This window comes from Ambystoma mexicanum, chromosome 3p (assembly GCF_040938575.1).
Source record: "Ambystoma mexicanum isolate Mex_15411 chromosome 3p, UKY_AmexF1_1, whole genome shotgun sequence".
Taxonomy (NCBI): Eukaryota; Metazoa; Chordata; class Amphibia; order Caudata; family Ambystomatidae; genus Ambystoma; species Ambystoma mexicanum.
In genome coordinates this window covers 646,053,032-646,125,120 of record NC_090925.1, presented here as the reverse complement: position 1 = coordinate 646,125,120, position 72,089 = coordinate 646,053,032, and positions in this window count along the sequence as shown.

Below are 72,089 nucleotides of genomic sequence, written 5' to 3'. Positions count from 1 at the left end.
CCCCCTGCATCCAGGGGCACCCTCCACCAGGCCCCCACTCATGTCCCCCTGCACCCCCACACCCCTGGATCCAGGGGCACCCTCCACCAGGCCCCCACTCCTGTCTCCCTGCACCCCAACCCCCCAGCACTGTAGGGCACCCTCCACCAGGCCCCCACTCCTGTCTCCCTGCACCCCCACCCCCCAGCAGTGCAGGGCACCCTCCACCAGGCCCCCACTCATGACCCCCTGCACCCCCACCCCCCTGCATCCAGGGGCACCCTCCACCAAGCCCCCACTCCTGTCTCCCAGCACCCCCACGCCCCAGCACTGCAGGGCACCCTCCACCAGGCCCCCACTCATGTCCCCCTGCACCCCACCCCCCTTCATCCAGGGGCACCCTCCACCAGACCCCCACTCATGTCCACCAGCAACCCCACCCCCAGCACTGTAGGGCACCCTCCACCAGGCCCCCACTCATGTCTCCCTGCACCCCCACCCCCCTGCATCCAGGGGCACCCTCCACCAGGCCCCCACTCATGTCCCCCTGCACACCCACCCCCCTGCATCCAAGGGCACCCTCCAGCAGGCCCCCACTCATATCCCCCTGCACCCCCACCCCCTTGCATCCAGGGGCACCCTCCACCAGGCCCCCACTCCTGTCCCCCTACATCCCCAACCCCCTGCATCCAGTGGTACCCTCCACCAGACCCCCACTCATGTCGACCAGCACCCCCACCCCCCAGCACTGTAGGGCACCCTCCACCAGGCCCCCACTCATGTCCCCCTGCACGCCCACGCCCCTGCATCCAGGGGGACCGTCGACCAGGCCCCCGCTCATGACCCCCTGCACACCCTCCCCCCTGCATCCAAGGGCACCCTCCAGCAGGCCCCCACTCATGTCCCCCTGTATCCCCACCCCCCTGCATCCAGGGGCACCCTCCACCAGGCCCCCACTCATGTCCCCCTGCACCCCCACCCCCTTGCATCCAGGGGCACCCTCCACCAGGCCTCCACTCCTGTCTCCCAGCACCCCCACCCCCCAGAACTGTAGGGCACCCTCCACCAGGCCCCCACTCCTGTCCCCCTGCAACCCCACCCCCTGCATCCAGGGGCACCCTCCACCAGGCCCCCACTCATGTCCCCCTGCACCCCCACCCCCCAGCACTGTAGGGCACCCTCCACCATGCCCCCACTCATGTCTCCCCGCACCCCCACCCCCCAGCACTGTAGGGCACCCTCCACCAGGCCCCCACTCATGTCCCCATGCACCCACACCCCCCTGCATCCAGGGGCACCCTCCACCAGGCCCCCAATCCTGTCTCCCAGCACCCCCACACCCAGCACTGCAGGGCACCCTCCACCAGGCCCCCACTCATTTCCCCCTGCACCCCCACCCCCCTGCATCCAGGGGCACCCTCCACCAAACCCCCACTCATGTCCACCAGCACCCCCACCCCCCAGCACTGTAGGGCACCCTCCACCAGGCCCCCACTCATGTCCCCCTGCACCCCCACCCCCTGCATCCAGGGGCACCCTCCACCAGGCCCCCACTCATGTCCCCCTGCACACCCACCACCCTGCATCCAAGGGCACCCTCCAGCAGGCCCCCACTCATGTCCCCCTGCAACCCCACCCCCCTGCATCCAGGGGCACCCTCCACCAGGCCCCCACTCATGTCCCACTGCACCCCCACCCCCCTACATCCAGGGGCACCCTCCACCAGGCCTCCACTCCTGTCTCCCAGCACCCCCACCCCCCAGCACTGTAGGGCACCCTCCACCAGGCCCCCACTCCTGACCCCGGCACCCCACACCCCTGCATCCAGGGGCACCCTCCACCAGGCCCCCACTCATGTCCCCCTGCACCCCCACCCCCCAGCACTGTAGGGCACCCTCCACCAGGCCCCCACTCATGTCTCCCTGCACCCCCACCCCCCAGCACTGTAGGGCACCCTCCACCAGGCCCCCACTCATGTCCCCCTGCACCCCCACCCCCCTGCATCCAGGGGCACCCTCCACCAGGCCCCCACTCCTGTCTCCCAGCACCCCCACCACCCAGCACTGCAGGGCACCCTCTCCAGGCCCCCACTCATGTCCCCCTACACACCCACCCCCCTGCATCCAGGGGCACCCTCCACCAGGCACCCACTCCTGTCTCCCAGCACTCCCACCCTCCAGTACTGTAGGGCACCCTCCACCAGGCCCCCACTTATGTCTCCCTGCACCCCCACCCCCCAGCACTGTAGGGCACCCTCCACCAGGCCCCCACTCCTGTCTCCCTGCACCCCCACCCCCCAGCACTGTAGGGCACCCTCCACCAGGCCCCCACTCCTGTCTCCCTGCACCCCCACCACCCAGCAGTGCAGGACACCCTCCACCAGGCCCCCACTCATGTCCCCCTGTATCCCCCACCCCGCTGCATCCATGGGCACCCTCCACCAGGTCCCGACTCATGTCCCCCTGCACCCCCACCTCCCTGCATCCAGGGGCACCCTCCACCAGGCCCCCACTCCTGTCTCCCTGCACACCCACCCCCCAGCACTGTAGGGCACCCTCCACCAGGCCCCCACTCCTGTCTCCCTGTACCCCCACCCCCCAGCAGTGCAGGGCACCCTCCACCAGGCCCCCACTCATGTCCCCCTACACCCCCACCCCCCTGCATCCAGGGGCACCCTCCACCAGACCCCCACTCAGGTCCACCAGCACCCCCAACCCCCAGCACTGTAGGGCACCATCCACCAGGCCCCCACTCATGTCCCCCTGCACCCCCACCCCCCTGCATCCAGGGGCACCCTCCACCAGGCCCGCACTCATGTCCCCCTGCACACCCACCCCCTGCATCCAAGGGCACCCTCCAGCAGGCCCCCACTCATGTCCCCCTGCACCACCACCCCCCTGCATCCAGGGACACCCTCCACCAGGCCCCCACTCATGTCCCCCTGCACCCTCACCACCCTGCATCCAGGGGCACACTCCACCAGGCCCCCACTCCTGTCTCCCAGCACCCCCAGCCCCCAGCACTGTAGGGCACCCTCCACCAGGCCCCCACTCCTGTCCCCCTGCACCCCCACCCCCCTGCATCCAGGGGCACCCTCCACCAGGCCCCCACTCATGTCCCCCTGCACCCCCACCCCCCAGCACTATAGGGCACCCTCCACCAGGCCCCCACTCATGTCTCCCTGCACCCCCACCCCCCAGCACTGTAGGGCACACTCCACCAGGCCCCAACTCATGTTCCCCTGCACCCCCACCCCCCTGCATCCAGGGGCACCCTCCACCAGGCCCCCACTCCTGTCTCCCAGCACCCCCACCCCCCAGCACTGAAGGGCACCCTCCAGCAGGCCCCCACTCATGTCCCCCTGCACCCCCACCCCCTTGCATCCAGGGGCACCCTCCACCAGGTCCCCACTCCTGTCCCCCTTCACCCCCAACCCCCTGCTTCTAGTGGCACCCTCCACCAGACCCCCACTCATGTCCACCAGCACCCCCACCCCCCAGCTCTGTAGGGCACCCTCCACCAGGCCCCCACTCATGTTCCCCTGCACCCCCACGCCCCTGCATACAGGGGGACCGTCGACCAGGCCCCCGCTCATGACCCCCTGCACACCCACCCCCCTGCATCCAAGGGCACCCTCCAGCAGGCCCCCACTCATGTACCCCTGTACCCCCACCCCCTGCATCCAGGGGCACCCTACACCAGGCCCCCACTCATGTCCCCCTGCACCTCCACCCCCCTGCATCCAGGGGCACCCTCCACCAGGCCCCCACTCCTGTTTCCCAGCACCCCCACCCCCCAGCACTGTAGGGCACCCTCCACCAGGCCCCCACTCCTGACCCCCTGCAACCCCACCCCCTGCATCCAGGGGCACCCTCCACCAGGCCCCCACTCATGTCCCCCTGCACCCCCACCCCCCAGCACTGTAGGGCACCCTCCACCAGGCCCCCACTCATGTCTCCCTGCACCCCCACCCCCCAGCACTGTAGGGCACCCTCCACCAGGCCCCCACTCATGTCCCCATGCACCCCCACCCCCTTGCATCCAGGGGCACCCTCCACCAGGCCCCTAATCCTGTCTCCCAGCACCCCACCCCCCAGCACTGCAGGGCACCCTCCACAAGGCCCCCACTCATGTCCCCCTGCACCCCCACCCCCCTGCATCCAGGGGCACCCTCCACCAGACCCCCACTCATGTCCACCAGCACCCCCACCCCCCAGCACTGTAGGGCACCCTCCACCAGGCCCCAACTCATGTCCCCCTGCACCCCCACCCCCCTGCATCCAGGGGCACCCTCCACCAGGTCCCCACTCATGTGCCCCTGCACACCCACCCCCCTGCATCCAAAGGCACCCTCCAGCAGGCCCCCACTCATGTCCCCCTGCACCCCCACCCCCCTGCATCCAGGGGCACCCTCCACCAGGCCCCCACTCATGTCTCCCTGCACCCCCACCCCCCTACATCCAGGGGCACCCTCCACCAGGCCTCCACTCCTGTCGCCCAGCACCCCCACCCCCCAGCACTGTAGGGCACCCTCCACCAGGCCCCCACTCCTGACCCCCGGCACCCCCACACCCCTGCATCCAGGGACACCCTCCACCAGGCCCCCACTCATGTCCCCCTGCACCCCCACCCCCCAGCACTGTAGGGCACCCTCCACCAGGCCCCCACTCATGTCTCCCTGCACCCCCACCCCCGAGCACTGTAGGGCACCCTCCACCAGGCCCCCACTCATGTCCCCCTGCACCCCCACCCCCCTGCATCCAGGGGCACCCTCCACCAGGCCCCCACTCCTGTCTCCCAGCACCCCCACCCCCCAGCACAGCAGGGCACCCTCTCCAGGCCCCCACTCATGTCCCCCTGAACCCCCACCCCCCTGCATCCAGGGGCACCCTCCACCAGGCACCCACTCCTGTCTCCCAGCACCCCCACCCTCCAGCACTGTAGGGCACCCTCCACCAGGCCACCACTCATGTCTCCCTGCACCCCCACCCCCAGCAGTGCAGGGCACCCTCCACCAGGCCCCCACTCATGTCCCCCTGCACCCCCACCCCCCGGCATCCAGGGGCACCCTCCACCAGGCCCCAACTCATGTCCCCTTGCACCCCCACCCCCCTGCATCCAGGGGCACCCTCCACCAGGCCCCCACTCCTGTCTCCCTGCACACCCACCCCCCAGCACTGTAGGGCACCCTCCACCAGGCCCCCACTCCTGTCTCCCTGTACCCCCACCCCCCAGCAGTGCAGGGCACCCTCCACCAGGCCCCCACTCATGACCCCCTACACCCCCACACCCCTGCATCTAGGGGCACCCTCCGCCAGGCCCCCACTCATGTCCCCGTGCACCCCCACCCCCTGCATCCAGGGGCACCCCCCACCAGACCCCCACTCCTGTCTCCCCAGCACCCCCACCCCCCAGCACTGCAGGGCACCCTCCACCAGGCCCCCACTCATGTCCCCCTGCACCCCCACCCCCCTGCATCCAGGGGCACCCTCCACCAGGCCCCCACTCATGTCCCCCTGCACCCCCACCCCCCTGCATCCAGGGGCACCCTCCACCAGGCCCCCACTCATGTCTCCCTGCACCCCCACCCCACTACATCCAGGGGCACCCTCTACCAGGCCTCCACTCCTGTCGCCCAGCACCCCCACCCCCCAGCACTGTAGGGCACCCTCCACCAGGCCCCCACTCCTGACCCCCGGCACCCCCACACCCCTGCATCCAGGGACACCCTCCACCAGGCCCCCACTCATGTCCCCCTGCACCCCCACCCCCCAGCACTGTAGGGCACCCTCCACCAGGCCCCCATTCATGTCTCCCTGCACCCCCACCCCCCAGCACTGTAGGGCACCCTCCACCAGGCCCCCACTCATGTCCCCCTGCACCCCCACCCCCCTGCATCCAGGGGCACCCTCCACCAGGCCCCCACTCCTGTCTCCCAGCTCCCCCACCCCCCAGCACTGCAGGGCACCCTCTCCAGGCCCCCACTCATGTCCCCATGAACCCCCACCCCCCTGCATCCAGGGGCACCCTCCACCAGGCACCCACTCCTGTCTCCCAGCACCCCCACCCTCCAGCACTGTAGGGCACCCTCCACCAGGCCCCCACTCATGTCTCCCTGCACCCCCACCCCAGAACTGTAGGGCACCCTCCACCAGGCCCCCACTCCTGTCTCCCTGCACCCCCACCCCCCAGCACTGTAGGGCACCCTCCACCAGGCCCCCACTCCTGTCTCCCTGCACTCCCACCCCCAGCAGTGCAGGGCACCCTCCACCAGGCCCCGACTCATGTCCCCCTGCACCCCACCCCCCTGCATCCAGGGGCACCCTCCACCAGGCCCCCACTCCTGTCTCCCAGCACACCCACCCCCCAGCACTGTAGGGCACCCTCCACCAGGCCCCCACTCCTGTCTCCCTGTACCCCCACCCCCCAGCAGTGCAGGGCACCCTCCACCAGGCCCCCACTCATGACCCCCTGCACCCCCACACCCCTGCATCCAGGGGCACCCTCCACCAGGCCCCCACTCATGTCCCCGTGCACCCCCACCCCCTGCATCCAGGGGCACCCCCCACCAGACCCCCACTCCTGTCTCCCAGCACCCCACCCCCCAGCACTGCAGGGCACCCTCCACCAGGCCCCCACTCATGTCCCCCTGCACCCCCACCCCCCTGCATCCAGGGGCACCCTCCACCAGACCCCAACTCAGGTCCACCAGCACCCCCAACCCCCAGCACTGTAGGGCACCCTCCACCAGGCCCCCACTCATGTCCCCCTGCACCCCCACCCCCCTGCATCCAGGGGCACCCTCCACCAGGCCCCCACTCATGTCCCCCTGCACCCCCACCCCCCTGCATCCAGGGGCACCCTCCACTAGGCCCCCACTCATGTCCCCCTGCACCCCCACCACCCTGCATCCAGGGGCACACTCCACCAGGCCCCCACTCCTGTCTCCCAGCACCCCCAGCCCACAGCACTGTAGGGCTCCCTCCACCAGGCCCCCACTCCTGTCCCCCTGCACCCCCACCCCCCTGCATCCAGGGGCACCCTGCACCAGGCCCCCACTCATGTCCCCCTGCACCCCCACCCCCCTGCATCCAGGGGCACCCTCCACCAGGCCCGCACTCATGTCCCCCTGCACACCCACCCCCTGCATCCAAGGGCACCCTCCAGCAGGCCCCCACTCATGTCCCCCTGCACCACCACCCCCCTGCATCCAGGGACACCCTCCACCAGGCCCCCACTCATGTCCCCCTGCACCCCCACCACCCTGCATCCAGGGGCACACTCCACCAGGCCCCCACTCCTGTCTCCCAGCACCCCCAGCCCCCAGCACTGTAGGGCACCCTCCACCAGGCCCCCACTCCTGTCCCCCTGCACCCCCACCCCCCTGCATCCAGGGGCACCCTCCACCAGGCCCCCACTCATGTCCCCCTGCACCCCCACCCCCCAGCACTGTAGGGCACCCTCCACCAGGCCCCCACTCATGTCTCCCTGCACCCCCACCCCCCAGCACTGTAGGGCACACTCCACCAGGCCCCAACTCATGTTCCCCTGCACCCCCACCCCCCTGCATCCAGGGGCACCCTCCACCAGGCCCCCACTCCTGTCTCCCAGCACCCCCACCCCCCAGCACTGCAGGGCACCCTCCACCAGGCCCCCACTCCTGTCCCCCTGCACCCCCACCCCCCTGCATCCAGGGGCACCCTCCACCAGGCCCCCACTCATGTCCCCCTGCACCCCCACCCCCCAGCACTGTAGGGCACCCTCCACCAGCCCCCCACTCATGTCTCCCTGCACCCCCACACCCCAGCACTGTAGGGCACACTCCACCAGGCCCCAACTCATGTTCCCCTGCACCCCCACCCCCCTGCATCCAGGGGCACCCTCCACCAGGCCCCCACTCCTGTCTCCCAGCACCCCCACCCCCCAGCACTGCAGGGCACCCTCCAGCAGGCCCCCACTCATGTCCCCCTGCACCCCCACCCCCTTGCATCCAGGGGCACCCTCCACCAGGTCCCCACTCCTGTCCCCCTTCACCCCCAACCCCCTGCTTCTAGTGGCACCCTCCACCAGACCCCCACTCATGTCCACCAGCACCCCCACCCCCAGCTCTGTAGGGCACCCTCCACCAGGCCCCCACTCATGTCCCCCTGCACCCCCACGCCCCTGCATACAGGGGGACCGTCGACCAGGCCCCCGCTCATGACCCCCTGCACACCCACCCCCCTGCATCCAAGGGCACCCTCCAGCAGGCCCCCACTCATGTACCCCTGCACCCCCACCCCCTGCATCCAGGGGCACCCTACACCAGGCCCCCACTCATGTCCCCCTGCACCTCCACCCCCCTGCATCCAGGGGCACCCTCCACCAGGCCCCCACTCCTGTTTCCCAGCACCCCCACCCCCCAGCACTGTAGGGCACCCTCCACCAGGCCCCCACTCCTGTCCCCCTGCAACCCCACCCCCTGCATCCAGGGGCACCCTCCACCAGGCCCCCACTCATGTCCCCCTGCACCCCCACCCCCCAGCACTGTAGGGCACCCTCCACCAGGCCCCCACTCATGTCTCCCTACACCCCCACCCCCCAGCACTGTAGGGCACCCTCCACCAGGCCCCCACTCATGTCCCCATGCACCCCCACCCCCTTGCATCCAGGGGCACCCTCCACCAGGCCCCTAATCCTGTCTCCCAGCACCCCACCCCCCAGCACTGCAGGGCACCCTCCACAAGGCCCCCACTCATGTCCCCCTGAACCCCCACCCCCTGCATCCAGGGGCACCATCCACCAGACCCCCACTCATGTCCACCAGCACCCCCACCCCCCAGCACTGTAGGGCACCCTCCACCAGGCCCCAACTCATGTCCCCCTGCACCCCCACCCCCCTGCATCCAGGGGCACCCTCCACCAGGTCCCCACTCATGTCCCCCTGCACACCCACCCCCCTGCATCCAAAGGCACCCTCCAGCAGGCCCCCACTCATGTCCCCCTGCACCCCCACCCCCCTGCATCCAGGGGCACCCTCCACCAGGCCCCCACTCATGTCTCCCTGCACCCCCACCCCCCTACATCCAGGGGCACCCTCCACCAGGCCTCCACTCCTGTCGCCCAGCACCCCCACCCCCCAGCACTGTAGGGCACCCTCCACCAGGCCCCCACTCCTGACCCCCGGCACCCCCACACCCCTGCATCCAGGGACACCCTCCACCAGGCCCCCACTCATGTCCCCCTGCACCCCCACCCCCCAGCACTGTAGGGCACCCTCCACCAGGCCCCCACTCATGTCTCCCTGCACCCCCACCCCCCAGCACTGTAGGGCACCCTCCACCAGGCCCCCACTCATGTCCCCCTGCACCTCCACCCCCCTGCATCCAGGGGCACCCTCCACCAGGCCCCCACTCCTGTCTCCCAGCACCCCCACCCCCCAGCACTGCAGGGCACCCTCTCCAGGCCCCCACTCATGTCCCCCTGAACCCCCACCCCCCTGCATCCAGGGGCACCCTCCACCAGGCACCCACTCCTGTCTCCCAGCACCCCCACCCTCCAGCACTGTAGGGCACCCTCCACCAGGCCACCACTCATGTCTCCCTGCACCCCCACCCCCAGCAGTGCAGGGCACCCTCCACCAGGCCCCCACTCATGTCCCCCTGCACCCCCACCCCCCGGCATCCAGGGGCACCCTCCACCAGGCCCCGACTCATGTCCCCTTGCACCCCCACCCCCCTGCATCCAGGGGCACCCTCCACCAGGCCCCCACTCCTGTCTCCCTGCACACCCACCCCCCAGCACTGTAGGGCACCCTCCACCAGGCCCCCACTCCTGTCTCCCTGTACCCCCACCCCCCAGCAGTGCAGGGCACCCTCCACCAGGCCCCCACTCATGATCCCCTGCACCCCCACACCCCTGCATCCAGGGGCACCCTCCACCAGGCCCCCACTCATGTCCCCGTGCACCCCCACCCCCTGCATCCAGGGGCACCCCCCGCCAGACCCCCACTCCTGTCTCCCAGCACCCCCACCCCCCAGCACTGCAGGGCACCCTCCACCAGGCCCCCACTCACGTCCCCCTGCACCCCCACCCCCCTGCATCCAGGGGCACCCTCCACCAGGCCCCCACTCATGTCCCCCTGCACCCCCACCCCCCTGCATCCAGGGGCACCCTCCACCAGGCCCCCACTCATGTCTCCCTGCACCCCCACCCCACTACATCCAGGGGCACCCTCCACCAGGCCTCCACTCCTGTCGCCCAGCACCCCCACCCCCCAGCACTGTAGGGCACCCTCCACCAGGCCCCCACTCCTGACCCCCGGCACCCCCACACCCCTGCATCCAGGGACACCCTCCACCAGGCCCCCACTCATGTCCCCCTGCACCCCCACCCCCCAGCACTGTAGGGCACCCTCCACCAGGCCCCCACTCATGTCTCCCTGCACCCCCACCCCCCAGCACTGTAGGGCACCCTCCACCAGGACCCCACTCATGTCCCCCTGCACCCCCACCCCCCTGCATCCAGGGGCACCCTCCACCAGGCCCCCACTCCTGTCTCCCAGCACCCCCACCCCCCAGCACTGCAGGGCACCCTCTCCAGGCCCCCACTCATGTCCCCCTGCACCCCCACCCCCCTGCATCCAGGGGCACCCTCCACCAGGCCCCCACTCCTGTCTCCCAGCACCCCCACCCCCCAGCACTGTAGGGCACCCTCCACCAGGCCCCCACTCATGTCTCCCTGCACCCCCACCCCAGAACTGTAGGGCACCCTCCACCAGGCCCCCACTCCTGTCTCCCTGCACCCCCACCCCCCAGCACTGTAGGGCACCCTCCACCAGGCCCCCACTCCTGTCTCCCTGCACTGCCACCCCCAGCAGTGCAGGGCAACCTCCACCAGGCCCCCACTCATGTCCCCCTGCACCCCCACCCCCCGGCATCCAGGGGCACCCTCCACCAGGCCCCGACTCATGTCCCCCTGCACCCCCACCCCCCTGCATCCAGGGGCACCCTCCACCAGGCCCCCACTCCTGTCTCCCAGCACACCCACCCCCCAGCACTGTAGGGCACCCTCCACCAGGCCCCCACTCCTGTCTCCCTGTACCCCCACACCCCAGCAGTGCAGGGCACCCTCCACCAGGCCCCCACTCATGACCCCCTGCACCCCCACACCCCTGCATCCAGGGGCACCCTCCACCAGGCCCCCACTCATGTCCCCGTGCACCCCCACCCCCTGCATCCAGGGGCACCCCCCACCAGACCCCCACTCCTGTCTCCCAGCACCCCACCCCCCAGCACTGCAGGGCACCCTCCACCAGGCCCCCACTCATGTCCCCCTGCACCCCCACCCCCCTGCATCCAGGGGCACCCTCCACCAGACCCCCACTCAGGTCCACCAGCACCCCCAACCCCCAGCACTGTAGGGCACCCTCCACCAGGCCCCCACTCATGTCCCCCTGCACCCCCACCCCCCTGCATCCAGGGGCACCCTCCACCAGGCCCCCACTCATGTCCCCCTGCACCCCCACCCCCCTGCATCCAGGGGCACCCTCCACCAGGCCCCCACTCATGTCCCCCTGCACCCCCACCACCCTGCATCCAGGGGCACACTCCACCAGGCCCCCACTCCTGTCTCCCAGCACCACCAGCCCCCAGCACTGTAGGGCTCCCTCCACCAGGCCCCCACTCCTGTCCCCCTGCACCCCCACCCCCCTGCATCCAGGGGCACCCTGCACCAGGCCCCCACTCATGTCCCCCTGCACCCCCACCCCCCAGCACTGTAGGGCACCCTCCACCAGGCCCCCACTCATGTCTCCCTGCACCCCCACCCCCCAGCACTGTAGGGCACCCTCCACCAGGCCCCCACTCATGTCCCCCTGCACCCCCACCCCCCAGCACTGCAGGGCACCCTCCACCAGGCCCCCACTCATGTCCCCCTGCACCCCCACCCCCCTGCATCCAGGGGCACCCTCCACCAGGCCCCCACTCCTGTCTCCCAGCACCCCCACCCCCCAGCACTGTAGGGCACCCTCCACCAGGCCCTCACTCATGTCTCCCTGCACCCCAACCCCCCTGCACTGTAGGGCACCCTCCACCAGGCCCCCACTCCTGTCTCCCTGCACCCCCACCCCCCAGCACTGTAGGGCACCCTCCACCAGGTCCCCACTCCTGTCTCCCTGCACCCCCACCCCCCAGCAGTGCAGGGCACCCTCCACCAGGCCCCCACTCATGTCCCCCTGCACCCCCACCCCCCTGCATCCAGGGGCACCCTCCACCAGGCCCCCACTCATGTCCCCCTGCACCCCTACCCCCCTACATCCAGGGGCACCCTCCACCAGGCCCCCACTCCTGTCTCCCTGCAACCCCACCCCCCAGCACTGTAGGGCACCCTCCACCAGGCCCCCACTCCTGTCTCCCTGCACCCCCACCCCCCAGCAGTGCAGGGCACCCTCCACCAGGCCCCCACTCATGACCCCTTGCACCCCCACACCCCTGCATCCAGGGGCACCCTCCACCAGGCCCCCACTCATGTCCCCCTGCACCCCCACCCCCCTGCATCCAGGGGCACCCTCCACCAGGACCCCACTCCTGTCTCCCAGCACCCCCACCCCCCAGCACTATAGGGCACCCTACACCAGGCCCCCACTCCTGTCTCCCTGCACCCCCACCCCCCTGCATCCAGGGGCACCCTCCACCAGGCCCCCACTCATGTCCCCCTGCACCCCCACCGCCCTGCATCCAGGGGCACCCTCCACCAGGCCACCACTCCTGTCCCCCTGAACCCCCACCCCCCGGCATCCAGGGGCACCCTCCACCAGGCCCCCACTCCTGTCTCCCAGCACCCCCACCCCCCAGCACTGTAGGGCACCCTCCACCAGGCCCCCACTCCTGTCCCCCTGCACCCCCACCACCCAGCACTGTAGGGCACCCTCCACCAGGCCCCCACTCCTGTCTCCCAGCACCCCCATCCCCCAGCCGTGCGATTTGCCTGGGTACGTGTATTCCAGGGGTGCGCGGGTAGTCTCACACGCGATTCCATCAGGGTACGTGTATTATGGGTCCACGTGAACTTCCACACGCGATACCAGCAGGGTACGTGTATTACAGGGTTCATGGGAAGTTCCACACGTGATTGCCCTGGGTACGTGTATTTCGGGGTGCGCGGGAAGTTTCACATGCAAATTTGCAGGGTACGTGTATTTCGGTGTGCGCGTGAAGTTCCACACGCGACTGGGCCTGTGAGAGTGGGGTACGTGTATTCCAGGGGTGGGCAGGAATATTTACTCGCGACTGGGCCTGGGAGAGCGTGTTACGTGTATTCCTCGAGTGGGCGGGAAGATTTACACGGTCGCCTACAACGCGCCAAAAAATAAAAGGTCCAATCCTGAAACACGTATGCCAGCATGAAGCAGGCGCACGTCCCGCGCAGTATAAAAGAGTGCGCAAACAACAAACAAGCACAGACGCCAGGATGAATATACCGTTCCTAGCAGCAGTGGCCGTGGGATACCGCAGGAGGAGGAGAAGGATAGTCAGGGCCAGAATATTCACACCCAGAACCAGCCTATTTGGTATGCCTGATGACTAGGTGTATGGGAGGTACAGGTTTCCACCACACATAATACTCAACCTGGTCAGTGAGTGGGAGGATGACCTCACATCACCCACCCTGTGCTCCCAGTCACTCAAACACCTGGAGAAGGTCCTCAATGTACTGCACTTCTTGGCTACTGGATCATTTCAGCGGACAAGTGCCATAGTGGGGGGGGGGGTGTCACAGGCCACGCAGTCACGGTGCCTACACCAGGTGTTGGCCATCATCACTGCACACCCATCAGTCCGCAGGCACATATACCTGCCCAGAACACCTGCAGAAAGGCAGGCTGTCAGCCAGGATTTCTACAGGGTGGCACCATTCCCCAAAGTGCTAGGTGCCATTGATTGCACCCATGTGGCTCTACGTCCCCCCAGGGCATCTGAGCACATCTATAGAAACCGCAAGCACTGGCATTCCATCAACTTCCAGGTAGTATGTGATGCCAAGGGAATCATCACCTCAGTATATGCCAACTATCTAAGGTCCACCCACGACAGCTTCATTTACAGGATGTCAACCCTAAACCGGGACATGGAAGCTGGGCGGCATGGCGATGCATGGCTGCTTGGTGAGTAGAAATGCCACAGCACACGCATGCATGACAGATACAGAATAATGCCAATACCCCACTAATGATCCCCATCACCACCTCCCCAGGGGACAGTGCCTACCCTCTGAGCACACACATGATGACGCCAATTTGGAACCCCATCACGCCTCCCGAGGTAAGATACAACACAGCCCATATTGCAACACGGGGCATAGTGGAGCGCACATTCAGAGTGCTCAAGTCACGCATTCGCTCCCTTGACCGTTCTGGTGGGCAGCTGTTATACGCTCCCCAGTAGTGTGCAGGATCATAGTAGCAGCATGTGTCCTGCACAATGTTGCAACACACCGGGGCCTGGCTGTGGACATGGTGGTGCCCCCACATCCCCAACCACATGCACGCCTGCTGCGCATGGGAGGGGAAAGGGCACGGGGTGAGGCAGCCAGTACGCAACTGGTGGCTAATTACCTCACATAGAAAGCACACACCTGTGGAGTGCACACAACCCTGGCACATACCATCTGACAATCAATGATGACTCAATCTGACAATTCTGATGAATTAAGGGACAGTCAACTGTCAGAACCATAGCAGCCTGAGATTGTTCATCTGGAAGTGTCACAATGTGTGCATCCCTACCTACACAAACACCACCAATGCAGTGTCATCAAAAGACACACTTCCATGCAGCAAAAATGAATACCCACTTGCAAAATACAACATGAGAACAGTGCCATGTCACCCAACCCCTCCCCGGCACGGCCACACAACACACCATGGCATGTCATGCAATGTGAGAGCAAACAAATTAATCCCCACAACATGACCCAAGTGTCACCAACTACAGTGTCCCTAATGGAAACTGGTCACACATGAAATGCTCACAGTAATGCAGGACCAACAACACACATTACCAAATACTTACCAATAATACCAATCACCTACACAACCTCCAACCTACCATAAACATGACATTACGGACTTAAAAAATTGGTAGCCTCACTACCTGATAATGCCAGCACTTCGAACACTTCCAACTATACAGTGTTAGCGCCACGCAAAAGTGTAGGTGCACTGCTTACAACATGGACTCCAGTTCCAAAGTAGAGCGCCTTGTGAAGACATGAGAAATGGACCTGCAAATTAGGACGATGAGATGGATGCAGAGGCACATATCAATACACCATGCAGTGTACAATACAACAACAATATGCACTAGGAATGTATACACAGTATTGACTACACTGCCCACACATCAAATGGGAGTCCAACGTCACCGTGTAAGTCAATGTCACTTGGGCACACCCTTTGCAAGCCCATGGAAACGGGAAGCAGGAGGGGTGTGTGTCACACAAACCCAAGCATCTGACCCAAATTCAGGACAAGCCTGCATGTGCCCAGCCACAATACAGCATATGCCCATGGGAGCCACACAAGGCAACACACTGTCCAAAAAATCAAGAATCAAAAATAAAAAAAAAATATATATATATCAAAAATGGCCATGAATGGGCCCGGGGGGGGTGGGAGAGGCCACCCAGGAGGTCCGAGGACAGGGTGCACACCAAAATCCACCTGTGTGGATCTTGCGAAAAAAAAACACCTCCATGGGCTCATGGCCTGCACGGCTACCCTATTGTGGGAGAATCGCTGCTGTCACTCTTCTCACCCTCTCAGCTGCATCAGGAGGTGGTGGCACTATGGGAGGCAGCCCACGCAAAGCCCTAGTCTGGTCCTCCATGGCAGCAAGCATGCGGGTGTGGAAGGTCTGGTTCTGGAGGATAATTGTGCGGAGGTCCCCATGCAACAACTCCCGGGATGCCCGGACCTCCTCCCTAGTTGCCTGCATCTCAGCTGAGAGCGTACGTGTGAGCCGCTCCAGCTGCTGTTCTGTCCTTGTGTTAGCTGATGCCTCAAACTCAATCAGAGTTGCCCTGAGCTGACGGAGTTCCACCCTCAGGGCTTCCCTGTGGCCCTGGGACTCAATAGAAATGGCTTCCCGCAGAGTCTCCAGGCCTGCCCGCCAGTCCCTGTTGGACGCCAACATGTCCTCCCTGTGTGACTGGCTAATGGAGTCTGTTGCCTGCTGTAGTTGTTCAATTAGCCTTTCTTGGGGGACAATGGAAGTGGGCTATCCATGGCCTGAGCCATCATCTCAGTTGATGCTGCCTGTTGGTTTGCCATACCGTATATGGATTGCTCCCATGCGGTATTGCCAGGTGGCGTACGGCCACCGTGTCGGCGGGCACCACACCTGTCTGGGGCAAGACGAACTGCGCCTTGCTGTGCCGGCACTGCCTGAGGCTGCAGGACTGCATTCCCCCTCTGATCTGCTGGCCCAGGAACAGGATCAAATGTAGCGTAGTGTGACCCTGCATCCGTAACCACCAAAGGCGGACCTACCAACATTGACATCCCCATTGAGGGTTCTACCCCTGGTGCAGGTGGGTTGGACAGTACAGAATCCCTCCCAGAAACACTTACCTGCGACGGCACATAGGTCTCATCATCCAAATCGACACCTGAATAGAGCTCGGGGGAGGTGCACCCAGAGACACCCCTTGAGATGACGGTCTGCAGCAAGTGTGGGTTCTCACGCACCACCACACCACGTCCCTCAGTGGTGCCCGGTCGGGCCTGAGACCCCTCCTGGGTCTGCACCATCTCCACAACCCCAGCAGTTCAAGTGCGTCATCCCCTGCAAAGACATGAAAGAAAAGAAATGGGAACAGGCATTAGCACCATGGAACACAATTAGGGCTGAGAAGCAACAGAAACAGTACTTCATTGACAAATGTCCCACATGACTATAACCCTCCCATGCATGCACTGTCACTGCGTATGAAGGGGAGGCAAATGGCACACATTGATGACACCAAGATGGAAGACCAACAAATTTGCTGCATGCTGCCTAGCAGTGCCATCACACATTGGCCTGTGATTGGTGTGTCCAATACACATACATGACACATGCCATCACACAGATGGCATGTACCCTAGCCATGTCACACATGAGACAATAGGACTGAGAAATGCCTAGTGAAAGTGGTGGAATGCAGACAATCAGCCTGAATGAACACAGAATGACATGCAACTATGTTGTGGCAAGATGACACTTCAAGGGCAACTGGCGTGAGGTTGGGCTGAATGTCTACTGTTGCCAGAAGGGATACTGCAACACCCAAATCCTGGTGCGCAGAATGTATTGGATGAAGCACATGGGTGACCCAAACCACTCAGGCACACACCCCCTCACCTGGCACTCAATCAGAAGCACTCACACACACACCATGCACATAGATGACACACACATGCATGTGCACTCACCAGACAATGCCTCGTAATCTGGCAGGTCTCCCACGCCTTGGATCTGTTCCTTTGTGACACAGGTCCCAGCAACATACTCATGTGGAGTGAGTTCTATGTCCTCTGCCGGAGACCCACCTCCAGTCACTAGAGTTGCGGCATGACTTGAGGCCAGCTTTTTCTTTGCCCTGCGCTTAAGGTCATTCCAGCGCTTGTAGCAATCATTAGCGGTGCGCCTCACGAATCCAAGGGCACTTATGAGTTCCGCAATGGTCTGCCAGTGTGCCTGACGTTGTGCAGGTGTGGTCTTGCATCCTGCAGTAATCACCATTTCGCTGTCATGTGCGGACACATACTCCACAAGTGCATCAAGTTCGGCCTGATTGAAGCTGGGCTTCCTTGGTGGGCCGGACTGTGTAGCCGTGTCTGGGGCATCAGCCTGTACTGGACTAGCACTCTTCTTCTTCCGCTTGGAAGGTGGTGGTGATACTGAGTGTCCTACGCCGCTCTGGACACTAGGGGCAGGAGCCCCAGTGGACTGTGGACTAGGAGTGTGGGAATGAACACTCACCATGGGACTTGGTGCAGGCATTAGATGAAGTGTGATGTAGTCAGGGGGAACGTCAGCAGGATGGACTAGGACCGACACTCTCCTGGCTGGGAGACTCAGAGATGGGGTGGATGGAGCCGCAGCTGCCCCTGCAGCCTCCCCACCCTGCCTACTCGGGGCAGTAGATGACATAGCTGCCCCTGATCCATATGGGCTGGTGACACCAACGTGCACCGCCACACGTGGCCTAGACCTGCTGACCTGGAAGTCATCCATGGAGTCACCCTGTGCCAGGTCTGGTGCCACAGTGGGCTGGTCCAACATGGGCTGAGCAGGGATGGTGTCAGCCACATTACCCTCAACCAGGGAGGGGGGGCATGGGTGTCTCTGACTGGTCACCCACACATGGGGGGCTAATGGCACCCTGCAAGTCCTGGCCACGTCCCCTACCGTATCCACCACGGCCACCTCTTTTGGCTCGCCCACCTTTGCCACCCTTACCGCGTGCTCGCCTCCCAACCATGGCACTGATGTTGTTGTGCGTATGGGAGTTGCAGTAAACTATTGTCCTGGGCAATTGGGGGTCAAAGGGGTAGGGTACTAGATGGAATTCGTACCCTAGTGCTCTAGCAAGGCTGTATGTGAACCCTGGGGGAAGATGACGGGTCACGCAATGCACAGGCACCCCGAAAAAGGGAGATAATGTGCACGCAACCCCTCCTAGACCATGTGCGTTGAAAAAAAAACCTGCACTATGCTGTGGCACCCAGAAACACAAAAATGAACGTATGCGTGTCACACGCAGCCTAGACTGACCTCTGAAGGGGTAGGCAACACACGGGGCAAGCACAGATGTCAAATACGTGCGCGGCTCACTGTCGGCCAGGAAATATCGCGTGAAAAATACACGCGTGTGCGCGTTGGCAACACCCCCGCCAAAAGAAGAATTGTGCGCTGTCTGAGGAGACAGGACAATAGGAGAAGTTAACGCTGTTTGAGGCCCAGGAAATAGACAAGAAGAGAAAAAGCTGTCAGAGGTAACAGGGAGTACGAACTTGGAACGCCGTGAAGTAAATCGCGTGTGAACCGACAAGAAGTACAGATTTCACCCACTCGCTCTCCACGAAAAGCACGTACAAGGAAATGGCATTCTACATGTACCTTTTAAAGATGCCCACACGTCCAGTGTCACTTCCGCGTTTACGCGCTAAGGCCCCATCCTCCAATTACACGAGCTGACACTCTGACGTGCAGTCATTGGACGTGTAACATGCACCCGTGTACAGGGAAACGCCCGCGCACGCACGTCACAGACGCGCATACGTGCTGGTGGCCTTTGGGCCAATGAATTCGCATATGTGTGCTGATGCGCTTACGCGCTAAGGCCCTTTCCTCGAATTACAGGCAGACGTGCTGAATTTTCACGTGCCAAATCACTCCGTATCAAGTTGGCCGCGCGTAAGCACACGGAAGACCACGCTCCTGCCCAGAAGGCCGAATTACTGTCCCCCAGTGCCCCGAGCACGCTCCCACCTGCCACCTGCTGCTGCCTGATTGCCTGCTGCCCACATGCCCTGCCTTTTGCCAGCCAGGGGTGCTGTTGCTGTGACCACCCCTGCTGGAACCGAAGACTCCCGACTGGGATTCCATCGCTCCACAGACCAGCCCCAGGACCCAGTTGCCCACCCATTCCTGCCTCTGGGGTTGTCATGTCAGGCACTGCAACATCTGGCACCACTGACAACCCCCGGCCAGAGAGGCAGAGGGGCACCAGCTGCACGCCACCGAAGTTGGTGTCCTGGTGGAGCAAGTCCTGGGGCAGTATGATGCCCTCTTCGGAAGTTTGCGCGCCAACAAGGAAGGACGGACTCATATCTGGACGGACATCGTGACTGCCATCAACGCGGAGGGGGTGGCAGTCCGACTATTCCATCATGTCAAGAAGCGCTGGGAGGACTTCAGGTCCAGGACCCTCAACAAGGCCCGGCGCCTCTTGAAGGCAGCGGATGCTAAGGGGCGCCGAGGTCACTTGTCGGACGATCAGATGAGGGTCCAGGAATACATATCCCCAGCGCTCCAGTCCATGTCTTTGAGAGGCAGACCCGTCTGGAGTCGAGCGGTAACTGTAAATGCATCATGATTGTGTGCTGTGCGTGTGGTGATGTGCCAGTAGTGTGCAGGTTGCACATGTGTTTTTATGGGGCCAAATATGGGGCGGGTGTATAGGGCCGTGAGGCTAACACATGCGAGGACAGTCATGTGTGAGACATGGATGGTGCTTGTGAGTGTAGGCTTGCATGCCAAATGCAGTTGTGTGGGCACACATGTTTGGATGAATGTGTATGTAAGTAGGCATGTTCGTGATGTCACACATGGATGTTGTTTTCAGCTGCATGTATCAGCACTGTGTACATGTGCATGTATGTGGATTTGACAAGGGTGCAACAGTGATGCAACATGGATGCATGTGACAGCAGGATGTGGAAGCCTGATTGGCAGATGTGGCATGGATGCCAATCTGAACACTGCCACAGTTGGCAGAGGTGTACACATGCATGCAAGTGTGGTGGTGTGTGTGCATGTGTGGTGCACTTCCTGTGTTGCATCTGATGTCTGGCTCACCTTTGGCTGCTCATGCTGTTGTATGTGTATGGATGGTGTTGGCAGTTGCGATATGGCTGTGGTATGGCTCATGTGTGCGAGTTGAAATGACATGTGTGTTGGGGATTGTGATGACATGTCTGAGGTTTGCCAATGCCACTCATGTACAACTGTCATGTGTGTATGTGTCCATTGTACAGTGCCCTGATGCCTGTGTTTTGTTTCTCCCTGTCTGCAGCGTCAACTGATGAAGAGGGCGGAGAAGGTGCTGTGGAGCACAGCGGCGGGGATCCCACCGCCAGCCGGAGACGCAAGGCCCAGCTCCCCTCCCATGTTGTCATCTCGTCGGGGAGTGAGGAGTCCGATGCCGCGTCCCAGGCCACAGCTGCTGGGGGGAGGTCCAAGAGGCGTAGGTTGGAGTTGGACTCCTCGGCAGCAGAAGGGGCAGCTGGGACCCCACAGGGCCCAATGGGAGAAGATGGCACAGAGTCATCCAGGTTGGTGGGGGGTTTGGTGGAGGAGGAGGCCGTGCAAGCACCAGAGACGGGGTCTGGAGGTGGGGATCCCACTGGTGCTAGTGGTGCAGTGCACGACCAGGGACAGGAGGCAGCACAGGCCGCCGCGGAGGTGCCTGTGTGCAATCCTGTCCCTGATCCTGTCCCTGCATCATCTTGCACCAGCAGGGATGCCTACGTCCAGACCCGTTTTCAGGCAGGGGATGAGCTCACGTCAACTGGCCTTCCTCTGCCTGCGGACGTGGCTATCCGGGTCCGGGTTGAGCCTGTCCTGACTGGTGTGGCGTTGCGTCAACGGGCCATGCGAGGTGACCTGCAGTCTTTTCATGAGGAGACTGCACGTCATCTCGAATGGCTCGTTGACCACGTCAGCCTGCTGGGACAGGTCACCCAGGCCGGATTCCTCCGTCTGATGGGGCTTGCTACGACCCCCTCCTCAACTGGACCCCCTACGCGCCAGTCGTCCTCTGTGCCATCTTCCCACCCATCAGTCACCTGGGTGCCCTGTGGAGCTGCCTCTGACGGTGTGGCCAGGCTGGTGGAGGAGGCATCCCTGCCACAGTCGGGAGTCGGACGTCCAGCAGGGGTGGCCACATCAACGACTGCACCCCAGCCGGCGGAGGATGTGCAGGCAGCAGGAGGCAGTGCACGGGCAGAGGCACAGCAGCAGCAGCAACGTGGTGGGAGCCATGAAGGCTCGGGGCCTTCAACATCGGAGGGGCAGGCATCGGCCGGAGGGCAGGAGGACCCAGGACAGAGAGTGTCTTCCGTGTGGCAGCGGTTGGGCCACGCCATAGATGCAGAGCGGCAGCGGGTGGAATTATCCCGAGCCAGTCGCTGAGGGAGTCGCAGTCCTTGCAGTCTACCCTCCACTTTGGTCCTGTTTCCAGTCTTTCTACACCCTCCATTGAAGAGGGAAGTGCTACAAAAACACCCTCCAGCCGCGGAGCGGCCGCGGAGCCAGTCGCTGAGGGAGTCGCAGTCCTTGCACTCTACCCTCCACTCTGGTCCTGTTTCCAGTCTTTCTACACCCTCCATTGAAGAGGGAAGTGCTACAAAACCACCCTCCAGCCGCGGAGCGGCCGCGGAGCCAGTCGCTGAGGGAGTCGCAGTCCTTGCAGTCTACCCTCCACTCTGGTCCTGTTTCCAGTCTTTCTACACCCTCCATTGAAGAGGGAAGTGCTACAAACCACCCTCCAGCCGCTGAGCGGCCGTGGAGCCAGTCGCTGAGGGAGTCGCAGTCCTTGCAGTCTACCCTCCACTCTGGTCCTGTTTCCAGTCTTTCTACACCCTCCATTGAAGAGGGAGGTGCTACAAAACCACCCTCCAGCCGCGGAGCGGCCGCGGAGCCAGTCGCTGAGGGAGTCGCAGTCCTTGCAGTCCCTGCAAGTCCCGGCAATCCCGCATGGAAGAGATGGATCCTGCTATACAGCAGCCAGTCGACCTTCAACAGACCCACTCCAGGGCGGGAGAGGGGAAGAAGAGACTCCTAAGAAGCTCAAAACCACTAATCACTACAAAGGGCGAACTCAACCCAATACCTAGGGGGCCAAGTGTCCAATCTCCCCTCATTTTCCCAAGACCGCATGCCCAAAATAGGGCCAACCCCTCGGGGGGGACCACAGCTTGGAAAGTCACTTCTGAGCTCGAGCCCCCTCTTCGAGCAGCGGAACTCTTAGAGGGGGGCCTCGGTCCCATGCTCCAAGCCGCATCGGACTCCGCTGATTTCCAACCAACCTTCTCCATAGCCCTAAAGGGACACGACAGCATCGGACTTTCAGGGAGCAACCTAAACTCTGCACCCCTCCACACCCGAATCAGGATGGCTAACCACAGACCCAATGCAGACTGCAAGCCTCTCCCATCGGGCTTGCTCGAGCAGCAGAATTCTCGTATCCCGCCAGCTCGCCCCTCGATCGTGGCCTTCCGCCCACTGCCGGCCGAAGGGCTGAGAGGGGAGGCGGAAGACGAAGAAGGGGAGAGCGGCGTATGCAGCCGCGAGAGTCCAAAACAGGGCGGCCACCTGGAACACAAAATCCCGCCCACAGCACACGACAAGGCAGCTCTTACCTGCCTTCCGGAAAGCCCACCCGCGGTGCCTCCAGCGGGGGCTGGGGGCCCCGGGGTCAAGGAGCCGTATGAGCGCTGCGTTGATCTGACGGTGTTCGAGGAGCAGCTCCCGCTCCTATGTCCGCCCCCGGCGGAGAGAGGACTAGTGAGAGTTGCCAAGGGATCGCTTGGGGAGCCACTCGACGAGGCTCCACCAGTGGCGAGACTTGGAACAACATCGGAGAGCCACAGCCGCGGAGAGCCGTGGGAAGCAGGCGGCTCGCCCCCTTCAGCACCAGCAGAGGAATGGGCAGACTCGGAGACACAAAATTGTCCCGTTCATCCCACAACACAATCGGCAAGAGTGACCACACCGCGCATGCAGAAAAATGGGCCGTGGCACAAAAACAAAAGCCCAAAAAAGAAACAACAAAAAAAAAAAGAAGTGCAACATCTAAAAATAAAGAAACATCTCCAAGTGCCCATCTGCACGAGCTTAACACGAAAAGCTCACAACAACACCAAAGAAAAAATTCCATCTTCTTTAATACAGCAAGAAAGAGGGGACTAGCAAAAACTACAATGTGCAAAATAAACCAGGGCATGTCGGTAAAAGACTTCTTCAACCGTCTGGGCAAAAAAAAACTCGTCACGGATGATGAAATCTCTGACGCCGAAATTCTAGAAGCACTTATAGATCTTGCTCCAACTCCCAAGACGAGAATAACCGAAGAAGACTCGGCAAGTGGGAAACCCGCAGGGCGAGATAACCCTCCGGCCGCCCTTCAGTGCGAGAATCGGCATCCTATTCCGACACCCACCAGCCACGAAACAGGGCTGGGAAATATCCCGAAGGGTCCCATGGTAGTAAGTGTACTAGGCAGTTCTGCCACTCCGGAGCAGCAAATCAGCGAAATGAAGGGGCGACATCGGAATGGCACCCTCGTCCTCATAACCCCTCGAAAAATGAAGAAGGCTTTGCCGACTGAGAGCCATGACAATACAAGTGACACACCAGCAGATGACTTGGGAATAGAACTACAGAGCGACAGAACCGCCCGGACTCTAAGCCCATTGAACACAATACAAAGCCCGGACATCTCTGAGCAGACATGCCCGGGAAATATGAGTCCAACTATCAGTCTCATTACAAACTCAAAATGGTCAGAACCAGTAAATAGTAACAAACTCAGAATTGAGCCACAGAAGGAAGCATCGCCCACAAGCCTAGTGGCCGTTTGGTCGCAGACTAAGGGAGCAAACTCCTCCACACAGACTTCCCCAAATGATAAACAAAAGAAGCCAGCTCCTCAGAATTTGCCAAATCCACGCCCATATAAAGGATACATCCTGCCCCAACAATTTTCATTGGATGAGTCCCTTGCTACCCCAAATAAAGCCAGAAGGAGCAGTGAGGCTTCCGCCCCCAGCAAAAACAAGACCCCAGGGAAAAAACACGACACTCTGGCTTTTATGTCAGCAATAACAATAGCGCTCGCCCCCTTCTGTAAACTTTATGAAGCATTGAGCGACTCGCTGAAAGACCAGACCACGCTACTAGCAATGACACACACTAAGCTCCTATTCCTTGAAGGATATATTACAGCACTAGGAACACACCCACTCGAAAAGCCAACGGGCGCACCAGGTTGCTCTTCCCCTTCAAAGGGAACAGGAAAAGGAGGGACAAATCCTAAAACCTGCAGTGCTCATTTTAAGAAGAAACAAAGCTACCCAAACTGAACCATGCTGCCATCCGATGTCCACGGGAGAAAATTTGACTTCTGCCTTAAATCGATCCCGGGAGGGCCACTTTCCGCTCTTCTCCGCTTTTTCCTCTAAACCAAAACCTTGCTCGTCTCGGATATCTGCATTAAAAGCCCCCAAAGGGCCAGGAGAAGGCACTAACATCTCAAGGGCCACAAAGCCGGACACTCCACCAAAGTCTATGTCTTTAACCCCAACATCCCTGAGAGCGGACCAAGAAGAAACAGTCCTAACTCTCGGAGCCCCGCCAAGTCCAATTCGAGAAAAGAGACAGAAAAACCAAGGGGAGATCGCTCTACAACATGCTTCAGAAAGCGGAACAAGTCTAAAATCTTCACTGGCCAATGAAAAAATGTCTGCCATTCAGCCACTACCAATCTCACCGAAATCCGTGGACGGCTTTCTAAGAGACAAGACCTCTATGAACATTTCTCAGCATCTTGATACACCGGATGAAAGCATTTAAATCGACTTAACTACAGACAAAAGAACCCTGCCCCCAAAGCGACTGGCGGAGGAAAGTGGTCAAAGAATACCCGGGCACCACCCGCCCTTGAGCAAAGCACTGAGAACAGAGAGAAGAACCCGGGGAGGATCAAAGGAACTGAGTTTTTGGAAACAGCCATTAGGAAAAAAAGCAGTTCTCCCTGCGGAGGTTACAAAAATAACTCGAGGAGTGGGAAATAGCCCAAGGTCATGCGAACGCCCAGAAGCCCAGAGAAGGCCGACAGAACTCAATTCACTCATAAGACAGAAAAAACATAGACAAGAGTCAAAAACAACAATCTACAAACTGGAACAGAAACCCGGGAACACTGAGCACATAACCTTGAACAGAAACATGATACTCAGAATCTTCGGTAAAACTACCTCGCTAAAATGTTTGAGGTCAGATGACCTGGCACTGGTTGAACCGTATCACAAAAAATCAACAGCAAAAGCCTACCTACATCTAAAAGCGTCATTCGTGATTAAAGACCTTGAGGACACCAGGCGAGAACTACATAAATCCGGAATCAGGATACTAAACTGGTCGGAGTCCAATAGTGAAGCAGCAAGGGAGAGAGAAACAATAAGATTCCGCACCCGAAATCCCGAGACCGCTTAGAACCGAAGAGACGGGACTACGAGACCTCGACTCGTACCCCGCGTTGGAGAAAACAGAAGCGAGTGTCTCCGCTAAACCGACACCAAACCTCAAACTACGAAAGAACTAACTTGGAAAACCGAAGGGAGTACGCATCGCTTGAAACACCTAGGCAAAATCTGAGGAGAGAACGAGTCCGCGAACCTACTTCCCATGCGGAGGGAAGAGAAATCGAATCAAGAGAGGGAACAGAAAAGATGAAGGAGCAAAAGTGGCAGACAACCTCTCCTATTCCTCCCTGCGTCTCGAAAGCATCAGAGAAACCGACCACTCAGAATTCCATCCAACAAAGAACCAGCGCGCCTGTTGAATCCCAGGACAGCCAAAGCATAAGGAATCAACTGTGGTCCTGGCTACCGAAAGCCCTTCTCAAACCACCACAAAAATAGCAACTAGCAGGGCCTAAACAGCTGCCTCGATACACCGTGGGCAAAGCAAATGAAATCACCCTAAAGCTGGGCTCTTGGAATACGTGCGGATTCAAACATCTAACACAAAAAGGAGGAATCAACTTAGGGCTGTTTGATATCTTGGCCCTACAAGAAACCTGGCTCACGGAGGTACCGTCTTTGGATGGCTTTGAAATTGTTCTCTCCCCGGCAGTGAAAAGCCGCTTGGGCAGGCCATCGTCTGGAATTCTATTAGCGGTTCGTGCAGGGAGAGGAATCAGCATTCCGAAAGTCCTGGAATCATCCAAACACCATCTGGTAGTATCCTTGGAATGGGCAAGCCCCCGAGCGTCAAAAATACAACCAAAAAAAGATCCTCAGAAGGCCAAGCTCGCAGTGATTGTTGTATACTGGAATTCCCTAGTAATCTCTGACGCAAAGTTTCTCAAACTGATTGAAAAATCAATAGACACCCTATTTGTGGAGGAAAACACAGTTCACATAATAATCTGTGGAGACTTAAATGCCAATTGTCTGACCGGAAGGGAACGGTCGAGTGAGTCTATAAGGAAGAGCACAAAGGAAGAAAGAGGAGCCCAATGGAACGACCTCATGGCTTCCAGAGGATTCAGCAACATGGCTAAGGACTTTCCTGCTACAAATAGACCTCCGACGTGGAAAAGAATGAAAAAGTCTGCGACAATAGACTACATCTTCACATCTGCAGAAATGCAGAAAGTGATGTCCTCATTCGAGGTGATTAAAACAGAAGCAAGCGACCACAACTTACTACAAGCGACGTGGATCTCAAGTTGTAAAGACAAAAGGAGGTTGAGGCACACGGTCGAAAGTAACAATCAAGGAACCCGCCTAAGGCTAACCGAAGAAAGAATCGACCAACTAACTTCAAAATACTCTTTCTGCAATTCAACAGTAGATTACCAACCCCTGCTAAGCCCTTTCAAAATCATCACGAACAAGAAAAGGGAGACGGACTCGGCCAAGTCGCACCAATTTGACAAACAGGTGGTGGCCAGAAGGGCCGTAATACGAAAGCTAAAAAGGTGGACGAAAAGAAACAACTCGACAGCACTGCAAGAAGAACTGAAAGCAGAAATGAAAAAATACAAAGCATGGATAAAAAACCATCGAATAAATCTGTATCAAAAAGACTCTGAAACAATGCTGAAAAAAGGGGCGGGAAAAGATGCTAGAGACTTTTGGAAACTGCTAAATCAAGTGTGCACGACTAACTCAAACACCCTTTGTAACGCAGTAAGCGAAGAAAATTGGATAACGCACTTCACTGATCTGTTTCGAGCACCATCAAAGGCGAACCCTACAAACCATGAGGAAACCGAAACAGAGTGGATTGACGTGTCCGATAAAGAAGACATCCATGATTTGCTGAGAAAACTCAAAGCTTCCAGAGCACCTGGTCCAGACGGGATCACAAACACCGATCTGAAAACATACTCCGAAAACTGGGTGCCTTTTATAAGCCAGGTGCTCAGCAAATGTTCAAATACCAGAACCATCCCGAGGTCCTGGACCTCAGCCATAGTGGTACCCATCTATAATAAAGGCGCAAAGTCGGATCCACGCAACTACAGGCCAATTGCCCTGTTGGACACAATCGGGAAAATATACGGTTCCCTGCTCCTAAAGAGATTTCAAAACTGGGCAAAGAGCGCCCCCTGCGCTGATCCATTTCAAGCAGGATTAAAAAAAAAACAAACGGCCACAGTTAACATCATGCTACTTAGCATAACCAAAAGTAAGTCTCTGCAAGGATCCTCGAGAACTTTTCTCGCTTTCATCGACCTATCGCAAGCATTCGACATGGTGGACAGAGAAATGCTATGGGAGAAGTTAAAAACATGGGATTGTCCCCCGAACATCCTTGCTCCAATAAAAGCTCTCCACAAAGGAACAACCATGAGGGTCAAACTAGATCATCAGGGCTTACTTTCAGAAGAGATCTCAACCAACCGAGGAGTGAAACAGGGATGCCCGTTGGCCCCCGAATTATTCATTGCTTTTCTGGGTGACATAAAAGAAGCAACCAAGCAGACTCGGTCGTTTCCTCCGAAAATTGGTAATACACCAGTCCTGAGAATGCTATACGCCGATGATATCACCCTGCTGGACAAAACAGAAATTGGTCTCCAGAGACAAATGAACGATCTAGCAGAGTTCATCAACCAGGCCAACTTAACCATAAACAAAGCAAAAACAAAAGTTCTTATACTTGGAAACAAAACCAAAAAAGCGAAAGACTTCACCTGGAACCTTGAAAAAGTCAAAGTGGAAACAGTAAAAAACTTCAGATACCTGGGTGTAATAATAGATAGCACTCCCACGGACTCAGCGATGCAAACAGAACTCTGGAAGAAAGTACGTTCCCTGACCTCCCAAGCCAGAGTGCTGGACAAGAAATTTGGTCGCTTTTCTCTGATTCCGACAATAACTTTCTATAAAGCCAAGGTTGTCCCGGCCCTGACATACGGAGCAGCTGCGATGCCATCGGTTCCAAACACAATATGGAAAAAACTCGAGGGTTACTTTTGGAAATCAGTACTAAATCTGCCAAAATCAACCCAGATGGAGGCAATAAGACGAGAACTTGGCCTTGTCTCACTTGGCACGACAGTGGAATTGGCAAGTGTATCCTTGTTCAGAAAAACAATCCTTCCCGACGCACCACCTCTTTACAAACTAATTGACTTAGAGATCAAGAAAGGCGCGTGCAGTATGATTCTGAATTGGGCTGAACTTATAAAATCAAAGCTGACCCAAATTGCGTGCACAAAAGAAGACCTCATCACGAATCCAAATAAGATTAAAAAAAAATTGGAAGAGGCTGACTGGATCAACACCGAAGAGACAGCAAAAAGAAACAAGACCTTGTCCACTTTACCTCAAGTACCAAAGAAGCTAAATGAGACAACCGAGCTACTTAGAAGATTCCCAAACAAAACAATGAGACACTTTCTTCTAAGAGCTCGTCTAAATCTGCTACACACAAACGAGATTCTGTTTGCAAGAGGACACTCGACCTCCAAAAGCTGCCGTCTATGTAAAGCTGATTCTGAAACAGTAAGACATTTGTTAATGGTATGCCCAGCGATGCACCAGTTTCGTTTACTATATCTTCACCCGCTCCTCGAACTATACACTGATAGCGAAGAGGAAACATGGTGGAACCGCCTAATCAGTGGACAAAAAACAAACTGGTCGATCGCAACTGCAAAAATCCTACAGAACGCCCTACTGCAGTGCACACAGAGTACGCCACCGACTGCAATCACATAACTAGAAGAAACAAAGCCCTTTTTGTTAAATCCAGATTTTGGATAAACACAAATAAATAAAAAAAAAAAAAAAAAAAAAAAATTATCCCTAGACTTCATGGAGCATAATGGGAAGCAGCGAGTCGAAGCTCGTGGAGTCTCACACTGAGACAAGGTTCCCCACATATTCTGTAGCAAGCAGCTGGGGAGTGTATGGGGCTTTGGAAGCTAATGCATTGCAGGGTTGTAGCCTATTGTTTTCATTGTGTACAATGAATGGTATAGTATGCTATTTTATTTGTGTATTTATTTGTGAGAGCCTATGGTCACCATGGATAGCCACTCGATACTGATACTGAGGTGATGGGGTTGCCAAAACAACTGCACGTGGATATATAATTATTCCTGGCCAAATATTGAGCAAAACATATTTTTAAGCTTTTTTTTTTTTTTTACTAACTGGGTATGTGAATCTTTCACAGGGCGACTAAGGTATTACCAAAACTTTGTGTTTTTTTGTGATTTTAAATCTGGATTTACACAGAATAGACCCTGTATTACACATTCACAGGAACACATGAGTGCCTATGATGATATGAGGTGACAATAGGCACGCTACAAATTGCATTCACTGTTATCAGGTAGTTGCACATGCAGCTGTAATTTAAGTGACTTAAAGCTAAAACCTTGCTTCAATGGTTTACTAAGGGTCACGGTTTTAATTCAATTAGTGTGCTGCGAAGATTTGACTATGATGTGCAAGTCACAGGCTCAAACACTGAACATCATTTTAGATAAGGTAAACATAAATGTACACAAAGTATTGCATGTATTCCTTTTGCTTAGTGTGCTATATAAAAAGCAGCGTATTAACATTCTTAATATCATTATTATTTGTAAAGCTTGAGTCATTCTCACCACTGTTCCAAAAGTGTGATATTTGTGCTTCTTGCTGCCATTTTGTTTTAGTGAAGAACACATAAAAACACCTCCAGCAAATCGCATTAATGATATTCACACCTTCTGCAGAGCTGCAGAAGCTGCAGCAAATCTCTGATGTGAATGAGAGAACAGATTCACACCTCTTTAAAATCAGTTTGCAGCTATTAAGTGAAGTGCACGCACTTTATTTTGCACGTTCAATTTATAAGTGATAGCCCTTTCTAACGTTTAATTTATTTGAGCAAAAAAAAACTTCAAACGCTTCGTTTCTTAGAGGGGAGGTGTTTTTCTGGGTTCCCATACAAAGCTAGATAGTGAAACAAAATCCCCACTAATCGGATTCTATTAACAAAGCTCGTCCGTCTATAGCAAAAGCTTCTGGTATACCCAAACTGCGATGACCACCATGGTCTTCCATGGCATCTCACCCATGACCCGCACGTCCCTCTGTTATTCCATTATTGAGGCTCAGCGACACAGCTCACCCATTGATTTCCAGTCCTGATATACAATGCAGGTAGATTTCTGTCATAGAATTACTAATGAAGTGTGTTACAAGGGCATGCAACAACCCAACGAGGTTTCAAAACAGCCATGAAGGTAGAATCTGGCATCTGACTAACTTTGGCCTACCCTTAATGCTCTCTCTAAGGCACAATTCTGACATGTGACTGATATCTCACTAACCCGATGTGCCTTTCAGAGATGGGGCAGACTAGCATGTTATTGATTCTATCCAACCCCTGCTAGACCCTCAGAAGCATGTTCTGGCTTGTGAAGTACTGTCCCAGCTTTACTAGCCTTTCATTAGCACCAGTCAGTCAATCAATATCTGCTACAGGCCAGTCCATTCCTGACTCCTACACTAGTCTCATTAGAAAAGTATAGTCTTTGATTTCCAAAGACTTGCCACCCATAAAATGTCCTCACCTGACATTACCCAAGATGCCACGCAAGGTGTCCCATACCTTATCTCGACCAAGGCACTGAGTGTCATTCCTTTTTCTTATCTTCTGTTGAGGCAAACTATTATTTTCACTCCTTTGTCCTGAAATTCTCGGTTTAGGACTTAGCATACATGTTTACCTCAAGGATCAATATGTTTTGTTATGTTATGTGACCTAGATTTACACTGTGCAGCTCTTCCATTCACATCATCTCCAGGCAGTCAAGCAGATCTGAAAGGGAGGAGGGTTGGCTAGGTAAGTGGGGTGAGAAGGCAAATGTGAATAGCTTTGTTATTGTACTGCTTGATGCAGAATTGAAGTGCCCTTAGTTTTGTGTGTGGGTCTGTATCTAGATGTTCTATGTTGAGAGCATTGCAGCATTTCTGTCCGTGTTGCTAGGATGCATCAGCTATGACTCTGATATGTAAGTTAATTGTAGAGTTGTAATGTTCTATTGGTTGATGCCTGTTGGGAGAGTGATATGATATGATAGGTAATTTATAACACACTTAATACTCAGAGGTTTCTAAGCAGTGCTTCATTGTCTTGCTTCCAAGGCAAGCACATTGCCCCTGAGCTAAGCTAGCCTTCCGAGTAATGTGTAATGACATATCTATCCATAGAATTCAATGAAAAAAACAAACCTTTGTTAAAGGGACATTATGGTTAAGTTAAACTAATAAAAATCTGTGAAACTCAATGAAAAAAAGTTCTAAAAGGGACGTTATGGTTACATGTAAGACCGTAAAACCTCAGAAATTTGCCAGTTATGGTAAGCTAAGCAACCATAACTTCTGCCTCTAACGTGCACTCTTAACAGTAACACCCAGGACATCAATGATGACATCACATATCTGGGCCACTTGTATTTGTTCACTGACATATCTAGGCCAGGTGGTTTTGATCAGTGACAGTACGGATATTAAAATTCAAAAGGTGCTATATATCTAAATATTAACCTTGTCATTTGTTCTTAAAGTACTTTCCTTTTGGTGTGTTCTTAAACTTTAAAGTAATTAACATTTTCTGATTATGCTGTTTCTTTCTTGCTTACTTAAGTTTCCCTATATGTGCTTCTGATTTGTATGCATTGTGGGTCTTCATGTGTAGTGTTTGTACTAAAACAAGTATCTAGAAAGTATTTTATTGTTAGCTAGTTATTACATGTTTAACATTACTCAAAACGCTGATAAGGTAGCATTCATTATTTTACTATCCAAAATTACACGATTATGAATATTGTACTTCTATGGTGCATGCTGCAGCCATTGCCTATGTTTATGTATGATTAGGTTCCTGTATTAACAACAACACTCCAATACAATGCTGTTTAGATGAGTACATTCTTTAATAGATTAAGTAGTTCATGATAGGTCTCTCGATCACCCCTGATATCGTGTTACCAACATTATACACACCACCTCTTGTAGGGACTTTTCATCAAAATACATTTCACATGTGATGTCATCAATGATGTCATCAATGACATTTGTGATGTCATCTTTGATGTCCTGGGTGTTAGTATTAGCAGTGCACTGTGGTGGCACGAGTTATGGTTTCTTAGCTTACCACAACTGGCACATTTCTGATGTTTTTCGGTTTTACTCGTTACCATAATGTCCCTTTAACAAAGTTTTTTCATTGAATTTCATAGGTTATTATTAGTGCAACTTAACCATAGCATCCATTTAACAACGTTCTTTCAGTGAATTTTATAGATTATTAGTGCAACTAAACCATAACGTCCCTTTAAAAAAGTGTTTTCAATGAATTTCATGGGTTTTTACCAGAGCATGCTATTTTGATACAACTTACTAATATCATACCTACCCAAATATAGCAACATTTTTGTCCAATTTACAGTTTCACTCTAAAACTCTGCCATTTCCCACCTTCTAACATCATTTTTATCACTTCTATACACTTTTAGCAACTATTGCCATTGTTTTTGCATCTGTCGACATCCACGAATGTCTGACATCATCGCGGACCTTCCAGACAGTGCCACGTGACCATGCGCTTGTACGCGGCATGATGACGTGTCCGCGAAAGTGTCTGCACTTCGCAATCAGGTCCATGCTTCAAGGACAGTTCGGAACTGCATTTTCTACTAATCTAGGAACTTTCAAGCTCAAAATGTACCCTTGCACAGCTCGTACAACTATTCTTACTCATTATTCATTAACAATCTAGTACAAAGCACATACTTGGAAGAATATTAGCAAAACTGCAATTTATCTTTAAAATGTCATTACCTATTGGCATCCCTCCTCCCCAAGAGCCACCACCACCACCAGCTGGAGGACCTACACAACAGAAAAAATGCAGTACTTCTAAAGACAATGAAGAGGACCAAGAAGATGAGGTAGAGGAAGTGCCTACCTCTAGCACCCAGAAAGAATCATGAGTGTGGCAGTTCTTTACCACTGTTGGACATGTACTAAAGGCTAAAGCTACCAAAGTGAAATGCACTGAGCGAAACTTTGTACCCAGTCGCGGACTACCTGGACAATACTTCTACCGGACCACCTCCATGCCCCACCACACCAAATCTAACCACTGCAATGCTCTCAGAAAGGTTGCTCCTTTATTACCAAGTAGTAGGCTGTCTTCCTCCACTTCTTCTTCCTCTACCTATACTGTAACCACACAGCCTACTTCTGTGGGACACAAAATCCCACCAGCTACCTTGCAAACAATAAAAGGGGCTGTTGAGCCTTATCTTTTGAAGACAACAGTCCTCTGTATACACTGCAGCACACCATCTGCAGAGGGAAGCAATTTCAAAGTGGTTTTGAAGCTGTAATCAAGGAGCATGAGAAACACTGTCTCTTACCTTCGACATCTTCCCCTGTCCACCTGCCACTCCATATTAGTGCTAGGGGCCACTTCCCTCATTTCTCTCCCCAACTTACGTTCCAACCTCTCCTGCAAAAAAAAATACATCAAAAAACAAAAGAAAGTTTCCTTTAGGGACCACCATTTACAGTTAAAAAATAGAACTAAAATCTTATAGACTCCATCTACTTTACATTTCTCAGTAAAGTACATAAACTCAATAAGACTTTCCAACATATCCATTAGCATTTTGTGCTATGCTAATGGAAATAATGTGGCGTTCATCCCCCGTTCCAGGTACTGGAACGTGGGATGAAGGCCATTAGCACCCCGGGAGCCCAAAGCGGGCGTGTGGTGCTAAAAAAAACACTTTTCTTCCTATCCTGGGATGCCTGTGGCGTCCAGCTGTAGGAAGGAAACTCCTTTTCCCAGATGAACACCATGGAAAGGTCAAGGCAAGCTCTGTAAAGAACCCCTCTTCCCTTTCCATGGCAGCCTGCACAAGGCAAAGAGAGAACCCTATGATCATATTACCATGAGCACATTTTTTTCCCTTTCAAACCTATCCCACTTTCGAATAACTTTACTACATAGCTGTTCCCTGTTGGACATGGCCACTTTGACCCCATTTGTCATCCTCTCTCTTCATGGCCAGTAGCCAGATTCTCTGGGTCATGACCTTATGCCATGGCGCGGAGAAGCTGGCCACTGCCCATGGCCACAGGCTATACCTCAGTCACCAAAGGTATATCACTAATTTTTGTACCGACATTATGACACTTGTCAAAAAATAAAACACAGCATATTTGCAAAACCATACTTTAAGGTCCTTGCCAATGTTCCTTACATGGATTTGCTGGAAATCCAGCCATGTTTTATTTTTTCAAAGTCTCCAAATGTATGTACATACAATAGTCATATAATTTAGCCCCCACTTGACAAAATCCATTCAGACTTACACAAACATTCAAGGTTGGGTCTATAATCTTTCTGAACACTTTTCACATTCGTCAAATTGCAACAAAGTTATAAGCCATCTAAAAATGTTGAGAGCCCCCCTCTAATTTAGCCCCCTCTTGACAAAATCCCACCAAACTTTACAAAAACATTTATATCTAGATCTAAAATCTTTTTTTTCAAACGTTTATGTAGATTCGTCAAATGGCACCACATGTATAAGCCTTCACAATATTTTGGGACACTCCATCTAATTTTGCCCCCTCTTGACAGAATCCCACCAAACATTGCAACACATTTATATCTACATTTAAAATAATTTTGCAAACATTTGTGCAGATACGTCAAATGGCACCATATGTATAAGCCTTTACAATATGTTGGCACCCCCCTCTAATTGTGTTCCCTCTTGACAAAACAGCTCCACACTTTCCAAAACCATTCAGAATCAGGTCTAGAATAAACTTCCATGCAGTTTCGTTGAGTGGCACCAAAGTTATAAGTTATCCAAAAACTGCTTTTCACCAACCCTGTAATGCAGAACTAGGCATAGATGTCCCCGAACATCTGAAGTTTTTGCGAACATCACAATACTGTACCTGAACATCTGGATGTTTGCGGACTTCAGGAATGAAAAACACTTGTTTTTTGGCTTCTTATGGCCATATCCCATCCAATCCTCATAGCCCCTGACCTCCCCAGAGATTGTTTGTTAAGTTTGAAAAGTGTAATGTTTTGTTTTTTAATACGTTTTTACTGTGATGTTCGTGGACAATGGTGGTTGTTTGCGAATCCAACATGGCAGGCATTTCCAAAAATCAAACGTACTTCATGCTTTACACCATCCATTCAGTGGTCGCGTCCAATGTCCGTGGACATCACGTCGTCCTCTGGGCCAATCAGATGCCCGTCCGTGGACCGAACCGGGAAGTGTTTCCACGGACCAAATCCAGATATCACTAATTATTTTTTACCTACTTTTGAGCCATTTAAAAAAAAACTATTAGACAAATTTACAGCAAATTTACAAAAGCACCCTTTCGGGACCAAGCCGCCACTCCTGCTGCAAATTTGGTGAAAATTCGTTCAGTGGTTTGGGCTGTAGACGTGATCAAATACATGTTTCCATTGCGTCTATGAAATTTTACATTTGCCCTTTTACTTTGTCCTCACCTTGACGAAACCTCCCTAAACTTCACGGAATCAAAGTTTGTTAAGAATTCGTCCGAGGTGGGGGCAAAGTTATAAGCTGCCCAAAAAGTGCTCTTCTTATGGGTTGAGCAACTTAACCATAACTACAGGTCCGCTGCTGCAGGCACTGTAATATATTTCCATGTCTAATGATTGATTTGTTTAACGAGAAATATCCCTGATCTAAGACCTCCCAGCACAACAATACGACCACCTATTCTGGGGAAAGAAACATGCAGTTTTTAATCTGAATCCTGAACATTTTCTTTTATTTTTTAAAATAATAGATCAAGGAACTAAATGTGGGACCTTAACCTGAGCACAATCTGCTTTCCTAATGAAAGGAAATGCAACCTGCCAGCTATTGTCTCACTAATGTTTTCATTCCGTTCGGACACACATCCATAATATGACCACATGGGCTTGTGGCCTTTGGAACGTGCATCTGTTACTGGATGGTATTACACCAGAATAATTCTGAGTCCAAATAACCAGACAAACTCAAAAAGATTGCAAGTGACTGTTTTATTAGCAATTATCTAAAACAGGGAGTACAGCCAACATCAACAGACGGACGCTAATTCTCAGTGATTTTCACATGAAAAACAATTATATACTCTCTTTTGTGCGTCAAAATGATTTCACGCTACGTGGCAATAGCGAAAAACCTATTAAGAGTTGGGATTGGTTAAGGCACACATCTAGATGTACAATCATATCGATATCAGGTGGACAACTCATGACTACCTCTTCAAATGTGTCATTTTAAGAATAATCAGCTATACAGTGTTTAATTGGGTTCATAAGTTATAAGGTCCTTCATTATATGGACTAATGCAATTAGTTGTCAGGCTTGTGTTATGTCTGGAACATTTGGTTCAATTAGCAGCACTTAAGCCAAGACCAGGTGCAAGTAGATAGGACCTAAAGCTGCCCTACCACCCAATTATCCCAACATCTCTCATCAACCGTGCCTTCTGCCATGACATTCTCTTGCACTTGGCCTTGCAGAGTATTCTTGTCCTTGGAATGCAACGGGAGTGAAGGCACTCGCAATCATGTCTGGAACGCGAAGTTCAAGCCCTATTTCCAGCCTCGGCTCACGTGACGAGAGACCACGATTCTGCTCATTCTGCAAGCTTTTAAATGTTTCAAATTAATTAAGACTTGGCATTCGTTGTGTTCTTTCTTGCACTTTAACATGAGAAGATCTATCCACCGCACATATGTTCCTCTTCAGCGTAGATGGCTGACCTCGACTTCTCAGTTCTTGACTTCAGGCCAGACAGCCCCCCAAAGCCGTTCCACCAACCTTCTATTCTACTGCGACACAGCCTTTCATTCTCCCTCGATGGTTCTTTGGCTTAATTATTTCTTGATACCAATGTCACTTTTCTGTACAATGGCTGCTCCGCCTGCATTCGATTTACTACTTGTAGCTAGCTTATACGTTGACTTGATCTATCTTGCATTTCAGCATATGTACATTCATTATATTTCTGACTTCTGCAGTACTTGTTAACGTGTAATCATCTTTTATACTTTTGAGGTTCACTTGATTCTTTACTTTGTCGCTTCTCCTCTAGTATCCATAAATTGTCTTCATTCAGTATTTCAGGACATTGTGCACACTTTCTTGTGATGTCATCAGTCAATTTTTTAGCTCTTTCTCATATTCCTTCAGGGAGTTCCTCCTGCAAGCTGCCAACCACTTGAGGGTACATTTGATATGGTTGTCTTAATGGATGCTTTCTTCCAAATACTCGCTGCAGTATTGGTACAATAGCTGGTGTTAGACAGGGCATGGTCTCATGGCTCCAACACAGGGGAGGTAGGGGGATAGGATCTCCTGCAGAAGTGCACATCTGCTCCTCTACATTCCACCCTCTATTCGAGTCCTCAACTACCTTCCAGGTTTTCCTACTCCTTTGAATCTTCTCTTGAAGAAGGGCTGGTACCCATATCTTCATCACCTTCCTCAGGTTGCCCTCATTTTAGATATGTTTGTCCACAATCTAGCTCATGCAATTAGATTCTCCACTTGGGGTACAGAAGACCCAATGTCCTACATATTTCTTATGATCTCTTGGGTAAGGGAATTACATTCCTTCAGGTGCCACAATACTTGCTTTTACCCGGTCCCTGATGGTACTTTCAGCCTGCGTATTGTCTTCTGTTTCATTCTTCACGTCAATACTGATCTTCATTCCTACTGCTTTCTTTGTTGTTCTCTGGCATTGTCCAATTATTATCCTTATAACACAACACACAATCCGAACACTATCATCACCAATATTGCTCCAAGGAACGTTACCATATTTGCCATCCTGTCAGGAATCCTTACAAACAGGAATGAGAACCAATCGGCATCTCCAATAGCCTCTGTCTCCTCCTCCATTTTCGTGTGCAATTCTGTAAACATGGTTAAAGCATCCTTCAGAGTCCTGTTCTAACCATCATGAGATGGAGTGAATGTACAGAAGAAGGCCCGACCTTGGCACAAACACCTCCTTCCATTGCTGTAATCATGTCGAGGACATACCTGTTCTGGAGGGTCATTAACCTCATGGCCCTCAACCTTTCCTTTATGGCATTAAATCCTTTTATGGTGGCATTGATTGTCTGTAAAAACTCCAATCTGGTAATTTGTAACCATTTGGCATTCACTGCTCTATGGAGTCCAGGCATAAATGTAGATGGCATTATCATAGCAGTCTTGGTGAATAGCTTGTGTTCATCAGGAATGTCTTCATAAACCTGTATTGATTTTGATGAGAAATAATTCTCTCTTTTCATCATCTGGAGTGCAAGTGACCTTCTTTTTTTCAAGTGCTGATCCACTTTTGGAAAATCCTCGATATTCAGGTCACTCTGGGGAATCACCAAGGCTGGAACATGGATGAGTACTATGGAACACACTCCTCACCAGATCCTGGGCAACTTCATATATGCTCTGGATCCACAAGCCCAATATCAATCCATTAGGACAGCAGTCCCTCTCCTCATTCTGGGGATATCAATTACGTTCTTACACCATTTATACTCACAAGCTCTAACTTAACAATTGCTTTGAAAGCAGTCGTCACATTAGTCAATGGGATTATAGCCATTGGTCCTGCTTCATCATACACCCATGTCAGCAGTTTAGAGTTCTTGGCCCATTGCTTTAGGCACTCATGATTCACTTTCTGCACCTCTTGCACTGGTTCTTTCCTTAGTAGATAGTAGATGAGCTAAACAGAACATCATGCCATCTTCCCATCATTTGGTAGTAATCACTCATTCATACATTACCATCTGTGAACACTCCCAGCATCCAGGCATTCCAGTTTTTCAGCAGAGCAATTCAACCTCTTAATTTCTTCAATTATTACTTTGTCTTGTCCCATAGAAGGATACACAAGCATCGTGTCCGTCCACCCAGGCTCTTCTTCCTTTTGTGTTGCCTTGATAAAATCATCCTGGTATGGAAATGTCTGTCTTGAACTCCATCTCAGGGTTGCCCAGATCCCTTGGGACTGTCCTCTGGTAGTCCATGCTGCTAGATGGCTGAGGGAATGAATGTTCTTATTGTACTCATGGCATAGGGGATGAGAGAACAGACATAGCAGCTCTCATCAGATGCACCCTTCCCCACCTTTTTCATATGTTGATACCACATATTATTCCTTAACTGAGCCAAATTATCAAAATAGATGTTTATTCCCTGGTTATCTTCTTCTGCATCCCTCTTATGTCGTCTGACATGCCCAAATAGGTCAAAGAAATGATATCATTTGTACGTATACTGGGAATAATCATATGTGTCGTGTTTTGAAATGAACCATCAGCATGATAAAGACTTCGAAATATAAGATAAAAAAAGAAGAAAAGCAAACACATGCATATATAAATCATGCATAAGAGTATAGAAAAAGATTTTGTATGCCACACCATTTCTTGTTGAATTGCGAGCCTTCCTGGAACTGCATTTTCTTCTCCCTGAATTATTTTTAATACATGTACTCAAATCACATTTGTATTTGCTCAATCTGCTCAATTATTGCAATCAAAAGCCTTCTTATAAGTGGAACATTTTTCGTATCATGAAGAAAAGTGAGAATATTAACATCTCTCCTAACAAGCGTAGGATATGACTGAAGTATAAACACAAAAACTGCAACCACAAACCTATGTGTGTCATTATTGACTGGTGTCATATGTTACTCTTAAAATAGATATTGTCCCAAAAATGAATCTGTGTATTGAGCTCTCTTCCAATTTTTAATAAGGAATTGGCGCTTGGGCAAAGTGCCAACATGATATTAATTTTTCAAAGAATCTCTAAAAAGTATGTTTAAGCTTTGGAATTCTCTGCAAGTGCATGTACTTCCTGCTAGTATTTTAAGGAGTGTCCAATGAATTCCAGTTCAAAAGAAATGTTTTTAATCACACATTTGCTTCATCGTCCTTCTTCTTGGTCTTCAATCAAGTCTGCACACATGGCAACTCTTCTTCTTGTATTGCTTCCCAGTCCGCGGGTGCTACAGGGAGGGTCTCGCTATTGTAGATTTTTATGTCGTGTGACCAAGTCCATCTTCCAGACACCCTAACTGCAGTAGGGGACATTTCATCTACCTGGAATGGTCCATTAAATCTTGGCTTGTGCCATTTATGTGTGACATTTTCTAATAAATACCACATGATCTCTAACCTACAATTTTGGTGTTGGCTATAATTCACTCAGATTAGTTACTTGGCCATCCTCTTACATGTTCCTCAACTCTTCCCTCCGATGTTTCACTTGATCTGACATGAAAGAAACACTGGTAGCCATACATGTCAAATAATTGTGCATCTCACCACCTACAGTCTGTGCTACACTCTAGGCCTCAATCCTGACTGTAGATGGGGGCATAAGGGGCGTGCTGATCTGGCTCCCTGTTACTAACTCATGGGGCATAAGATGATGATCCGAACCTGGCTTATTCCAAAGGGCATACAAGGTTAGGGTTACGCAATATAGCCATCCCTTTATCAAAGTTAATCTGATCTTTGATATTCTTTCCTTTAGAAGGCCGTTGAGCCTCTCACATTATCTGTTTGCTTGTGGGCGATAAGCAGAATAAAATATATATATATTATGCTTAATAAAAGCCCTATTTGTTCAAACAGTTCATTGACAAAGTGTGGCCCATTAACAGACCTCAATACTTCGTGGCACACACCCCATCTCGGAAATAGATTGTACACTAGGAATGTCGCTGTGCAGGTGGCATCAGGATGTATGCAAGGACCGGCTTCGATCCATCGAGAAATGGACACACCAACACTAACAGATAACTATATCTGCTACATGTCTGCAGCATATTGACGTACTCAATAGGCAAATGCTGAAATGGATCATTTGGATGAGGTATTACTCCCCTGATTGTTCTTAGTGTATGCCCATTTGTGAACCTCTGACACACAATGCAATTCACAATGAACTGTGCCACATGTTCCAATAGATTGGGAACAAACCATCTTCTGCAGTGGTGGCAGCAAGATTTTTTTGGGTTATATGCGCAGGGTTATACAGCTACTCAGGTTTGACTTTCATTAATGCCGCCATCTCGGAAATACATTGGGCACTAGGAACGTTGCTGCGCAGGTGGCATCAGGATGTGAACAAGGACCGGCTTCGATCCATCGAGAAAAGGGACACACCACCACTAAGAGAAAACTATATCTGCTACATGTCTACAGCATATCGACATAATCAATAGGCAGATGCTGAAATGGGTCATTTGGATGGGGTATTACTCCTCTGATTGGTCTTAGTGTATGCCCAGCTGTGAACCTCTGACACACAATGCAATTTATAATAAACTGTGCCACATGTTCCAATAGATTGGGAACAAATCAGTCTTCTGCAGTGGTGGCAGCAAGACTTTCTTGGGTTATATGCGCAGAGTAATGCAGCTGCTCCGGTGCGACTTTCGGTAATGCTGATGGCATCAGTGGATTTCCAGTGCTTCCCTGTCTCTATAGTACTTCTTTGGGTATAAAGAACACCCCCCATGTCTCCATAGCTCCTGCTCTACTTGCGAAGCACTATCCTGTATCACTATTAGTTACATAATTGACAGCATATTAAATCTCTCTCATACTAGCATGCTTCTATTTAATACTTCTTTTAACATTTCCAGTTTCGAAATTCGAAATTTCTGAGGAACACACAACCCTTTTGGCTTCTAAATCTGTGGCTTCCTTTCCGCGAGAGATAAAGTATGTTTGTTCTGTATGAGCTGTGCATTTTACGACCACTATAGCTATTTGAAGTTGTAGTGCCTTAATGAGCCTGTCCAATAAAGATTCATGTTGCACTGGAGCACCACCTGCGCTGATATAACCCCCTCCTTTTACAAAATTACAGCCCTGCATGCACGGTTGACATCACATAGGCAGAGTCACTGTACACCGTCACTTCATAATCTGTGTTGCTCGAGCACAACAATAAGCACTACGTTGGACATATTTTAGGCTTATATCTATTGCTTTGTGGTATTTTCTATTATGGTGTTATTTAGTGGTATTTAATAATCCTTTGCAATATATTGTGTTAACCTGTTGGTGAGACTGAGTTCAGAATACTGCCTAATAATTATTTTTACCAGGGTCACTAACAACAAACAAAATACTGGGCTTGATACACTCTGGATAGATAGGTCATGCCCTCCTGTGGTACCTTACGTACAATACTACACTATGCACTTTTGGCTGAGTTTCAACAATTGTAAAGCATGCAATCGAAATACTGCACGTTCATTCAATCTCTCAAGATAAGCAGCTCACAGCGGCTACTTTACTTTGAGATACTTCTTACAGCAGCTCTCTCTCCTTATGCATGTCAAATAAAAGGGACTGAATGCAGAATAAATATTATGAGACTAAGTACATTTTTTATCTGTTTTTCTTTAATCGTAAAATAGAATTGTGCAAATTACAGAGAGACACTTATGACCAGATTATACTTCATAGTGCAAGTACATTTCTTCTTGCAATAGCTTTCAGTGCTTTATCTGTGCAAATCCCTGCCAACTGTCCTTGGCATCATGTAAATTGGCAAGAGAAATACACTTAAATAAAAAGCACAGTAAGACTTTGAGAAATATAAACACATTATTAGATGCACATTACAAATAAGACCCCTAATACAGCATCTAAAATCAAAGGAAATATTTCACCTAAACTACCTGCTATCATTCACATCAGCAGTCTTTCACTTAACTTCATCTTTACCTAGATTGATTGGTGGTATTTATGATTCAATTTGGCATGGAAATGTCCCCCAGTCTTTCTGCCTGCCTCACACAGGGATAACCCAGATAAAGACATCTTCAGCATCAATCAGCTTGCCAGCACTGGACACCGTCTGCCCAGCCAGCACTCTGCTCCTTCGTCTTCCCAGCGGCCAACGAGGAACTTCCTCTTACTCTGTCTCCAAACCCTTTTTTAACAAACCCCCTTGTCACTCTAGAAAGACACCTCCCCTTGAACAGTTCATCTCACTAAGAATCAAGTGATCTGCCTCTGTGTGTTTTCCGCATTCTACTGACTGCTTTGCTGTAGAAAAATGAAACATTTTCCTCTTGCGCTTCCTGCTTCAAAACAAACTTATGTTTCAGCAGAACGGAACTTGAAATTCTTTTCTAATTACCACACAGCGAAAATTCAAACCTAAATGTCTAAAGTAAATTTTCCTTCCCATTTCAGAGCATCATGCATTTTCATCAGTCTGCATTCAGCTTACCTCATGAACTATTTTGCACTAAATCTTATTATGGGAATCTGTTACATGTTAACTGGGTTTGGGTTAATTAGTATATGTTCATTTATATTAATATTATATTTAATGCAGCTCAGTTCATTGAAATATCATCCTGAATCAAATTGCAATTTCAAGCATGTGCTCTCTCCATGGGCATCTATTTAATTCTGCCTGAGACTATCCCAAACTCACTCCCACTATTCACATACCCAAAAGGTGTCTGGGACCATGCATATTGTGATTTGTCAAAAGAAAATGCAAACAAATTTTGAATGTCTTCAGCTAGTAGCACACACCAGTATCCAGCTGTAAGGTCTAATGTGGTAAACACCTTTGACCCGTGAACCTGTGCAAGACCCTGATCAATACATGGAATGGGCCACCTTAAAATAGGTACCTTTTTGTTTAATTCTTGTAGATCTGCACACAGGCGCTATTGGCCATTCGGTTTTAGCACACCTAATATATTTGATTCTGCCTGAGACTCACACTCTTGAGTCCAGTAATGAGTTTCATACCCTGGGCCCCAGTTAAGGTTCAAACCCACGCTAATATATGAATGCTACAATGCTGTTAAAATTCAGAGCCCATACTCCTACACTACCAATTCTGCAGCCTGTGCTGATAAATGAGATGGTAGTCTTGCACTCACCATTACCTCAAATTCACCATTTAAACTGTGTCTTACAACTGCACATCCTGAATGCCTTTCCCCACTAGTATGATCAATTTTTGATGAACAATCAATAAAGAGAATCTCCCCTCCCACTAAAGCATTCACTTTCACATGGGGTATATCATCATACAATGCAACATAATTAGTGCAATCGTATACCTGATCACCTTCTTCTACAGGTTCAGCAACAAAAATGAACATGGCTGGGTTTACTATTTCACATCTCACAATTTTAGTCGCTGGATTAGAAATCATTACTTCATATGCAGATGTTCTTTGTGTTGTCAATGTACTTTTGGGTTTCTCTAAAATGGCAAAAGAGGCATGCTCCACATATAGCGTCATTGCATAGCCCATCGTAATTCTTGTGGACTTCTCAATAGCAAATGCGGCAGCAGCCAAAGATTGTTTGCATGGGAAATTACCTTTATTAACTGGATTTAAAATCCCACTGTAATACACCAACAGTCTATACGCTGCTGTTGTTGTCTTTGTGAGTAGTGCTGTCATTACTGATCCATTGGTGTGCTAAAACAAATCCAATTCTTCACTATAATTAGTGATTCCCAAAACTGGAGCTGTACAATTTGCTCTTTTCAATTACTCAAATTCTTCCTCCATTTCTTCAGTCCATTCTATATTTTCCTTACCAGCATGCGCTTTCTTGAGTGCTTGCAAAAATGGCTTAGTGTATATGCTGTAATTGAACACCCAGGTCCTACAATAATTGCATAGGCACAGAAATTGCTGCATTTTCCTCACTGTATTCGGCTTTGGTGTTTTCATGATAGCCTCAGCTCTCTCAGGTGTCACTTTCATGTGAAATGTACTGGCATATGTACAATACCTCTTCTTGACAATATGTCTTTTCTCCTTATCTACTTTGTATCACTTGTCTGCCAATACAGTCATTAACTGAACAGAGTCCTACCTACATTAATCCTCTGTCTCACTACAGATTAACATGTCATCTACATACGGAATTACTGCACTTTTGTATTCAATGTTACGTAAATCCATCTGTAGGACCCTACTAAAAATTGATGGGGACAAACTGTACCCCTGAGACAAACGAGCATGTTTTAGTCTCTTTTCTCTGAACCTAAAGGAAGTAAGTTCTTGTGAGTCTTTGTGCAACGTGATCGAGACATTTTTTGGGGGAAATTGATCAACGTGAAATACTTAGCTTCAACTGGGATGCTACACAATATTCTCACAAGATTTGGAACTAGTGGCAATTCTGCTTCTACAATCTGATTAAGAGGGGAAAAGTACTGGATAAATCTCCATGACCCTCCTTTGATTTCTTAATTAGATGTACCGCAGTATTGCATGGGCTCTCCTATGGCACTAGGATTCCCTGTTTCATCAACACTGAGATAGTCTCAATCATGCCTTCATCAGCTTTTTGAGACATGCAGTACTGTTTTTCTCAGGGCAAAATTGCTCCTGGCTTGAGTTTTACTTTAACCTCCCTACTCCCTTCAATAGGCCAACATCATATGGGCACTTGGCACCCTTTGTGTCTCTTCCTGAAAGAACTCTAGTCTTTGCCACATCTGTTCCATTCACAGTGGGATTTCCCTTTTCTGAATCTTTATCCAATTTGTAATGCTTATAAAAAACACTAGCTCATCATATATACATTAATCTCTGAACATATATTCATCTGTTATATCAGTCAATCTGTATCCCTCCTCAAGAGCTATCACTGTTCTCCATGATCTGCCTTCATCATCTACTTCTTCAACATTGCTATTTCCCCTCAAACTAAAGCTGCTTCCAATTCAATGGGAATGATCCACCCTTATTGCTCATCCATAGGTACTTGTGGTCTAAATACAATTCAACAAGTATCCACACACTTTTGCCTACTAATTCAGGTAACCATGTTAAATAAATGCTCACCACATTCATAGAGACTTCCAGATCTACCGGGAATCCTCATAGAGCCACTTGTCCTGTAAATGCCAGTATAAACTCTCCTAAGTTTATATAGTGTATTCCTGGAGCGGAGTACACTATTCCTTGATCAGTGAATGAAATCATCATGTTAAGTTTCGTCATCAAATCGCTACCCAAAATGTTAACTGGTGTTTGTCGCGAATATAACTAGGGGACAGATATGTCACATTCCTGTATAGAAACAGGTAATTTATTAGTAAAAGGACCTCACTTCGAAGCTCCAGAAAACCCTTGAGCATTCACGGCAATATCCGATATTGGGTATTTTCCCGCCCCTTATACAAGAGCGAGTCCCTCCAGTGTCTGCAAGAAAAGAAAAATATTTGCCTCCTATCATCATATCGACCCTTGGTTCCTCTTAGGGGTCTGGTGTTACTGATAGTACTGAACACATCCAGTCACCATGTGAACTGTCCTGTTGAGGGGACAAATGTGTCCCTGTCCCCATAAAAGGATTACCTCCTACCATAGTGACACCCCCTTTCCTAGGTACTTGTGATTGCCCTGTGTTCACATTCCATTGTGTCTTCATAGGTGCTTGATGTGATTGCCCTTCAGGTGGGTGCATAGGTAGTGGCGTCTGCTGTTTTGCTTGCTGTGCTTGTGATACCTGTGTCTGATAGGATGTGTGATCCTGGGTGCCACCCTCTAGTGTTTCTGTGCTGTATGGTAGAGGATAACCTGTCCCCCTCTTGAATTGTGTCCATTTTGTTGTTTTTTGTTGAAAGTTTCCTCGACTTCTACATACACGTGCAATATGCCCTAATATCCCACAATTCCAACACAATGGGAGTAGCCCTCTGGCAAACCCACCATTATATCCTCCATGAGTGGCAGAAACCCATACCCACGTTGATACACTAGGTGCATATTATTCGCCCGCCGTGTACACATTGTTTCTTGCATTCTTTCTCCTTCTCCATGTGTCAATATTCCCCCTTCTATAGCAAAGTTTGACAATTTCTTCTGAACTAACTTGACTTCTTCATTCTTTCTGTTCCCGTCTTTCTTTATTCTTCTCTTTTACCAATCGGCAATGATGTAAAATAGTCGACTGTATCTCAGCCCACGGCTTCTCTTCCATTCCTACTTCTTTTTGTCATTTGTCTCTGAACTTTCTCTGGCAATATGATAGAATAATGCCACAGTTTTTTTCACAAGGCTCAAGCGCCTCAAGCTGCCATCTCTCTTCAATATCCTAAATATAAGCAATAGGGTCTTCCTCTTCTTTCATTTAATGAGTCATAATTGCACCTATATTTGACGTATCGGGATACTGTACCCTATTAAATGCCGCTCCATCATGCGCCGTTTTTTGTGCTGTCACACTTGCATATCCCGCTCGTTTCCAAATGTCATCAGCTCTCTCTCCAAGAATAGCTGCCAGTAGACCTTTTATGTCTACTATGGCCAACGTATTTCCCCCTGTCCTTTTCTCTAATTCATATATCCATTTCCCAGCCCCAGAAGTCAAACTAGGTAACTTACATTTTAAGTTATCCTTATCCATCTGGGGCCACGGCATATATTGCAGTCCTGCCCCCCCCTTCACTAAAAGGGGAACTGTGTGAACCCCATCCCATAGCTGGACCCCATTGTTTGTTAATTCAATCCAGGCCTAATCGCCTGTGTTCGTCTTCCTGATGGTAACGACCTTAACCTACTCACATAGAGTGGGGATTCTCCTCACACACTACACAATCGTCTTTGGGAAAGTTTGGGATATGGCATAGGATCTGGTGTTCTTTCCTTTGAGAGTTCCAGATCTAATCATCTTACCCCCTTCTCCAGATTTTGACTCTGCAAGGGGACATATGTACCCTCCCCTTCTATTTTATGACCTGACTCCCTTTCTTTATCTGACATTGCTACAAACCCAACTGGTGTGACTATCATCCTCCCCTTCTCTATCTAAACCTAATCTACTCAGAGACAATGCTCTGCTTCATCACTGAACATGTTTTCTTCCTCATCCCATGCCTTTGGTATCAGAGATTGTCTGCGCTCCTTTGAATTCCATACTCACTGTTCTGTCTTATTTTCTGATCTATCTTATCGATCCTCTCTCCAATACTTTCTGTGTCATATATTTTCTCTTCTTGTGCTACTTTAGGTATTCCTTGAGTACTTCTCTCATTGGGAAGTCTTCGCTTATCGTTTCCCATTGTCCCTGTATTTAATTGCTCTGTCTTATTCGTTCTTTAAGAACGAGACTGGCATGATATGATCGTTTATTTATATAGCGCCTATACACAATGTGTTTCAAAGCGCTTCAAGGCAAGGGAGGGAACAAGGGAAAATACAACCACATTCTTACAGGCCATGAACAGTAAGGATGTGAAATTAACTATCGTACTCGGCCTGACGGCATTTCAGATAGTACAAGAGCTAAGACATAGATAAGGAAGGGAGGGGGAGAGTGGGAAGGAAATGGAAACAGACAGGCGACTACTGTACTAGGCCTGACGACATTTCTGGTAGAGCTGGAGAAAAACAAAAGGTGAGGGAGAGGGGTGCAGAAAGGGAGGGGAGGAACAAAACAAGCGACTATCATACTAGGCCTGACGACATTTCAGATAGTGCTGGAGGCGTGGTGGGAAGGAAAAAAACAGTAATGGGAAGGTGGAGGAAACAGACGAGGTTGCTAACATATTAGGTCCAGGGACAATTCTGATAGAGTAAGTGCATAGAAGAAAGTAAAGGGAGGAGATAGGAAAAGGGAGAAGGGAAGGGAGGAGAGAAAAGAGAGTAAGCAGTCAAAAAGAGTGGAGAAGCAAGAGTGGAGAGCGAATACAATTGCAGAAGTCATCAGTAACACATAATGTTGCAAGCCAGGATACAAGATGAAGATGGGAACAGCATGATTCAGGGCCACCATGATTACAAGATGCAAAGGAAGTCCAGCATGAGAGTTGAGAAAGAATGACGCACCGTGAATGAATGAAGACCATAAAAGTTAAATCCACCATTGGCCACAAGACAGTGATGGTGAAGGAAGGCACCAGGTGGGCGGGGCTTGCTAAGTGGTGAAAAAGAGCAGCAGGCAGGAAGGTACCAGGTTGGCGAGGCTTAAGCCAGGTGACCTAGATCCACTTGCACCTGCTCCCCATCTGCAAAGGAAAAGAAGCTGGAGGGCTCCTTAAGTAGGGAAACAGAGCGGCAAGCAGGAAGGCACCAGGTGGGCGTGGCTTGCTAAGTGGTGAAAAAGAGCAGGGAGCAGGAAGGCACCAGGTAGGCGGGGCTTGCTAAGTGGTGAAAAAGAGTGGCAAGCAGGAAGGCACCAATTGGGCGGGTTTTGCTAAGTGGTGAAAAAGAGCGGAAGGAAGGCACCAGGTGGGCGGGGCTTAGGCCAGGTGTCCTAGATCCACTTGCACCTGCTCCACATCAAGATCTAACTGCCTTCTATTTTGTTTTATTCCTTCTTCCACTTCCCTTTGTTCTCTCGCATCTCTTCTTGCCCTCTCTTCTTCTTGCCTTTGTGGTTTTATTCTTACTTCCTCTCTTCATTCTTCTTCTTCTCTGTAAACTTTTTTCCTACATTCATTGTGCCTCTTCTTCCTCTCTCTTTCTTTCTTTCCTATCTTTTTCTACAATTTCTTTCTTCCAACTGTCATACTTCCTTTGTTCCTCTGCCTGTTTTTCATCTTCCTCTTGTTCTTCTCTATATATCTTTTCCTGTTGTTCCCTATTTTCCTTCCTTGCTCATCCTCCTCAACTGCCTCTTTTCTTCCTTTTGTCTAACCGCCTCAATGCTTTTCCCATCTAACTTGAGTAATATATGTCCTCCCATTCATTTGTTCTGTAAAAGTGTTACCTCATCGGCTCTATCCTTCTCTCCTTTCCATCTCTTAATTTCCTGGTCTATGTCTGTTGATATATATGATCTCTCATCTCGTTCCTCTTTATCTGGTATGAATCTACACTCGTCTTCTGCCTGTTTGCGCTCTTCTGGACTGTAATCACTACCATAAGAGAGGGGTGCAAATGTCGGGTTACTATACACCGCCACAGGATTTTATTCTTTTAAAGGATAAAATCCTGTCTCCATTGCATCTCCATTGTTATTTTCATGCGGAGTAAGATGGCCTCCCTTTTATGCTCATTCAGCATCCTCTCCTTCGGTAATGGGTCCTCTTTCTCCTCTTGATACATTTTCCAAAGTTCTGAAACTGCCAGTCTTTTCTCTAATTTCTTTCCCGTGTACGCAGTGTGTACATATGTAGTTATAAGTTGTAATCGTAAGATCGTCGGAAGTGGCCACTGCTCACACTGCGTGTCAATCAGTGTCGGCAAACGTTGGTGTGGCTTGACGTGCATATTGGGTCCTTTCCTCTAGCAGAGGGAGATGCGGACACGGACCGGAAGAGGAGGCAAAGCATTCTTTGTGGGAGCGAGAGCAGCTTTCCCTGGAGCCCGCATTGGAGCATTTGAACCGTATTGTCGGCGCCATCCACCTCATTGAGCCGGTGACCAGGAAGCTCTTTCCCCCGGCGGCAAAGGAGGCGATGTGAGGCGAGGCGCGGTGAGGGGTGGTAGTAGTACACCACTGTACGCCCTGTCTGCCTGGATTGAGGTGCCGTAATCCAACCTGTAGAGGCACTGATAATTTCGTGACTTGAGAGCCACCCCCCCTGAAGAGTTTTGCCATACTCCCGCTCCACTTATCGGTCTCCAGCCCCCTTTTCCCTTCCATTTCCTCCCATTTCCTTTCATTCCCATTTCCTTTCCCGGCTCATCCGGCTCATCTGGCTCCCTCAAGAGCATCAGTCCCCACAGTTACAGCGCTGCAGCAGAAAGCAGCAGTAAGAGCAGCTCTACGCTGAAGTGGGCACCGTGCTGTTAAGAGCAGAAGGGGAGGGAGTAGCCTAAAATCATTGGCTCTATTTGATTTTATATCTGCCTAGCCTGGGGGACTGTGGGCAATGCCTTTGATCCCAGTGCATAAGGCAAGTCTATATTGATACTTTGATAAGCAATAAGCACACGACATAAACATTTCTTAGATTGTGAGCACCATCTCTTTCCCTGACGCTTGGCAGTTTGTAGCATCTGAGTCACAGTGCCAGCAATAAGCAGTTCAACTGCCTGAGTTGCCTACAGTGCCCACAGTGACTAAAGCGAACAGAGCTCCACTACTGTCACTATTAAGCCCTACCTGGATCAGGAACCACACTAACTAACTGCCTGCAAGACTTCCTTTCAATCTAGCATCCCCTATTCGTGGAAGATCTCTCATAGAGGGGTGCGGTAAGACATATAATGCTCACAGTTAAGAAGTGCTCTGCAACGAGGTACAATCTCTGCAACCAGAAGGGCAGGACTTCCACATCAGGGATGAACAAATGTAAGGGAACTAAACCTGTACCGATGGAAAAAGGCGTCATCACGGACTTCTTCCCGATCCCGGGCACTCCAAACACAATAATCTCACCGCCACCTGTGGAGAAGGAGACGGGCAGCCACAGTATGATTAACAACACAGAGTGCTTAGGGGAAAGCGTAATAGACAATAACTCACTGCTGGATCTCTGCCTATCTAGGCAGAGATCCATGACCCTTTTACCAGGAAGCAATGTTGGTAACCAGATCGACAGCTATCAACATCTGGCCATCGATACACAACATGAAATATACAATAGACTATCTGCTTCCCCTAACTTGGATGTGCACTTGGAGTCATCGGAACCAGACAGCAGCAGAGATCAAGGGGAAAGCTGTACGACCCTGGGGGATCTGCAAGCCTCAGTCGCGTCATTACAATTTGCATTAAATATTCTGCTAAAGACGTGCGGGAAGATGTTGGATGTTACCCTTACCTTGTCGGAAGGAAATACAGAGAACAATAGTCTTCAGGAACCTGAGCCGCAGGAAGTAAACGCCACTAGCACTGACTGCTTGGAACCAGCGGACCAAGACTCAAATGCTACTAACAACTTGGACGTTTACTTTTCACGCAAACAGCGACGATTGGCCAGAAGAGCGATCGGAAAGAAAAAGCGTCAAACTGTGATCATAACAGTACCTGACACAGCAGATCCGGAAGATGAAATCTCCAGATCCACTGAAGGCAGTACGCCCAAAAAGGGACAGAGAAAAGTAAAAGGAAAAGCGGCACGTGCCCGCAAATGCACTGCTGGAAAAGAGGGAAAGTTGACCAGTTGGCTCATCCTTAATAAGAGTAATACCTCTCATCCAGTAGATGTGGGGGACCCAGAGCCATCTCTTGTACCAATCTCTTTGAGCCATCTCTTTGTCTAAGTGAGCAGGATGCAAACCCAGTTCTGAATATGACAAACGCTGAATCAGACATCTCATTGCAACCGGATATTGAACCTGCACCACCAACAACATTGCCATCTGAGGACCAGGGTAACACTATAGCTCCCCAAGGCGGAAGAACTTGTCTCATCAAAAATTTGTATCAAACTAGTGACCATGACTGCATGTCTGATATGGTGTTGATGAACCAAACGGGAATAGGACCCTTAAAGGAACAGAGTCTGTCAGTAGCAAAAAGTGACAAGTCTGTACCATCTAGCCAGGGTTTGATGAGGGTGACCAGGCAAACCTTCTCACACACCACCCCTAGGCATAGCATGACTGAGCATAAAGCGGTAACCAAGTCCCATGGTTTCCCCACCCTTCACTGTAAGAGCCAGGTAGGGATCAATGCCCCAGTATGTTGAGAGTATAACTAGTGTGAGGTACCACTTTGCCCTACAATAGGGGATGAAGAATGGTTGAACTGACCATGAAGTATCGTGAAGCAATGCCATTCTATAATTTAGTGATGGTATTCTTCAGTTTTTAGTAGTTTGGGCTGGATTGGTCCCATTGCCAGAAGAACCAGACCGATATGCATAAGGGTTGCCCCTTCTCCCACGCTAAAACCGGCTTAAAAATGGTGGTGTGGGAGGTTGCCCACAGCCCTGCCAGTGGTAAAGAATATTTCAATATGCATCCCACCTGCAACATTTTTCTTGGCTATAGTTTGTCTCTCTATGTGAAAGAGGGCATGCACAGACAACAATCTCTTGCTTGTGATGTCATAGGCCCCACGTTGTGCATCACTGATTATTCCCCACAAATCCAAAACATGTCTGGGTTGCATGTAGAGGCACCATGGTTTAGCACGGCTGTGATGGACTCCCATTGATGAAAGTATCATACTAGTTTAAATATGGCTGGTCCCCCTGTGCAGTGGTCATACAGGAAAATAAATGGTGATGTAGAATTTGCCCTGCCTGCTGTAAGTGGAACGATTAATTCCAAACCTTCCACCCATCACATTTTTGGTCATACATCTTCCACTGTTAGTCTGCCAGTGCTAGTTCCCTGAGCCAATGAAGGGCCAGTCCTCTGCTCTTTACTATTCTAACCCAGAGGAGAACCCGCTGCCTGCATTCTGACCAGAATTGAGTTCAGCCTCGTTATATCAACAGGTGCTTGCTATGCCCACAAGAACCTCTGACCCTGAGAGGTCTGTGTGCCTCCTCTAGAGAATAGGTGTCATCTTGCTCACCTTCTTGAAGTCCAACCAAGAAGAGACCCCAATGTCATGTCATGGCTCCTATTCCTTTACACAAGAGCACTCTAATCCTGAAACTTCTTTGAGTAGGCTTTGGGGAAGAGGTGTCTTCTCACAGATTCATTTTGAAGATGACCTTGAGGAGACCACGCTGGATGCTTACTCAATAGTTCTAGACAAGTCCATCCAACCCTCAAATATATGCCTGTTTTTTTCCTCTAAGAGCCCTGCTTTCCTGATGCACCTGCTTCAGATAAGAAGTGCTGTTTTGTGACACCCTGTGAAGCATTATTTAAGAATAGTGAGCATGTGAACACATCATCCATGTGCATGGCCATCCCCCGTGGAGCACCTAATCCAACAATTTTATTTGGACAAGAGTGTCCTCAAGTGAACTGGACACAAGCATGCTCTCCTGATTAGAAAAGCCTTGACATTTGGACTCCATTCATCCAGTAACGATTTTGTAGCAAGTAGCGCCTGTATCCCACCCAGAATGCATAAAAGTGCCCGCGCTGCACCACCTTCTATAAGTGACTGTGGAGTAGCAATGTGTCCCATTGGCTTTAATTACGTAGTTAATTGTGTAGTTCCAAAGCCCTGAGACCTGTCTGTGTCGTAAATCAGCTCTCTGGAAGAGAATGCAATGACTCCCATTCAGAAGCTGCATCTAGCACCAATAACTAAGGTGTGTAGTAGGACTGCACCATCCAGCAAAAGCCAAGAGCCCACCTCACTGAATTCCGTTGACTGTCTCTCATTTGTAGATTCCTACACTCTGGCCTGGAGATTCTTCCTCTCCCGATCAAGACCAACCACAGACTGGCCCACCTTCGCAAACACTAAACTGGCTTAGTTCAAGAGATCTCACCACAGAATCTTGAATGCTAAAGGGATTTTGTGGCTGGTGTGGCTGGACACTACTCCAAAACAAATTAGTGTGAATGGTGCACTAGTGAATACAAATGTTGACTGAAGTTCAACAAGAGTGATGCAGATGTGAGGCAATCTTATGCTTTGTATTGCCATGAGATATTGTTTTAAGAACGATTAAAGCATATTTCATTTTCCCCAAAATTTTCTGTTCTTTATACGTGTATAATTGTGGTATATTTTCGTTAAATAGAATAGTACACAATTGTATACTAGCCTGCCTATATATTATTTATGTATTAATTATCAATAAATATATGTGCTATCATTTGACCAAACTGGACCACGGAAGCCAAATGTAGTTGACCCCTTCCACTTTGGTTGGCACGGGCTCCTGATTCTTGCTAACAGGTAACCTCGAGGCAGCCAATGGGGTGAAAAGGGGTAGGGAGAAGTTTTGGATAGGGAGGGGTGTGTTAGGGTAACTGGATTGAGGATTAGGGTTTGTGTAATGGATGGGTAGCAGGGTTTGAAAGGGAACAAAAGCACACAACATGGACCATTTAGAAAACAGGAATAACCATCTTAATCCTTGGGTTTCTTACTCCTGGACACACTCTCCTATTCTGTAGAAAACACTCCTTCTTATTTAGAAGTATGTCCTCAAGATATTCTTACATTCAAATGAATCATACCCTAATTTGTAAGCGACTAACATAAGCACATATCATCCAGAAAACCTGGACAAAAGCAATAACACACACAGAAAAAAGAACATCAGCAAGGCACTTAGCACATGAATAATTGTTGAGCAACTTCACCCAACAAACTCCTGAATGCGCTTTCCAGAGGAGTTATTTCCACAGTTCCATACTCCTCAAATCCATACTCCTCACAAAAGCACAGAATGCTGCCCTGAATTCTGCACATATGTGTGTAGCAGGCAACGACAAAACAAACATGGCGTGCCCTCAACCCATGTCTTCACTCGACGTTCTTCCCAGTAGCGTTCAGACACTTCCAGCAATGTTTCCCCTAATAGCTTTCATGCACCTCTGTACTTCTCCTCCCCCTCCCCCCCCGCTCTCCTGTTCGTTCCACAAACCACAAATTGAGGCACTTAACTAAGGCCTGGGGGGGCTGGATGGCACCACCCCAGGCAAAGATGAACTTGCGTTGATAGCGGGGAACCTCCACGCTCTTAGCAGCGCTTGCTTTTCACGCAGCGACGGAGGGATAGCCGGTGTCGCCTACTGCCCCTCATTCCTCACTGTGTCTCCAACACGCCGACCTCCTTCCACACTCAGCAACAAACCATCTGACTCTTCTCCATGCTCTCCTCTGGCCCGTGCCTGCAGACACCAAAATCACCAACACGCAGCACGGGCCAAGGAGTAGCTTTATAGGAACCAGCATTGTGCGCATACGCGCACGTCAAACGCCTGTGATGCTCATGGGACATTATGGGCCTCATTACGACCCTGGCGGAAATCAAAAAACGATGGCGGAAATGCAATACCGCCATCGAATAGCGCTCGGTGCGATCATGACCCGTCACCGCAAAGTACGATGCCATTAGCGACACCGTAGTGAACGCCAACGCTAACTGCACCAAGTACGCGCGCGCGCGCCATGCCAAACCGAATTACCACCATGGCGCAACGGTACACGAATTCTGACCCTAGCGGACATGCACCTAACGCCATCAAGCACGGCGGAAAGTACCATTCCGCCATGGTGAGAGGTACGGCATCGCGAACCAACCGTAAACGGCCCTACTGAGTGCCTGTACACCGCTCCCTGGCCACATTGTACAACTCCCCGTAGTTCTAATGAAGTCACACAATGCAACCAGTGAAATGTACTAGTCATCCATGCCTGCCAACGAACAAATTAATCTCAAGAGGGGCCAATGGGAGCTGCAGGGCACAGATGGCACGAATACAGAAGCTATACAAATGGACATGACCTCAGTCTCCCACCAAGAAACGCACGCAAACACAGGCACCTGTGACCAGCCATATTCCGATAATCACATCATTCCACCAATCCAACTGGCTGACCGGCATCTGTTACACAAAAGCTAATCCCCCGCCCCTGAGCATGACATCATCAAAACAGTCATATTGGCAGCCCTTATCCCTGACCTCACTGGGCTTCGTAGGCAAACGCGCCCAGCACAGTACCACGCAACTATACTCCGAAGCTGGAACCCAATGCAGATCTCCTCACAATACATCGCTCCCCAAATAGGAATATGCCACATCACTTGCAAAGAAGAACACTACACGGTTCATATCAGAATAGAAATTTAATGCACAACAAATTCACCAAGCCCATACAGCCATTAGGCCATGAACTCCAAAATACATTTCACCATTGTGGGCTGCATCCGCAATAAATGACCAGCTACTTCTTGTGTGACGCCCTGTTCCTTCATGGTACACAGGGGCTACATTCTCGTACGAAAAGGCAACATGGAAGCGCCTAGAACCGCAGGGCCGTCCCAATAGGGAGGCACTAGTCCAGCTGAAAGGCCGAAATGTTGCTCCTAGCCACTAGTACTGCGTAAGGGCATGTGGCCCATTGGCGATCGTCCCATAAGATCGTAATGCTGCTCCACTGATTAACACGAAGCAGCAGGTGTCGGGAGTAAAATCCATCTGCAGGAGTGGCATACAGATGGCAGTGGCAAAAGGGGAGGAGATACCTGTCACCCAAATGAAATGAAAAAGAATAGTATGGCCATCAGAACTACATTTGAATTACTCACTTCAATGATCACACCAAATCCACAGCCATATGCATGCTAGCCCACTCCAAAGGATCATCACCACCCAAAAACCACTTGCGAATCATAACTATCTATATCGAGGTGAAAACACTATCACAAACGAGTGTTCCTGTGCATGCGTCTGTTAAAACAGAATCCATCAGATGGGATTGGTAACGTGCATAGACACAAGTGTCTGAAGGCGCGTCGAGACAGGGAGGGCTCAACAAGGCCAGATAGACGATGGTCCCACTATGGCAGCCCTGCATCACATAGCGCAGGGGAGGCGGATAGATTCCAAGAAGCCCTGTACATGGCAAACTCTGTATCAAATCATCTGTCCATGCATCCATACATCATTCCCTCATCCCGTAATGAAAACGCCTGTTTCCATACTCACATAACATGTGAAATTTCCATTGAGTCTGTGCGTTATGCAGCCTGCAAAATCCACTGTGCCCCAGCCCGTAATACCAGTGTTGTGAAGTAACATGTATTTGGGAACGTCCGGCCTTATCGCCCACTTCGCTATTGCGCATCCCAAACTATTCATATCAATCATTGCATCCTCGCCATGGCCCCTGTCCCAAGGACATTGAACAATAGAACGTTATATTTGCAGTCAGACCTGTGGGCATCTCCTCGCCGCTAGCTGAAAACCGAAAGCGCCGCCCTTCGAATTCCTCATTTGCAACATCACGTCGAAAAGGCATCTGTGGCCGCTTGAAATCACAAATTAATCCATCTAGTGCGGCTGTGTGTGAAAATGGCAACTGCCTTCACTCACAAATGGGACGCCCCGCCCGTCGGTGAACCTCGGTACAGTGCTGCATGAGGGTCCACCGTTACTCGAGTACTACGTTCCACTGACCCTTCACAAGTCTGTTCGCGACTGCAAAGATAGTATGTGAAACAATGGGACCATAGCCGAATGAACATATCAACCAATGTTACACTGCCATCGGGTACAAATACATGATTGTAATAGCAAGATGCCATTCGTCGAATTGCAGCGTTGTGTGCGGGACGTGCTCGCCCAAAGGGGAGAGCAGCTTGCACAGGTGGAATGAATCACCACAGGTGGAGGCCATACAGCCTGAAAACACATAAATTGCACACCCAGCCTCCTCCCACAACCACACCCACTCCGAAATGCTACCGGCAGGACTAGCTATGTTGGCCCTGGGGGACCTGATATCACTGCAAGTACTCCAACTTCAAGAAGAAGACGAACACCAACTACAACCGGCCGCACGGAGGAGACGCAGGAGGAGGAGGAGGGCAAGGCAGGGCCAGCAAGGGCCGCCAGCACAGCCACTACCACCACGCAGGCAGCCCGCAATCCCACGCCTCCGAGCACATCCGTTCAACCTCACTGATGAGCAGATCCACACCCTCTACCGTTTGGACCGGGACACCATAACCGCCATTGTGGACATGACACAGGCTGACCTTGTCAGCATGATAGATAGCCCAACCGCCATCCCACCCCTACTGAAGGTGGTGTCTGTACTCCACTTCCTGGCCACAGGCACCTACCAGCACACAGTCGGACAGTTGCATGGCATATCACAGCCACTGTTCTCACGGACACTATTGCAAGTGCTCGATGCCCTCCTGCAGCACGCAGTCGCCTACAAGACCACATTTGATTGATTTGTGTTATGCCTTTATGGTCACCTACATGACCACATTTGACTGATTTGTGCTGTGCCTTAGGGTCGCCTTTATACCTTATTTGCAACCCCTGCTTACTAGCAACACTGCCCACATCATGCATTGGTGCCTATCTACTGTCATTCACCTATTGTATATCTACACTAGATGTTGGACTAGTCAACCTAATCCACTTCCCTATCAAGACACTTACACCTGCTTACGCATGCTAACCACCACCCCGTGGCCTATCACCATGACACCTGCTAACCCGTATCTGAATGATCCAGCACTCTGGATACGCCACTTTGCTACCAGACCAACACCTAACCAACCTTGTACTACGGCCATTAGAAACACTAGATTGAACTCTAGAACTAGCCTACCCACCTTCCCATGCACCCACCACCCCAGCATCTTATCCAGAAACTCTAGATTAAGAGTCCGCAGCATGAAACAATCGCATACTGGCCACAACCATGCTAATTCGACCACTGACTCAGCCAAGTCAGCCCTTACCCATCTACACGACCTACCTATACCACTTGAAAAACCTTCCCATAAAGACAAGCCCATTAAAGCAGCTTTGGTGAATGCTAGGTCTCTTCCTGCCCATGCTCTCGACATCGCTGACCTCTTATCTCACGAAAAGCTCGACTTCCTCGCAGTCACAGAAACCTGGCTCAATGCTGCCTCCGGCCCATCCCTGGCCCTTGCTATACCCAATGATTATACTATTATTAGATGCGACAGAAACTCCACTCAAACGAAGGGAGGTGGACTTGCCTTCATATTCAGAAATACATTCGACATCAAAGTCATCCAGGACGCTCAAATCCCCTCAGCTGAATCCTTGTCCATTAAGCTACCGCTATCACCTAACCACACGGCATCTCTACACCTTATTTACCGACCACCAGGTCCCATCTCCTCCTTTATAGAGGACATTGCATCACTCATAACCATAGACACCAAACCTAACTCTCAAACGATTTTACTTGGAGACTTTAATCTTGGTTTCAATGACCCTAAAGACACTAACGCCCATGACCTAGCTAACACCCTATCGGATCTGGGTCACACGCACATTATTCACGAGCCCACTCACATCAAAGGCAGAACACTGGACTGGATCACTCACCTCAACTGCCCTATTGACCTCCTATCCAATGACCCATGCATTTGGTCTGATCATCACATAATAACCTTCTCTATCAAAGCCAATACACCTCACCCGGCGCCAATCATTGCCCCAGCCACCAGCACGAGAAATAAGAAAGATATCACACCTGACAAACTCTTACCTATACTACTCCCCATCCTGAACAATATCGACCCAGAGGTCGACCCTACAGTCCTAGTGGACATCTACAACCAGGCTATACTTAAAGCACTGAACACCATTGCCCCACTAAAATTGCGGAAACCCAAACCACAGCGTCACCTCAACACTTGGTTCACGCCACAACTAAGAGAACTACGTAAAGCTAAGAGAACCGCAGAGTCACATTGGAAGAAACATCCCACAGCCTCCAATAAGACTGAACTAACCCTTGCCTCCGCTAGTTACAAAGAAGCCATCTTTATTGCTAAAAAGGACACATATAACAAAAGGATTATACAAGCGGAATCCAACACAAAGGAACTCTTTAAGATTTTGAAAGAACTTGAATCCCCCATTGCCCCCATAGACAAATGTGTTACAGATGCACTATGGTGTAGTAATATTCAGAAGGCCTTATTAGATAAAATAGCTCGCCTACAATCTAAAATCAACGCAAAAAAATCCCTGCTACTTGCTGACCCGGACTACAAACAAATACCTAACAAATCACCTACCGTTAAATCAACTTCTAAACCTTTCAGCTTCTCACCCCTCTCTATTTGGGAAGTAGAAAACATCATCAGGAAACTTAAGCCATCTAACTGCCAAGGTGATGCTTGCCCTGCCCCGATCATCAAAGCTGCAGCACACGACCTGGCACCATTTATAACCAACCTCATCAATGCCTCCTTCAAAACTGGAGTAGTGCCTGATAACCTAAAAGATGCGTGGGTCATCCCACTCCTAAAAAAACCTACTCTTGATCCAGCCAACCCGTCTAACTATAGACCGATAACAACTGTACCTTTCTTATTAAAAATATTGGATAGAGCAGCCTACTTACAAATACAGGCCTACTTAGAATCAAACAATCTCCTAGGACTTAGGCAGTCAGGTTTCCGGCCAAGACACGGTACGGAAACTGCATTAATAGATCTCACTACCCAGATCCAAATCCTGAAAGACAATGGTAAACTTGCACTCCTCTTATTGCTTGATCTGTCAGCAGCTTTTGACCTGGTCAACCATCAAACACTCTGCCACCACTTGAAAACTGCAGCACACTTCTCAGACGCAGCCACAGCCTGGATCAGCTCCTTCTTAGAGAATAGAACCATGAGGGTCTTCTCTCCCACTGATTCTGCTGAACCCTCTCCAGTACCCTGCGGAGTTCCGCAAGGCTCTTGCGTGTCCACGACACTCTATAATATATTCACAAAGCCTCTCTTTGATATCCTTGACTATCTGGGTGTCACGTATACCAATTACGCGGACGATACCCAGATACTCATTCCTATCTCGGGGAACTATGAAACAGACAGCAAAACCCTTAATGAAATCTACTCAGTAATTCAAGCTTGGATGGCACTTCACAGACTATGTCTTAATGACGAAAAAACCGAGTTGATCATCCTTGGCACTCACGCCAAACTCAAAAAGCTCAATCCTGCATTTAACTCCTTCACCATTGATGGCAATCTCATCCCCGTGTCAAATAACACTAAAACCCTTGGGGTCTACATCGATGCCACCTTATCCTTGTCCAAACAAACTAATGCAGTAGCATCATCAGCCGCTTACACCTGTAAGTTGATCACTGCATGTAGGCCATTCATCTCCTCACCCAATTGCATTACTCTTGCCAGAGCATTAGTCCTTTCCAAGATAGACTATTGTAATGCCCTTTACTTAGGCACTAGCTACAAGAATATCAACAAACTACAAGTAATTCAAAATAATGCCATTAGAGCTGCCCTCAACATCCCCAAAAAAATGCACATTTCGGAGACCAGACGCAAGCTACACTGGCTTCCAGTCAAGCACAGAATATCCCTTAAAACTCTTGCCCTCACACATAAAGCCAGGGCCAACCTTGCACCAGCCTACCTCACCAACCAACTTACACCTCACACTTCATCAAGACCACTTAGAGCAGCACAAGCTAACACTATGTCCATACCGAGATTTAAACTTCACAATTCGGGCGGTGCTAGCTTCCCTGTACAAGCCTCCAAATTATGGAACACAATACCAGCACTTTTGCGAGCAGAACCTTCATTTAACCTATTTAAACATAACACTAAGCGCTGGCTTCACAACATGGACTCTATGACAGCCTAACTGCCTGATCCTAGCATGATCAACTGTCACTATACACTCGGGTAATTAATATAATTATACTAGACTATGTATATATGCATCTGCATGACTACGTTTGTACCCACCTGTAACTGCAATGTAACGTAACCCTATTGAATGCCTTCAACTGCAATTGTAACCAGATCTAACTTATGCGCCCGTATGCCCTTGGGCCTGGCCGCGCTTTATAAATAAAATAAATACAAATACAAATACATCTCTCTACCACGCTCGGAGCAGGAAATTACCAACACAAAAGTGGGATTCCATGCACTTGCCGGCATACCGGGTTGCATTGGTGCCATCGACTGCACCCATGTGGAATTGGTCGTCCCACATGCCATGGAGGCCCAGTACCGCAACCGAAAACAATTTCATTCTCTGAATGTACAAATGATGTGTGACTCCAACAGGATCATTACACATTGTTGTGCCCGATTCCCTGGATCAACCCATGATTCTATGGTCTTGAGGAACTCTACAATACCACGCTACATGGAGCGACACGCAGGGAACAGATCCTGGCTACTCGGTGAGTCTCATTTCATGCATGATGATGTGGGGTATGTGATGCGGCAATGACCTGGCAGGAAGGGGGGGGGTGCGTACGTAGCAATGGCATTCCTCAAAATTCCTTTATTGTCCACATACAGGTGATGCCGGGTATCCACTGAAGAGATGGCTCCTCACACCAGTCCGGAACCCACGGGACCAGCATGAGGAGGACTACAACCATGCCCACTCACGTACCCGTGTAGTCATAGAACAGGCATTCGGCCTACTGAAGACTCGTTTCCGCTGCCTCAGCAGGTCTGGCGGGGCACTCCTGTACCGCCGTGTGAAGGTTGCAAAGATGGTCATGGCATGTGTCATGCTCCACAACATGTGCGTACGTAGAAATGTGCCCATGCCCCCTGACGCAGAACTGCAAGCACCTGAAGATGGTCATGATGAGGGTGGGGATGTGGCAGCACCTCAAGGAGTCTGCGAGGCACAGGAGGGCCGTGACATTCGTCAGCATCTCATAGATGCCTGCTTCTAGCACTCACGCCTGGTGGCTGATACATGGACACGGGACTCGTGGCACTGTGTGTGTCTGGAACATGCACAATATGGACTGTACGCCTATAATGGCCTCGTACACAAAGATCAATGTCCACACATCTCATTGGATGATCGTGCATTGTTTATGGCATATGTGATATCATGTTCAACACCCTATCGACCCGCCACCCAAGTGAGCCCAACACACCCCCTCCACCCTCCTACCTCGCCCCCGAACACCAGTGTCCAAAGATGCTCATTGTCAGTGGGCAGTCGCTATTGCAAGCCCCCTCTCCGGGTATCAGGGGCACCCCTGCCTGTGGAGCGCAGATTCCTCCCAGATCTACTTTGGGGGCTGCCCTGGACGGAACTTGCAACGGATGATGTCTCTGCCTGCTCACGTCCATGCATGTCCCTAAGGGTTTGTGAGAGCTCAGTGAGCACACGGCGCACTGCGGCAAGTTCGGCACATACGTCTTTGGACGTCGCATGCAGTTCCCCCCTCAGGCTCTCGGTGCTTCTCTCCATTTGTACTCTCAGGCTCTCGGTGCTTCTCTCCATTTCTACTCTCAGGCTCTCGGTGCTACTCTCCATTTGTGCCCTTAGTGTCTCTGTACTTCTCTCCATTTCTGCCCTAAGTGTCTCAGTTGATGTTTCTATGTCTGCCTTAGTGCCCCCACATTCATCGGCATGGTCCTTGAGGAGCGTGGCCAGTTGCTGCTGTTGCACGATTACCTGGTCGAGGGACTGTTGCCTCTGCTGTGCCATGGCCATTTGCGGTGGTGTCACAGAGTGGCTGGTCACCTCATGTTGCCTTGCCACAGGGCTTGTGGGGGATGGCCAGTCGTCGTCTTGTGGGTGCCCCTGCGTGGTATCCTCATGGTGTACGGGATGGAACAGACAGGGGGATTGAGACAGGTCATGGATGGATCTAACTTCGACATCCCCGTTTTCTGTGTCGGAGCATGCTGCCATTAATGCTGTGTCACCTATGGTGCTGCTGCCACCAGAAGCAGTGCCTACTGTGGCATCCATTGGGGGGACCTGTGGTGGTGCTGTTGTGGGCATGCTGGCTGCTGGGGTGCCTATTGGAGTTCCCTCCTCTGTGCTGCCACTTGATTTGTGCTGCTTCCGTGTCTTGATGCGTGCAGCTGAGGTGGAGGGTCTTTGGCCGTTGGTCTTGGCCCTCTTTGCAGGTGGTCTGGTAGGGGTGTCCTGGAGCTCGTCGTTTGGATCGGACCCTGTGGTGGAGTAAAGGAGGGCGAGCGTTATTAATGGGTCTGTGGGAATTGGAATGGCAATGTATCACATGCATTGGGGTGGTACCTGAGGGTGATTTGGGTCGGGGCCTTGGAGGTGGTTTCATTTGTGTGTGGAGTGAGGGTGCAGTTGTTTTGCAGCCTGCAGTTAGGGTGTGCCTGCTGCACGTGTAGAGGGTGTTTTTAGGATTTTTAATTATTTATGTATTTGATGTGAGTTTTAAAGTGTGCTATCAGGCCTATGTATGTGGACGTTCTCCTGGACATGTGTTACTGTTGCACTATGTGGACACGTGGTACTTCACATGATTGTACATTGTGGTTTTGGCATTGTTTTATTTGGGACACCTACCTGATTCTTCGGATGTCTGCACTCCTTTCTCCATCCCTCCGACTCCCTCTATGCTCTCCATTCCAATGGTGGAGGCACAGATTTCTTCCCAGGGGGTCAACTTGATGGGTGATTCCGATCCTCCCCCGGTAGCTGTGGCAATGTTGCGGTTGGCAGAAAGTATGCTACGGACGCGTATCCGCAGGTCGTACCATCGCTTTCTGCATTGCTGTGGGTTGCGGGGTCTGGTCCCCACCGCACTTACCCGCTGTGCCACCAGGGCCTATATGGCCTTCTTGTTCGCAAGTGCCGTCCTGGTCATTTGCGTGGAGAAGACGGCGGCAGCATTCTCCTGGAGGGTCTCTGTGAGCACCGTGAGTTCCTCACGGGAGAAGTGGACCTGCCGCTTGCGGTCGCACGCTTTCTTCGCTACTTTTCCCATTTTTCTTGGTTTCACTAGGGTGGATGACGGGTTGGGATGTGTCTCAGGGTAGTGTTTTTAATGGTTGTGTGGAATTTGTGGTTTTATAGGTGTACGGCGTGATGTTTCCCGTTCCGGGACCATGCTTTTACTTCCGTTTCCGTATATTTACGGTCACCGTACTTTCCGGTTGGCGCTCACTGCGGTGTCCGCTAAGATGGGTGGCGGTATTGCACCTAGGGCGCCGTACGGCGGCGGTGTGGGCCGTTTTGGGGTCATTTCCGCCATCGCGGACTTTGCACTTCCGCCATGGCGTGGTGCTCGTGCCCGATGGGTCGGAATGAGCCGCACTTTGCTCCGTCGTGCAATGGCGGAAACGCTATTTACGCTATGGGGGTCCGGTCGGTTGATTTCCGCCAGGGTCGTAATGAGGGCCTATGTCTTTTGTGCTTCTCAGCCCGTGAATGGTGTTTCCGAACACAAAACCCCCCAGGATAACCGCTAATCACCATTTCCTCACTGGTACTCCCAGAACGATTTGCTTGACTTGAATTAAAAGGTTACATGTGCTGGGAAATCTGGGGGTTTGAAATAGGACCTGGAGAGTGTTCCTGGGTGTCACCTAGTTGCCCCTGCTGCAGATGGGGGTGTTTGGGACTTCAATCCAGAGGGAAGGTACTTTTGAACACTAATGCTTATTCTCCTGTACCTTTGATTCTATACTGTGTTTCTAGCATCCCCCTCCTCCTACCTCTCTCCTCTTCACCCTAAGTGCCATGGCATTGCCTGACATAATATTCGTTTTTTCGTTCCCTCTGCTACCTTCTTTTTCTTCATACTTCTCGTCCCTCTCCCTCCTTCATCCTCCGTGATTTAGGGAGGCACTATATTGATGCATTGTAGCATAACCTTTGGATTATCTTTTCAACAAACCAATGTTCAGCTTTTAGAGCCACAGGTAACAGCATAAGCACAAGACTGTATCATGCGTCTCAGACTGCAGCTCGTTGCCCTACAGCAGCATCGCTCTCAGTATGTATCTAGTTGACTAATCACGTGGAGCAGCAAATAAGAACGCTGAGAATGCAAACCCCCAGAGCAGAAATGCCCTGATACAAGAAGGGAATTCATACCCCTTATGTAATTCCTGAAATTAGTGACAGTATAATAATTGTCTGAAAGGGACCTCTCCTCGTTTTCTTTAATCCATGTTCATAAGGACTTGGGGGGTAATTCATAGAATTCGGCGCACAAGTGGCGCACGCGGCTGTCGCACAGCCGTGTGCACCAAAACTCATTTCAGCGCACCGCATATTCATGGATTTTAACATCCATAACCAGCCGTGATGCAGAGTGGCGCAGTGACCCTGCAGCAGCGCCAGTAATGCCCCCAATCCTGCCCCGTGCGCCAAAACATCTCACAAATCTCCTACAAGGCGCAAAGGCCAGGGGACCAGCATACAGTCCACCAAGCACGAAAGCGTATGTAAAAGTCCACGCGCACCCCTCGGAATATACGTACACCACTCGCGCTATCGAAAACGCATGTAAAAGTCCACGCGCACCCCTTGGAATACATGTACTGCTCAACGCTATGGAAAACGCGTGGAAAACTCCCCACGCACCCCTCGGAATACACGTACCCTGCTCGCGCTATCAAAAACGCGTGGAAAACTCCCCGCGCACCCCTTCGGAATACACGTACCCCACTCACTCTATCGAAGACGCGTGGAAAACTCCCCGCGCACCCCTCGGAATACACATGCCCTGCTCGCGCTATTGAAAACGCATGTAAAAGTCCACACGCACCCCTCGGAATACACGTACCCCACCCGCACTATCGAAAATGCATGTAAAAGTCCACACGCACCCCTCGGAATACACGTACCCCGCCCGCACTATCGAAAATGCATGTAAAAGTCCACGCGCACCCCTCGGAATACACGTACCCCTCTCGCGCTATCAAAAACGCATGGAAAACTCAGCGTGCACCCCTCAGAATACACATACCTTGCTCGCGCCAGCCAAACACGTGTAAAAGTCTATGCGCACCCTCGGAGTTCACGTACCACATCCCATGAAGAGCACGTACAGAACCCACGTGGGACCTTCAACCCGTGGCGAGGGAAATGCCCGCACGTGTTATGTCACAGACGCACTTACGTGCTAAGGGCCTTTCCTCGAATTACACGCTAACGTGCTGTTTTTTCATGTGCCAAATCACTCCGTATCAAGCTGGTCACGCGACAACACACGGAAGACCACGCTCCTGCCCAGAAGGCCAAATTACTGCCCCCAGAGCCCCGAGCAGCCTCCCACGAGCCATCTGCTGCTGCCTGCCTGCCTGCTGCCACAGTGCCCTGCCATTTGGTGCCTGTACATCTGCCATCTGCAGGGGTCCAGTTGCTCTGACCACCCCTGCTGGAATAGAAGACTCCTGACTGAACTACCGTCACTACACAGCCCAGCCCCAGAACCCAGTTGACCACCCACACCTGCCTCGGGGGTAGCCATGTCCGACACAACACCTTCTGGCACCAGTGGCAACCCCCAACCAGAGAGGCAGAGGGCTACCAGCTTCAGTGAAAATGAAGTTGGTATCCTGGTGGAGCAAGTTCTGGGGCATTATGATGCCCTCTTCACACCATCGTGCTCTGACAAGGATGGACGGAAGAGGATCTGGAAGGACATAGTGGGTGCCATCAATGCGGAGGGGGTGGCACCCCGCGACATCAATCACGTCCAGAAGTGCTGGGAGGACTACAAGTCCAGGACCCTCAAGAAGGCTCGGCGCCTCTTGGAAGCAGAGGATGCAGTGGGGCATCGGGGCCAGCTTACCAACCAGCAGATGAGGGTCCTGGAGCGCATTCGCCCAGTGCTTCACCACCAGATCCTCAGAATGCAGGCCCGTCTGGAGTCGAGCGTTAAGTGGCCATGCACTTAGGTTTAGAAAAGGGCGTGTTGCAGTGTGCTGGTAGTTAGCTACTTGGCTGCATGTGTGAAATGGGTCATGTTTGGATGTGTGTGTGCAGGGACATGATGGTGCCACATGTGAGTCCAGTCCGGCGTGACCCACATGGATGGTGCACGTGTAACAATGCATCATGCGGAGCAGCATGTGGAATGCACACATGTATGCATGCTTGTGTCTGTAATTTGACATGTTTGGGGTGTGAGAGATGTGTGCTGTTTTCATGGACATGCATGATGTACATGTTCATGTGTTTGAGTAGTGTGTGCACCATGGATGCATGGCACATGTTGGTGATGATGTGTTGATTCACTGATCCAGCCTAGTCATTCCTGTATCCACTGTGTCTGGGTGTATACCGGGCCAAATGCATGACCCTCCAGTGACGCATGTGCATATGACCTGCATGTCTCATTGTGCATGTGAGAATCAGCCCACCATTGGATGCAACTACGGTGCCTTGGATATGGATGCCAATGTATGTTGCATGTGCCATGCCTGTTCCTGCATGTGTGTTGCCTGCACTGCCCCATGTGTTGTGGAGGGACATGATGGAAGTGACGTTTGACAGTGCCACTCATTTGCCATTGCTTTGTGTCTAGGGGACCATAGTTCAGTACCCTGATGCTTGTGTTCAATGTCTCACTTTACACAACGACGAGTGAAGAAGAGGGCGGAGACGGCGCTGTGTAGGAAAGCGGCAGGGATGCCTCCACCGGCCGGCAATGCAAGGCCCAGTCACCCTCCCAGGGAAATACCATCATCCAGGAGCGAGGGGACTGGTGCCGCGTCTGCCACTACGGCTGCAGCGGAAGGGGCGGATGAGCCCCCACAGGGGCCTGCAATGGTGGAAGACGGTGCAGAGCCATACAGGTTGGTGGTGGGCATAGACGAGGAGGAGACTGCTACAGAGCCGCACATGGGGTCTGGTGGGGGTGGTACCACTGGTGCAAGTGGTGCAGTCCAGGGGCAGGGGCAGGAGACAGCACAGGTCGCCGCTGAGGTGCCAGTGCATGTCTCTGTCCCTGACTCTGTGACTGCATCACCATGAACCAGCAGGAATGCCCCGTCCCAGGCCTGTCCGCAGGTAGGGGGGAGGTCCATGTCATCTGGCACTCCTCTACCTGTGGACGAGGGGACCTGTGACCGGATGGAGTCCGTCCTGATTGGTGTCGCTTTGCGCACACCTGACATTCATGCTGACGTGCGTGGTTCCCGGGGGGACCAAGCACGTCATCACGAAGAGCTGTGTGCCAACGTGGCCCAGTTGGGAGGGTCCATGGTTGGGGGTTTCATCCATGTATCGGCCACACTTGCATCCCTCTCCTCCTCTGTGCACACCATATGCCAGTCGTTTTCCATGCCGTCTTCTGGCCCAGATGCCACCAGGGCCCCCTGTGGATCTGCCCCAACCAATGCAGCCAGCCTGGTGGAGATCCCATCCCTGCCACAGTCAGGAGTCGGAGGTCCAGCAGGGGTGGACACCCCACCAACTGGACCCCAGCAGATGGAGGATGTGCCAGCATCATCAAGCAGGGCACGTGCACGATGGCACCGGGGATTCCATCATCCCGGATGCCACCGTGCTGGCAGAGGCAGTTGCGTCGGAGGCAGTGGCAGACTCAGCGTGGGAGGCATCATGACTCGGGGCCATCAACATCAGAGGGGCAGGCATCGGCCAGAGGGCAGGAGGACCGTGGATTGGGAGTGTCTTCCGTGTGGCAGCGGTTGGGCAAGCGGATAGATGCGGAGCGGCGGCGGGCAGAGGAGGCACGACTCACTATGGTCAGGGCAGAGAACTCCATGTGCAGGGCATTGAGGGGGGCTGAGTGCCTTGAGGCAAATCGCAGGGAGTTGGAACAGGCCATGACTGCATGCCTGCGAGCCCTCGAGGCCAGGGAAGAGGCCCGCCTCCGGGACATCGACGTGGAGTTCGATGATGCCCTGACCCCAAACATCGAGTGAGCCGTTGGACTTGCCCGCCGCCATTGTACATACTTCATTAGTGTTAGGTTTCCTTTGTTTTTACTTTTATTTTGGAGTTCATGGAAATTGCTCCACTTTATGTATATAGTTCATTATTCATAGGACTTTTTTGTAGGTTTCCTTTTGTTGTTGGATCATGGACCATTTGGACTTCCATTGTATATAGTTACAGACTTGTAAATACTTTATTTTAAATGTTCCCATGGATCAATGGTTTTCTTTCATTTGGATTATATTTTTCTAATCAACATTGGCAATGGACCACTTTTTAATCCAACATGACATATTTTATTTTTTCTTCATTGGATCTAAATTTTCTCTTTTTTTAATTTCTCTCATTGGACATTGTTTTTCAAGCATAATTTCTTCAATGTCAGTTCATAATGTTGTAATACATTTTAGCTAATTTCAAGATTGGTGTTGTGTTCTATCATTGTTTTTGTGCATGTCTCAATGAACATTGCCTCAGTCATGTGTTGCCACTGTGTGGCTCCGTTGTGCATTCCTGCATGGCCATGGTGGTCCATTTAAGACTGTGATGGCATGGGTAATTTTGGAGTGGGTTCTGTGGATTATTGCATGCTTGTACTGGGGGGCAAGGGGGAATAGGGTTGGCATTAGGGACATGGGTCTGTTTTGTCAGGACATGTTGTTCGGTGGGCCATGTGTCGGGGCCTGCTGGCAGGTGCCCATCAAGGGTGTGTGGGGGACATGTGTCGGGGTCTGCTGGCAGGTGCCCATCAAGGGTGGGTGGG